General features: G+C 41.6%; 1 protein-coding gene across 3 annotated transcripts; it reads right to left on the bottom strand.

Moving 5' to 3' along the window:
• Positions 1-18,158: 18,158 nt before the first annotated feature.
• On the bottom strand, positions 18,159-71,882 carry atp6v1h (ATPase H+ transporting V1 subunit H). Of its 3 annotated transcripts, none has more exons than XM_072688114.1 (14): positions 71,814-71,882; positions 69,590-69,731; positions 65,130-65,229; positions 63,369-63,458; positions 61,181-61,294; positions 56,208-56,312; positions 46,664-46,717; positions 44,334-44,431; positions 41,372-41,564; positions 33,772-33,950; positions 33,408-33,533; positions 32,324-32,425; positions 27,733-27,846; positions 18,159-18,631 (listed from the first exon to the last, which is right to left on the bottom strand). In XM_072688114.1, exons 2-14 carry the CDS (start codon positions 69,691-69,693, stop codon positions 18,565-18,567), a joined length of 1,446 nt encoding a protein of 481 aa, XP_072544215.1. In that variant the 5' UTR covers positions 69,694-69,731; positions 71,814-71,882; the 3' UTR covers positions 18,159-18,564. The 3 variants fall into 3 exon arrangements, with proteins under 3 accessions (XP_072544215.1, XP_072544216.1, XP_072544217.1); XM_072688115.1 differs by having other exon boundaries at positions 71,810-71,832; XM_072688116.1 differs by lacking the exon at positions 46,664-46,717.
• Between the last annotated feature and the right edge of the window lie 207 nt (positions 71,883-72,089).

Raw genomic sequence — 72,089 nt, 5'->3', positions numbered from 1 at the left:
TCAGAACAGGAGAGATTATGTCATATTTTCATGCGGATTGCAAAAATGCAACACAGGCGAGAGGCGGCATGGCACACAGTTGGGAGGCAGTCAGTCGGGAGATGGGATTAGAAGGTAATAATCTTTTGTGGGGTTTTGTTAGCGTGTTGGCTGGTTTGTGAAACTGCTGAAAACAGATTTTCTTGCCTCACTCGCAGCCGTGCCCATTTTGTGAGATGACGTGAAATGCAAAAACCCAGTGTGACCGTGGCTTTACATAGTGTGACAGTTTCATGGGGAATGGACCAATAGAAATGCTCCAAAATTCCTTTTTTTCCATTAAAAGAAAAGCCTTTTTTGTCTTCTACTGTAAGGTTGTCATTTTGGAGATACAAGGTTTTTTTAACTGAAAATGCTAGAACCGGGAGAAAAGTTAGCTAAAACGGAAAGGTACTTGCCCCCTACTTTTCCCAAAAGATATGAATTCGCTGCATCTGAAGCATCCTCCCTAATCTGGAAGCCATGCGGATCCATAGGCTAGCCAGCTCTGCCAGTGTATTTACTGAGGCCATGAGCTACAACTCCGGCAAAATCAATCAGGGATTTAGCAAACAGGAGGTAGAAGGTTTAAATAAGCATTGTGCCAGAATTGGTAGTTTTTGCTTGTGGGCGCCCCCTACAGGGGGGGGAGTGTAATTCACTGTAGTGAAGACAAATCACGCTTAGCATTTCCTACCTCCTGGCACAAGATCATGAACCGGCATTTGAAGCGAACACAGCATGTGGACTTGCATAGTAGAGTAACAGTACAGGATTTTACACAAATATGACTTGCATGTATGTTGCAGAGCGCAGTGGAGGGCCGAGCCCAGCGTGCTGACGGCACTGTTCTCAACATGATTCTGAAGCTACTAATAGTGCGCCTCCCGTTCATATGACCATATCTGCTGAGAAGGTGTTATCTGTTCATACTGATCCATGTATTAGTATCGGGTCCTATTGGGTTCATTCCGAAAAGGGTCACGGGTGCCTTTATGTGCCCTGATGGCGGCCTTCTTCGAGGACCACATTGCGATGTCTGAATTTTGCCACTGTAGATAAGCTAATTTGCAGAGACTGCAGCGTCGCATAAGCACCCAACCAAGGTTTCTCAACCTATCGGCCTGCACATTATCGAAGTGTGGACTCTGAGGACGACTGGAGGGCTTTGGGCGCCTAATTGGCGCCTAATGTATTCAGCTACTTTAAGGTGGACCTTTTGCTAAAACAGGTATTCAGCTCTGCACACTTCCATAGAAAAGACTGTGAACTGTGACACATGAACCTAATGTGAGATGATGGAGCACAATCCATGGACTGGAGTGGCCTTTGTGACCTAGAACTAATCATTTAACATCAGTACCTTACCTCATTAATGCTCTCGTGGCTGAAATTAAGCCTTTATGTATTAAGAAGAGTGGAGGCTGTTACTGCAGCAAAAGGGGACAAAGTCTATATTAATACCCTTGATTTCACATTTATTTATTATTATTTTGGATAAGCAGGTGTCTACAAACTTCAGGACATATTTAAGCAATAGTGCATCTAAAAAAATTGAGAGAATTGTGAAAAATGTGGAATGACATTTTAAGCCTGTTTTTGTTTGACTTTTGATCCATATGGCTTATAGCCCATGAAAATCAGAAATCCAGCAACTCAGATGTATTGAATATTTCATAAGATCAAACAGAGAAGAATCTGAGAAGAATACAGAAATATCCAACTTCTGACAGGTGTGTTCATTTCTACCCTTTTACTTGGTTGGGTGGTTGGAAGTACTGCATCAATGCAACATGGCATAGAGGCAATCAGCTTGTAAACCTACTGAGCTGGTATTGAAGCCCGAGTAGCTTTGAAGGCCACTGCTTTCAGCTGGTCTGTATTGCTGGGTCGGGTCTTTCTCATCTTCCTCTTGACAATACCCCACAGTACAGATGTCCTTTGAATGCTGCATGCATCATGTTAGGCGTTCCAGCCGCAGGTGTACGGTTGTTGACGTTGCCTGTGTTGTCACAGATCCCTAAATTAAAGTACGCATATGGGCTGTGACACTTGCATAAACACTGAGTGCACTGTTTAACTAACCAGGCTCGGAGGCACTAGGTGCCTCAAATGGGTTGTGATTTGCTGTCTGAGTAGGCGATGACATATAATTAGCGTCATTTTCACGCTCTGCAAATCAGTTGGTGACCCTCTCTTTCCCTGTCAATGGGATGCATTATGAGTCCCTGAAAGAGGCTTCTCAAATCATAATGGAAATGCTTGTGCCCTATTTGTATAGGTGACACTCATCAGGATTGTACAGTTTAGCAATATTTTTGAATCAATGTCTTTTCTAGTGCTGCAAGGGAAGCTTTTGCAGCTGCCTGCCTCTTTAACTGAAGAAAGCAACTCAATCCAGAGCTAGTCACCCTAAGGATTGTATATACATATTTTGTACTCGCCCACTTCTTGGATCTTCCCTTGGTAGGTGATGACTAGCAATCACTTGTGAAAGCAGTCAGTGTATTTTTTCAAGCTGCCGGATATTTGACGGAGAGCGCTAACTGTCTGGTTCTAGTGCTTCAGCTACTTACAGTCGCTCATGCCAGCTAGCATTACATTGAGGAGATGGAACAACGGAGGGCCATCCTCGTCAGAAAGAGCGAGTCCAATTACATGGATTCCAGACATGGAAGAGTGGTATTGCTGGAGATTGAACTCTTACAGTCTTACAGTGATTAAATAATGACATTCTAAGCTTTTAGGTGAAATTACCAAGCTTCATCTACCTCATTGCTTAGCTCGATGATGAGGTTCCAGTGTCCTCTAGTTCCACTGGAGTTGAAATGGGTCTCATTAATGAAACAGAAGCAGAATGAATTTGTGTGTAAATTGTTCATGAAAGTTTTCAAAAAAATGGTGTGGTTTTCAATGGACAAATGGTGTGGTTGCATCAAAAAATATTTGGCATCACTAGAATTTTATGAACCCGCCCTCTGCCCAGACAAAAATTACGTCTCTTATAATAGACAAATAGTCTCAAAAAATAGTCTCTAAATATCTGTAAGTACAGACAAAATAATTAATTAAAAATACACCTGCTCCAGACCACACATAAAGCATGAGTAACTTCAGAAAGGTACTGAAATTGTCATTTGACATGATTCTACTTCAATTCAAATTCATTCAAAAATGAAATAACTTACAGAAACATACATAACATGAATAAAAAATGACATCACCTTGCGTCAGCCCCAAGAGGTGGGTTTGTTGGCCATCTATAGAGTCAAGCATGGTAATCTGCTGCAAAAGTATAACTCTTCCTTTAGGTGGCGTAATACATCTAATGCCTTACTATTTCAAGTTCCCCTAAGTGAGGAACCGGTCTATAGGATAAAAATAAAAGGAGTTGATTTGATTTGGTTTTAAAATGTTGATGTCAGCTCAGAATCTAATCAATAGTGGTTTTCTGTTGCTTGTTTGAAGAGATGTTGAAGGCTTTTGCTGTGATTCCTCAGTCCAAGTGTTCAATATGGTAGTCATTTGTAATTCATGGGCATGGATTATGGGAATGGTATGGTAATAGTAAAGAAATGTGCATGCACGTCCAATTTGCGAACCATTAGTGTTCATTAACATGCACAATACATACACTACTAATAAACCAGGTGTTCACACTGCATATGTAAATCTTGTGGAAGGTTTTGGGGAAGGTACTTTTTTACTCGTAATTTACTAGCAGTGTGTGTTGTTACAAAGGTTTCATGAATGAGGCCCAATGAATTGTTCAGTTTCGGTGACCTGCCATTCACCTGTGATACAAGCAGTCTACCTAAGAACCCCAAGCCAACAAGACCCTTACTGGATGGATATTTTCCTTCGTGCATGCAAAATATTATATAGTAAGAGTAAACTGTATGAAATGTGCCTTAGAACCCCCATTGTCAAAAACAGCACTGACCATGACTTGCCACACAAATGTGTGTGAGTAGTTCAGTACTGTTGGGAAAATATTACCGTATACCGTGGTGTGTTCAACTGTCATGTATCACTCCAAACTGAAAAATGGCCCACACTCCTGAGTGTTTTCAGTTATTACCCCCCCCCCCCCCCCCATACACTTCCACAGTAAAGGAGCCTGAAAATGATGATGAAGTACAGGCGCCTTGGTTTGGTGGCTGCTAAGCCTGATCAAAGTCTTGTAGTGCGTCATGGCAGCACAAAGCAAAAAGATGGAGCTTCCCCAGTAAAGCCATTAGTGCTGATGGTGAAATAATGGAGGACCAATTTATGGACCCGTAGAGAGTTTAGCTGACCCTGTGGCCATTTCCACAGCGAGAAATGGGTGCTAGTCTTAACCTTCTGGAACACGCATTATTCTTTTGCAGAGCCATTATGCAATGTTCCCTAACCTTAAAGGTAGGTTCTGGACATTTAAATGTTGTTTGTGGATCACAGGCGCTGGTAGAAATTTTCATTAACTCGCCTTGTTTATCCTGGCATAACCTGTCACAACATTAAAATGGCAGAATTTCCATAACTCAACTGTTTGTTGTTAGAGCTATGTATATATATATATATATATATATATATATATATATATATATATATATATATATATATATATTAGTTCCATAATCTAGAGATGCCCAGATATAGGAATTGTGGGTCAGTGCCGCTATTCTGCATTCTGTATTTACTGTATTATCTGCTAATGCCAATACGTAAACTTTTATATAATAGGAGTAGCATTATAGAGAAATTGGGGTTATGGATGCAATAAAATGCAGATATTGTAGAGTAGTGATCCAACTTCACCTGAACTGCACTTCAATACAGTGGGGAGAACAAGTATTTGATACACTGCTGATTTTTCAGGTTTTCCCACTTGCAAAGCATGTAGAAGACTGTAATTTTTATCATAGGTACTCTTCAACTGTGAGTGATGGAATCTAAAACAAAAATCCAGAAAAATACATTGTATGATTTTTAAATAATTAATTTCCATTTTATTGTGGGAAATAAGTATTTGATACACCAGAAAAAGAAACGTAATATTTGGTACAGAAACCTTTGTTTGCAATTACAGAGATGAGACGTTTCCTGTAGTTCTTGACAAGGTTTGCACACACTGCAGCAGGGATTTTGGCCCACTCCTCCATACAGATCTCCTCCAGAGCCTTCAGGTTTCGTGGCTGTCGCTGGGCCACACGGACTTTAAGCTCCCTCCAAAGATTTTCTATTGGATTCAGGTCTGGGGACTGGCTAGGCCACTCCAGGACCTTAAGATGTTTCCTACGGAGCCACTCTTTAGTTGCCCTGGCTGTGTGTTTTGGGTCGTTATCATGCTGGAAGACCCAGCCACGACCCATCTTCAGTGCTCTTACTGAGGGAAGGAGGTTGTTGGCCAAAATCTCACGATACATGGCCCCATCCATCCTTCCCACAATACGGTGCAGTCGTCCTGTCCCCTTTGCAGAAAAGCATCCCCAAAGAATGATGTTTCCACCGCCATGCTTCACGGTTGGGATGGTGTTCTTGGGGTTGTACTCATCATTCTTCTTCCTCCAAACATGACGAGTGGAGTTTAAACCAAAAAGTTCTATTTTTGTCTCATCAGACCACATGACCTTCTCCCATTCCTCCTCTGGATCATTCAGATGGTCATTTGCAAACTTCAGACGGGCTTTGAGATGCGTTGGCTTGAGGAAAGGCACCTTGCGTGCACTGCAGGATTTCAATCCTTGACGGCGTAGAGTGTTACTGATTGTTTTCTTTGAGACTGTTGTCCCAGCTCTATTCAGGTCCTGCCGTGTAATTCTGGGCTCATTCCTCACCTTCCTCAAGATCATTGATGCTCCACGAGGTGAGATCTTGCATGGCGCCCCAGACCGAGGGAGATTATCCGTTATTTTGCATTTCTTCCATTTTCTAATAATTGCACCAACAGTTGTTGCCTTCTCACCAAGCTGCTTGCCTATTGTCCTGTAGCCCATCCCAGCCTTGTGCAGGTCTACAATTTTATCCCTGATGTCCTTACAAAGCTCTCTGGTCTTGGGCATTGTGGAGATGCTGGAGTCTGACTGATTGAGTGTGTGGACAGGTGTCTTTTATACAGGTAACGAGTTCAAACAGGTGCAGTTAATACAGGTAATGAGTGGAGAACAGGAGGGCTTCTTAAAGAAGAAGTAACATGTCTGTGAGAGCCAAAATTCTTACTGGTTGATAGATGATCAAATACTTATTTCCCACAATAAAATGGAAATTAATTATTTAAAAATCATACAATGTATTTTTCTGGATTTTTGTTTTAGATTCCATCACTCACAGTTGAAGAGTACCTATGATAAAAATTACAGTCTTCTACATGCTTTGCAAGTGGGAAAACCTGAAAAATCAGCAGTGTATCAAATACTTGTTCTCCCCACTGTAAATATTGGCTAAATATATTGGTCCGATCTGATCACCTGTCTGGTGTTGATTCTATAATTCTGTTTTTTGTGAATTATCTAAAGCTGTAAAAATTAATAAAAGCAACATGACTGCATACCAATCCTACCAATACTCTCAGTAACTACTGTCAATTATTCAGCAACTACTATAAATTAATTACCCACTAATACATTATTCAGTACTTAGAATACATTACTCAGTGACTACTATAAATTATTATTCAGTACATACTACAAATTATTTAGTAACTACTATGGATTATTCAATAACTACTATGCATTACTTAGTAACTACTTAGTAACTACTAGTTACTATAATTTAGTAATTATTAGCAATTATTCAGTACTACAAATTATTTGGTAACTACTATGGATTATTCAGTAACTATGAATTAGTCAATAATTATAAATTACTCAGTAACTATGAATTACTCTAACTACTGAATCATTCGGTACGTACTACACATTGTTCAGTAACTGCTGAATTATTTAGTAACTACCATGAATTACTCAGTAACTACTGTATTACTCAGTAACTATGAATTACTCAGTAACTACTGTATTACTCAGTACATTCTAACAATTATTCGGCAACTACTATAAATTGAGTTGCTACTATACATGATTTACTGCCTACAATACATTATTCATTAACTACCATGAATTATTCAGCACTTACTACAAACATTGTGACTACTATGAATTCATTAGTGCCTACTACAAATTATTTAATAACTTCTATGAATTATTCAGTAACTACTAGCAAATACTTAGTAAGTAATGCATGTACAGTAACGACTTTGGATTATTCAACAGCTACTAGGAATTATTCAATAACTACTAATTATTACTAATTATTCAGTAATTATTGTTATAACACTTATCTACTACAAATTATTTGGTAACTACTATGAATTATTCAGTAAGTACTAAACATTGTTCAGTAACTATTATGAATTATTCAGTAACTACTAGCAATTATTCAGTTCTTCGTGAATATTATGATATTTTTAGGGCTTACTATACATTATTTAGTACCTACTATGAACTATTCAGTAAGTATTACACATTGTTCTATCACTACTATGAATGATTCAATAGCTACTATGAATTATTCAGTACTGGCAGTGTATTCAGTATCTACAGTGAATTATTTAGTACCTACTGTGAAACACATATGTAACCTAAGTTGTTTGAGGGCAAGTATGGACCTACACAATGTGTAGTGTTAATGTAGTGCACAGTGGCCTTAGATGTGGAGCAAACGATTAAATTAAAACTATATATATGCAAAGAATAGATAGGGAAAAGAACAGCAAGGTTTTTATCAGTGGACAAATGGTGTGGTCCCATCAAGGCATAGTTGGCATCACTGGGATTTTACGAAGACGCCCCCCCGACCAGACAAATAATCTCCACCTGTGGGAAGACTTCAGATGTTTATTCATTAAACAGAACTGAGCAGATGACCAGGTCTTCCGGATTTACTCTACATTTCCATGTCTGCAGTCCGTGGCTGAAGGTGCAGAAGGACTTGCTGCTTCGCACAAATGCCACTGATGTTAGTAATCAGGAAGTGAATAGGAACTCCCGTTGTTTGTGAAAGGTTCATTGGTGCCTGAGCGACTCTGTGGCAAGTAAGGCCGGATGGACTCAATCACTCACTGATTGTAACTCGGCGAAGGGGGGAACATGTTGCACTGCAGTGAGGACAGTGCAGTGTCTAGAAGAGTGATTTTTAAAGGTCATTGACATTAAATCTTTTGCCGTGCTTCTGCAGCGAGATAATTGGCTACGCAGACTCTGGACAGCTGTTTGAAGAGTGAAAAAGACCACATGGAATTCTGGAAGATCTGTTTCTATTAGAGCTTATGGTGGCGTGGTCCACAGAGGCTTAGTTATTAGAATATCAGAGCACCCTTGGCAACCTTGAGGTCTATAGGCCTGTTATTATTGAGCTGCTCTCATCTTCTGCATCTCAGTACCATCAATGATATCATCAATTCCATCAGGTATCGATTACACTACTCTCTTGAGAGCGTTCTTGCCCCTTTTTGGCCATTCGTCCACTCACCGGGATTATTTTTTCGGGAGAATTGAGATTTGAGGTGTGGTGGTTTCTGCTGGCTAGTTACAGGCTCCCACTGTCAGCCTGGAGTGTGAGTGTTGGTGCTGCATTCTGCTTGCACACAAAGCACAGAGTGTGTGGAAGAGAGGACTAGATTGGACAGGAATTCTCTCGAGAGGTCTTTAGCTGACTGAATTGTCACAGTCATTATGGCAATGAGACAAAGACAAAGGATTAGAGATCAAACAACACTTCTAATTATTTGTCCAGGGAGCTCATAAATAATCCCTACATGTTAATCAGTCAACAAGTTTACAAGGGAAGGAGAAAACCTGCTTACCTTTCAATGGAAGTCAACAAGTTCAAAAAGGCCAAGGGCCTTATTTCAGCAATGTTTGGGCAAGCCGTCAGGTGTGCACTGCACAGCTCGATTTAGGGCGTGTCAGTGTGTCTTTGCTATCGTAACGACAGGTAAAGTACGCCTTGTGTGGCTTGAAACGCACAAAAGAAAATCATGGGTGTGTTTTGAGCGTAACATGCATTAAACCAATCAGCGTGTCACTCACCATTCCTTTTAAGAGCCAGGTGCGCTTGGGCTTTGGCGGGCTGCTATTTCAGTGCCGCATGGTGCACTGCCTGGGAAGGCTTGCTGAAGCGGTGGAGCGTCTCGCCTCTAGAATAATGTTATTTTATTTGTTTCTGTTTGTTGTTGATGGAAACATTGGCATGTGCTATGGGTTTGTTCACTGTTGCGTGTCCATGTGTGCGTAACAAGCGGGGGTGTACGCACGCTGGGCACTCGCCTGTGTTGACAATTCACTGCCAAGACAGCAAGGAACGTCTGCCTAGGTTGTTTCAGTCAGTGGCGCTCCTCCAGTGTTTTCTGTTGCCAAGAGAGCAGTGCGCCAGAAATGAACCTGAACACCCCTCATTTCGAGACCACCACACCCATCGGCGTAGACATATTCGCAAGCACCGCTGCTATTTAAACCACACACAAAATAGACTGTTGGCGGGGTGTAAGATAGCAATGAGCATCTCAAAGGGCATTGCGCAGGGTGTTAGATGGAGCCCATGTCATTATTGGTCCATTCATCCTGGAATCCCTCACTCCGGGAATCCCTCACTCTCTCTAGCTTGTGTGTTTGTGTGTGTAGGTATGTTTGTGAGCGATTTACCCAAGGATAACCTTAGCCAGTTGGAATAGACTAATAATTCAAAGATACCTCTAAGTTTAGCAAATTCACAGCATCTCAAAAATGATTCAGGGCAATAAATGATACAGGGCAATGAGATACAGGGCTTTAATGCAAGATTTAGTTTCCCTGTTTTTTTGGGCTACTGTAAATAAAATAAAATCACACCCCTGTAGAATTTAAGAAACATTTTTTTTAAAGATTTATAGTTAAAAAATAAAAATGTGAAAGTATTTGGACACCTGCTTATCACAATTGTTTCTACTAGGTTTTGGAGCATTGCTGTGAGAATTTGATTACTTTCAGTGACAAGTGTGTTAGTGCAGCTCACCCCAAAAGAACCCCCGAGAACACAGTTCCACTGCTCCACAGCTCAATGCTGGGGGGCTTCATACCCCTCTAGCCCACCCCTGGCATGAGACAATATTAGCATTATACTATGGTGAATTTTACAGCCATCCCCTTGGCCCGTGCCTGTCAGACGCCACAGTTTTATCAGGGTATAGAAACAGCTTCTGCCGTCTAATTCAATTCACTCCATCAGTCCTGCTGACCTATTAAACAATACATACACACAAACACGGCTCAAATCCGCCATATCTCCATCTTTCTCCCAGGGCCGCAGACAAAGGGCTTCCTTAAAGCGCTGCTCTGCGCGTGTTTGTGTGCGACGACGGCTCACTGTGCCTCGAGCTGCCCTCATTCACTGGTTGTGGAGGGCTGGATGAAACGGAGGCTCTCTCTACGGTGCTGCAGAGCTGCTCTTGTTTTGATGGTAACCATGGGAACAGGCAATCTGGTGACCTGTGTCAACAAGAGCGAAGGGATTCGGTCAATATGGCGAGTCGATAATATTCCGCCCGAGTCGCACAGCCGTGGCTCGAGCTGCCTCTGCATACTATCTACTCGATCAGAGAGCCGCGGGACGGCTGGGGAGAGGACACGGCTTCAGCCAACAGAGGCTTCACACTTTTCCACAGTTTCTTTCCAGGTGGGCTCAAATCGGACCCCATTTTGTCAGAAGAGAGCACACTATTCCCTCTGCAGCTGCACTTACAGCGATGGTTCTTCAGCAGATCACCTGTCCCCAGTTCTCCTCCTTACCTTACCTCAAACGTAGTCGATCAGCCATATCGACATCAGCCATATCGGCCCGTATTTGGGGTCCGAAGTTTGTTCGATTTTGGCACTGGAGCCATCAGGCTACTAAGGGGAGCCTTAGAGGCTGTTTACTCCTGGCATGAACATGGGTTTTTGGTGATCGGGTCACGCTCGGCTTCCACTTTCACACATGAAATACACGCATTGTGATCAGATCTGAATTAAGATCCGATCACTCAAACCACATTCTGTTTTCTGTGTTTTCTGTGATCGGATTCTGGCAGGCAAGCCGCAAAAATATGGAAATATGCCTGTCCAAAACCATTTAAACAAGTAATGTGTGTGTAGGTATGTTTGTGCTTATGCTTATTTACATTTACATTTAAGGCATTTACAGACGCTCTTATCCAGAGCCACTTACAAAAGTGCTTTGCTGTTTACTCAAGAAAAACCTCAGTTAGTTTAAATAGACAAATAATTCAAAGATACCTTTAAGCTTTAGACACTACTAAACACAAGTCAATAAGGAGACCACTCTGCTATTCGCCCAAGTATTCTTGGAAGAGGAGGGTCTTCAGTTTGCGTTTGAAGACAGCGAGCGACTCTGCTGTTCGGACACCCAGGGAAAGCTCGTTCCACCACTTTGGTGCAGGATAGAAAAAAGCCTGGACACTTGTCTTCCGCGGATTTTGAGGGATGGCGGGTCGAGCCGAGCCGTACTTGAAGCTGGAATTGGATTGGATTGGCTTTTGACCATTGCCATCAAGTACGGAGGAGCTGGTCCGTTCTTGGCTTTGTAGGCCAGCGTCCACTGAGGCCTTCACAGATCAGGTGGATTTATACCGAGACTGAATTAAACACAGCTGGGCTCTATAAACATAATCAGTGACTTTTATTTAGGGGTATCAGAGCACTTTTGCACGTCACACTTTTCAGATTAATTTTTTTATTAAAAGTTCAAAAACCATGTAAGTCATTTTTGTTCTTCACAACTATGTGCTACCACGAGGTCAATGTATGAATACTTTTGCAAGCCACTGTACTATCCAGATACAAAGCGCATTTTAATGCCAGGCTTAAAAATACCCCCTGCTGCCCATGACCCCATGGTCATTCCTTGTCAGAACGTCTGTTGTTGTGAATAGTTAAGAGTAGAAGATGATCTGATCTCCAAAAGGGCCTAAAGTTAAAGACGAGACCTTCTTTTCCACATTTTAAGCAAGATTAGTCCATTACAGTGTGGTTTAAAAGGAAAGGAGCGCCTCGAGAGATTGCCTAGTGCTCTGAAAATGAAAATAATTGATGCCTACAAAGTAGGAGGGGGCTGTAAGAAGGTAGCAAAGCATTGTCAGGAGCCATTTCCTCAATCTGTAATGTAATTAAGAACTAGCAGCTAGCAGGAGCAGTGAAGGTGAAGTTGAGCTCTGGAAGTGCTAGAATTCGGGCGGCAGTTTCCGAATGGAACGGGCAGTTGCTGATCTTCAAACGTGTTGAGGTGTCCAGTGATGTTTGAAAAAAATTGCTTTGTGAGACACACTAGATTTCAGCCTCCCAGCGCTGGTAGCATGGTTAGATGGGCATTGGATATAACAAATAGTCAGTTAAGAAATATTCTTAATATTTATGAAATAATACACAATAAGCGAGAACCTGAATTAATCCCACAGATCCATAGAAAAGAGAACAGAAACCACTATTCCCGCCAGGTAGAATAGTCCCATTCTATCAGTCACCCCACGGCTAAATCATCATCAGCCTGTGCCCTTCAGTCATAATTTCCCGATCATTGGGGTTATAAGCAGAGGCCAAAACATTAAGAACAGAGCAGATCAGACTTCCTCTAGTTTCTCTTATTCCGGGCCTCAAACCACACAATGTACCCTATCTTGGGACACTGTGCGAATACCCATGCTATCGCTTGGTTGTAGTTTTCACTTGTGAAATTACTACAGTAACAAGTGAAATACAGTAAAGGCTCTAACGTCAGATATAACTCACGTCGGCCAGCTCTTACTCATACGTATCAATATAATGACGCTGCCTCGTTACGTTACTGGTGTCGTTTTGTAATTATTGTGCTCGTAAGTATTTAGACTCATTAAATTTAACAAAGCTTAGAGCATCTGAAGAGTAGAATTCAGGTGTGCAAACTCCGCGGCATCCAATTTCCAAGTACTGGCTAAAGTGTCTGAATACTTATGTCAATACAATGTTTTAGTTTTTCCTTTTCAATAAATGTGCTTTTTTTTATTCTGTTTGCACTTTGTCATTATGGGGTACTGAGTGGAGATTGATGGGGATGGGGATTTCTTGTTATGTATTTCATGTTATAACTGATATAACTGAAGCAATAGGAGTCTTTGTAAGCCAGCTGCTATTCAGAGTCTTTCATTGAATCCGATTGAGCACAGATTCCTTCACAGCCAAAGCAAAGGCTCAAAAGACAAAAAACGTTCAGTTCACTGCTTAGAAACGACACTTACCACAGCTGATTCACTGATTCACTGATGACTCTACTTCCACCATTTACCTTCTTTTTTTATTTATTTTTTCTTTCTTTCAAATCCATTCACACTTAGGACAGGCTTGGACAATGGCCTTCGACAGCCCACAGCACCACAGACGGTCAAGGTCCAGATCAAAAGAGTTCATGTCCGCCTCTCCATCAGTCAGGGCGAGTAGTGCTAATAGGGTGGAAGGTTATTTCCGGCAGGACACAGAGAGAGAGAGCACACAGAGTACCTGTTAGCCACCAGCACCACTCACGGCTTCAGCTTGTTTTCCATTTCAGCCCCAGTGTCTGTACACAAATTACTGAGGCGCTGCATCTGCCAGCTCTCCGCCCGGCCCGGCCTGTGCTGTGCTCGGTGGAGGACATTTAGAAATCAGCACAGAGAGGATGACAGATGGGAAACAAATGAATCTGTTTTCCTGTGACAATCAACATAGTAAACACAGACGTCAACGTCCGCGCATGAGAATCTGCTACACTGCATGCAGATATGAATGGCTCATTAAAGCCGGAGTTCGGCCAATAAAAATGCAGAAAGACCTGCTTTCCTTTAGTTTTGCACTGAAACCTAATGTAAACATTCCTTACAGTGCACTAAAACATCATATTTCCATCTCTTATCCAGATCAGCTTTCAATTCAATAGTTATTAACTATATGGGCAAAAGTATTGGGACATCTGCTCATTCATTGTTTCTTTTGAAATCAAGAGTATTAAAGAGTTTATCCTGCTTTTGTTGGAGTGTAGCAGATTCTGGAAGACTGTTGAGGACATTAGTGAAGTCAGGATGTTGGATGGATGATCACCACCCCACCTCATCCCCACGACTCCCCAACTCATCCCAAAAGTATTGGATGGAGCACTGATCATCATTCCAGAAAACACAGTTCTTCCACTGCTTCGCAGCTCAGTGCTGGGGGCTTTATACCCCTCTAGCCCACACCTGGCATTAGGCATGGTGCCAGAGAGTCCTATTCTATTGACAGTAATTCTCTACAGGGACTAGACGAGCTGGGTCTGTGTGCATTTGAACATCTTTGTCAGCAATGGCTGCAACATAAAGTAGCTAAGAGAGGGCCGGCTCTGTCCTGGGGTGCTTCTTAGACCCAGTGCAGGTGGTGGGAGACAGGAGGATGACAGCCAAGCTGGCATCCATGCTGGAGAACAGCTCCCACCCCATGTATGAGACTCTGGCAGCACTGGGCAGCTCCTTTAGCGACAGGCTGCTTCACCCCAAGTGTGTGAAGGAGCGGTATCGCAGGTCCTTCCTTCCTGCTGCCGTCAGACTGCACAACCAGCACTGCTCCCAGCGGACCACATACACACACACTTAACTACACACACATGTTCATGTTCAGGGAATACTATGTGCAATACCCAATACTATGTGCAATTTCCAATACCCCCCCCCCCCCCCCCCCATGTGCAATTAAGAGTCTTTTGCTGTAAATAATATTGTTATTGCTCTTTTAATTTTTTATTCTTATTTATATTATGTATATAGTGTAAATTATTTATCCGAATCTTTGTAACTGAGTGTCTTGCTATCCCTTTCTGCTGTTACACTGGGAATTTCCCCACTGCGGGACTAATAAAGGACTATCTTATCTTATCTAAAGGCGTTTATTAGAAGGGGTGTCCACAAACATTTGGACATGTAGTGTACCTTGCCTGAACTATGCTCCATTCCTGTAGTTTATTCCTGTTACTTCCTTCTATGAAATAGTTTCTGTTTTTAAAGGGTTTGTCTGATTCTTTAACACCTCAGGTTGTGATGATGTAAACAACAAGTTTTCAGATGTTAACTGTTGAGCACATACATGTGATTACTTGTTAACTGGCTACATTAGCCTAGTAGCTGTAGTGTAAAACATGCTAAATAACTACATTAGGGTAGTGAATTTATTATTATTATTATTATTATTATTATTATTATTATTATTTCTTTTTTGTCAAGCTGTTGAGGCTAAGTCTGTATTTTATTTTTTGTCACTTTCTTGGGAGCGGTATACAGCACTATTTTGAACTCCCGGTGAGAGCTAGCCTGGCTAAAGCGCAGCCTCCTCACACTGCCCTTCATTTTAACACAGTGTTACAACTACTGGTGGTTGGTGTGGTGCAACAGGCAACACCACTACCTGCCAGTGAGCTACCACACCATGTTTATATGCTAACTGGTGAGCATGTACTAGTGTAGTTACTTATTAACATCATTAGCCTAGTGGGTCTACTGTAAGGCTAAAGACGCTAACTACACACACCACACGCTACATTAAGGTTGTGAATATTTTTGTTTGTCAAAATGTCTGTATTCTGTACTAATGAGCTTGGTGTTTAAAACGGCAAAAAATTATGTTTATGTTTATGTATGTTATGTAAAAAAATGTTTTTCCACTGATAGCATAGCATAACCTAGTCTAGCGTAGCACTGCTAGTACTGTTATTTTAGTATTTTAGTACTGTAACAATTGCAATTGTAATTAATTTTTGTAATTGTTCCCAAGTCTTTCCAGATTCCAGTGTTGTAGTCCTCTCTGTGTCCTCTCTGCGTGGTGTGTGTGTGTGTGTGTGTGTGTGTGTGTGTGTCGTTAGCTAGCTGAAAGGGTTGTAGCTGGTCAGCTCGGCTTAGCTTTTAGCCTAGCGCGGATACCTGATAGCGTGGCCCTGTTCGACTTGACTTTCCTTTCTGCTGTGTGGTTAACTCCACTCTGAGGAGGTCCAGTTTGTTTTTGTGGACGCTGGTCAGCTAAGGATTTAGCCTAGCACAGAGACCAGCTTTCGCTTGGTATCCCCTGCTATTTAGCTCCCCTTTCTGCAAATGCTGCGGTGACGAGGCCTGGTTTGCGTAGCAATCCCGTACTCCCATTGCTAGCAGAGTGTGGGGATGATGTGCTGCTCTCCAGCATCAACATCACCATGTTCTCCTGAAGTGGCCGTGGCGTTTTATCACATGGTTATGCTGGATTTTCTGTTTAATAAAGAGACACTTTTCTATTCTAGGGCTCCTTCAAAACCCATCTGTCTGCTAGTTAACCCTTTAGGCAGATTATGGACAGTATCAGAGATGTGTAGGCGGCCTTTAGGAAAAAAATATCATTGCTAATATCATCACGCCTTTCACAAAAAAAAGCATCAGGTTGTGCCACACTCTCCCCTCCTCCTGGACTACACTCCCTTTTTTAATGTTCTAGCAGGCTGCTATAGCTCTGCTTCCACCGTGAGTCAGCCTTCCAATAAAACGAACCCCAGCAGATCAAGGCAGAGGCAGCACCAACTCGACTGCAGTCATAGCACACGCGTGTAAAGTGCCTCTCAGGTTCAGTGTGTCAGTACATGTCAGCGTGTTCTTCCCTCTCATCGCTGTGTGAGGACAGAGGGCCGACCTAGAACACACACACACACACACGTACCACATCAGCTTCATCAAGTGTGTTCCACGAGCAGCATGCACTCAGTCATCTCTCTCCACGGCATCTGAATTCCCAGAGGTGTGTGGGAAGCCTCATTTTCCTACTTTTTTTTTGTTTTTTCTGGTTTCACATGTGGAATAAAGGTTTTGCGTTTGTAGCCCGAGAGAATGAATCATGCAGCAGTGATAGCGAAGGATTACGATACACAAAAACGAATATTTGAAAGAGTCTGTAGCAGACCCCATCCAATCCATCTATCTGCAGACCCCCTGAGATCAACAGCAAATAACGTCAATTTCACTCTTTCCTCTGCTCATGGCCTGAACACACAAACACTGAGGAAAATGGATAACGGGCTTTTGAGGCATTCTTTCAGTGTGAGAAGCTCAGAGGCTGTTCGGGTTGGAGACGCTCTATTTTATTTGTAATTTTTTATGTCCAGTTAATCAGACGTTCCCTGTAGAGGGGTGTTGATGTGTGTGTTGGCATCGAACTGTCACGTTACAGGCGTTACACCAGTCTTAAGGAAAATACACACTACACGTAGCCTATAGGTATGTGCAAAGATTGATGATGACGATGAACGTGATGTGCAAACAGACTTGGATATTTCTCATTAACACACCAGTGGAACTTCTTGGAAGGCCGGAATTGCATGTGTGGTCGGATACAGAGCAGCCTACTGACCCCAGCTCAGTTTCACGACCTCTTTGTAGCATCAAGATCATTGTAAATAGTGAAGTGTGGGGCCTGTGACTAATTCTAAGGGTCTAAGGGAATTGTTAGCGTAATACCTTAATTGGGCCCAAAATCCCGGACCACGCCCCTGTACGTGATGCTTGCAGAGTCCTATAGCTGACAACACAGGTCTGACCAAGCTGTGCATTGTTCTCTCTACCTGAGCACTAGCTGCTATACTCACTCCTGCACTGTACATGGGACTTTAGCCCGTTTTTAAGCCCGATTTGGTCGTAGCCAACTGCATTTCAAGATCAGCCTGAAATCTTGCTCGATTGGCTGATGTTTGATGAGCAGCGTGCAAGGGCACAGTATGGATGAGCGTGGTGTCATCCCACATGAATAAAACTAAGTTGGGTGAATGACACCCTAAGTCATGGCCACGACTCAATTGTCTCTTCCCCACGACTTGGTTTTATCTATGTGGCATGTCTCCAGCAGGGCTTCATAGAGGAAGCGATGTCTGATTGACTGCCCAAACCAGCTCCAAACGAGCAGGTGGACGACCAGGTGGATTTCTGGTTGGTTTGTGTTGCAGTTTGAGCTGTCTGGGGTTTGCTTGTAGGCTATGTAGACAGAACTTTGTGTGCAGAACTGTGACTGTTTGTGTGTGTAGCATTAGACCCCTAGTCCGTAGTGAAGTGGTGGTGAAGGGCCGTATAGGTGACAACCGAAACAATCTTGTTAAATTAGAGTCTTTATTGGAATGCACACTAATTATTTATTTTGCACATAAGACTTAAATAACACTGAATATCATCCACTTCGGAAACTACTTTTCACTACAACATCATAAAGACACAATTTCACACAAGGAAAGTAGAGCCCCTAGGAGCAGTTGCTGCTGCTGCTGCAACGAAAGAATGTAATTAAGACGCGACAAAAGGTACAGATAGATATCTATGCTGCTGTTTGATCGGGGCTTAGGAGCATCAGGAACCAGCAGCAGTCCAGTTGTGGTGGGAATTACAGACACAAATACAGTAGAACAACTTGGAGCATCAAATAATCTTTTAGTTTCACACACATGTTCATAATGCTGCATTAAATGACATCCACACAACATCCGCGGGCGCAAATGCACTGTTCAACTTCTGGCAGCCACGGCTGGAGTAGACTGTTCCGTGGACTGCAGCTGCTTCCCCAGGTACTCCCTGTAAAACAAGACACATTGCGTTACAATGTTAGGCCTGTTTCCACACTCCCCTGGGGATGAGGGGTGTTGCGATACACCATATTGCATTGATCAAGGCATCAAACAATACATGCAACAGACAGATGGATATAAGGCACCAAAAACTATTTGTGTATTAAGAGCGGCTCCTTGTAGGGAATGCTTAGGCTGTTCAACACGAGAGTGAGAGTATGGGAGCACTAGACAGCCCCAATTCTGTCCTATATCTTGAAAAAACATGATCCAATCAGACTCAGACTGGCACAGCGGTCTAATGCACTGCCACTACGATCTGGAGGTCGTTAGACTGAATCCTGATCTATGATGTTTTGCCATCGGCAGCCGAAGTCCGAGAGAGCACAATTGGGACTCTCTCTTAGAGTGAGTAGATGGCGCTCTATGCCCTTATCATATATGTCTCTTCAGCGATGTTGGCCGGCAAAGGTGTCCGTTAGCTGGTGTGGTGGAGCTAGGGGTATGGTGGATGCTTGAATAGGGGTTGAATAGGTGGGTTGGTACCAAATTGTTAGCTCAATGACTAGTGTGATACCTCCTACAGTGGCGTAAAATTTCAGTGCGGGAGCGGGGGCTGATTACAAGTTGGGAAGATGATGCGCCGTTACATGAATGTCTTACAAGCTTCAAATGCCTTTCATTTAGGTAGAAGTACACGTTTATGTATTATACAGTAACACAAAGAGGCTAGTAGGCTTTCATGGCTACAGTGGTGAATCCACTCATCGGTTAGCACATCACCCTTCTCTGTATACTTCCTGTGAAAACTGCGTTCACCTGACCTGAGTGGTAGAAAAAGCAAAACCGCAGATGTTGCAAAGAGGTTTGGTTTCACTTGAGCACATGGCAGCTAAACGAACTTCACGCACAACCTTTCCACGTGTCAAAGCATTTGACTGGCTGATGCACTCCTCCGACAGTCACGAACATTGTTATAGCGCCGCTTGCAGTACTGGAGGACTCGCCTCGCTAGCTTGTAAGCTCGCAGAGGTGGCCTCGACTTCACGCAAAGCTCCGCTGACGGTCAGTCCCAATACACCAGAAGGCTGATTTACAGCATCCTTTCAAAAGACCACTCTGCTTTTCTTACAGAGAGTTTTCTTACGTACCTGCACAGCAACTATACACCACACAATAGTTCTATATAGAACCATGATAACGTAAAGAACCTTTTGAGTGCGTGGAAGGACTTTGTGAGAGAAGCCTTTTAAAAACATTTATGGGAAAAAAAAAAAAAAAGCTTCCTTTATATGCAAGGCTAACTCTCCTATGCAAATGCCTTATTGTGAGAGGCTGCAAATGGACTGTATTCGCCGTCTTTCTTGCCCAGACCTCGACAAATGCTTTGTTAGCGTCTTGTTGTTTTCGGAGGAATCCTAGAAGAACAGTTTATCAAATTATTCAATTTCAGCGGTACACACACCTGCCTCTGTTAAGTATTGTTTTTCATCTAAAACCACATTAAACTAACACGTTCCCCATGCTCTGCACTGTAAATCAATTTGGATGCACAGACCCATTAAAACAATACAACGCAGGAGGAAAATGAGTAATTTTGTCCGTTTTATCAGTTAATGGAATAAATTAACAAAATGATTAACTCAATTAGTTAATGGGACAAATGAGTTAAATTGTAGAAGCGCACAGTTTCCAATTTACTATATATATATATATATATATATATTTTTTTTTTTTTTTTTTTTTTTTCCCAGTTTGTTTTTAGTCTAGGTACCTAATTTCACTTTCAACAGCTGCTGAGGAGAAATGGGTAATGGCACGCTGTCACACATCCATAACAAGAGAGAAGGAGAGAAAGCAAGCATGTGAGAAAGAAAGAGAGCTCAGGCAGCTTCAGATTGTGTGGAAGTGCTATAACTAATTCTGCAGTAATAGACTTGTGTCAAGCCCACTGATGGAACACGCGGCATTCAGAGGAGACAATCTGCGCTCTATATATATATATATATATATATATATATATATATATATATATATATATATATATATATATATATTACACACACACACACACACACACACACACACACCTCAACAGCTGCTGCACCAACCATCTGTTGAAGCCTGGAATCCATAGCAACAATTATGACACCGCAATCCATCGATGGCCAAAGGCTAATTGAAGACACTGATTTTTATTAAATAAAAAATCTGCACATTTGACACTCTCTCCATCATGCAGCGCACTCATCTGTCAGAAGCTCTGGAAACAATGTAGGCAAGGCTTGTAGGCGTTCTGATTTAAATAAAGGCCCATACATACAGACCTTTTAAACACCTCAGTGCCTTCCAGCTAATCAAACATTCAAATCACCTCAATTTGAAGATGGTGAGGCTCTCTTAATATCCCTCCATTTGTTCATTTGCATCACTGTTTGCCTTAAAAGCACTCTCAAATGTTGAGTGGCCAAACGTTCTAATCCTGGCCACCGAATCAAGTCTCCTGATGATCAAAGATCATACCGGTAATAAGTCCCCCGGCAGCTGATTATGCTCGTTCGCTCGCTTCCACAGGATTGGGCTCAGAATTGTCTTTTCTATAACGACGAGGCTCGTAATAGCCAGACATGCCTTCCATGCTAATTTGGTTTAAAGGTGCCCTAGAATGGAAAACTAGAAATCCCCAGACTACCGTTTCCCCCTGGAGGACTCCTCAACAGCTTTCACACTTGGTCAAATATCCTGAACTCTCTGAAGCTTAAGTGTGAAAAAAGATATTGTAACACCTCTAAAGTTCATTCTTGGATGGTGAGCAGCAGAACAACTTCCAAGTAATCCCAAACCAATTCAATGATGCGGAGGTCTGGAGCCTCGGGTGATCGGTCCATTGTTCAGGGAACAGCAGCAGCTATAAACAGGTTCATTAGTTATTTTCTCAGTTAGAGCTTCCCAATCAGGCCCACACCTCTTTCGAACCCCTGCTGTCTTCTCCTCTCAGAGAAAAAGGAGGAAGCTTTTTTTTTTCGTCATCATCTATCAGAGCTTGCAAGGTTGTTAGGGGTGTCATAGACTTCCTTTTATATAAGAGGGATATCGTAACCAATCTCAGGAATATCTCCTAGGGGCAGTGGTGGCTCAGCGGTTAGAGCTCTGGGCTACTGGCTCGGCAAGCTGCCACTGTTGAGCCCTTGAGCAAGGCCCTTCACCCTCTCTCCTCCCCAGGTGCTGAAGTTGGCTGCCCACCGCTCTGTGTGTGTTTTCTGCCAGTACTACAACCGGGATGGAGAATTAGCCATTGGTGTCATCATAGTCAATAATAAAGTATGCTACAATACTGAAAACTCAACAAAGCTGGACAATATAGAAATACCAGCTTTGCAGTTGCAGTTTCACTCGAGTTGTTTTTAGAGTAGTGTTTACACACAGTAACTCTTTCACTATGCAGTCATGTTATGATCTCATGCTTTATATAGTGTTTGTACAGCTGTTTTACTGCATTATTGCTCTGAGCACTGGCTCTCCTTCCTCTGAGCAATTTTGGTTAGTACTGACCACTGCGTACAAGGAAAAACCCCACAAGAACTGCCTGATGCTTTGGAGATGCTCCAAAAGCACGGTCGTCCAGCTATCACATTCAGGCCCTTGTCAAAGTCGCTTATTAAATCCTTATGCTTGCTCACGTTTTTAACTGCTTTTAACATAATCAGTTTATTCCATTGCGACAATTGACTGTTCATCTGCTGCCCAATATGTATATCCCACCACTTGACAGGTGCTGTTTAACAAGATAATCAAACGATATTTACTTCACCGGTCAGTGGTTAATATAATCATATAATATCACATAATATTCCTCAAAAAGTCCTGGGTCAAAAAGGAAGCACCAAGATTTTAAAGTTCTGCACCTCAGGAACCTCTGTTGCTGTACTGCAGGAGCATGCAGCGAATTCCACAACAATTATCACAACATCTTAGTCTGGGAGTTACACAGATTATTTAGTGGAGCAGAACTCAAATCTTCTTCCATTATCTCTACAGGCATCTTCTCTAATGTGGCCTTAATTACACATAAAAATGTAAGACAGACTTAACCTCTTGGTCTTTTAAAGCCAGGACCTGTTCAATGACCGTGCTATCCACCTTTAACTGCTAAATAGTTCCATCCTTCCACTTCACACCTCGATTTAAGAGCTATTGAAAAACTAGACAGTGAACGTTGAAATATCTTCAGCTAATTGTCAAAACTCTTCAGGAATCTTCAGGACGTTTTCTACTGCTTTATATTACCAACCACTGAAAACTGGACACCGTAACAATGAGCTCATGCACTTCAAAGATAAACCGACAACTCTGCATCATGGTTTGAAGGCTCCATGGGCTGGCTGCTGGAGAAACTTGCAGTTTAGAGATCTGTGGCTAGGTGGACTGTTGGGCTGGCCAATTAAGTGTCTACATAGTGGCTAGGATGATTGGCCAATGGAGTGTTTTCACTGTGGCTAGGTGGACTGTTGGGTTGGTTAATGGAGTGTCTACACAGTCGCTAGGTGGATTGTTGGGCTGGTTAATTGATTGTCTTCATTGTGGCTAGGTGGACTGGCCAATGGAGTGTCTACATAGCAGCTAGGTGGACTGCTGTGCTGGCTAATGGAGTGTCTACACAGTGGCTAGGTGGACTGTTGGGCTGGTTAATGAAGTGTCTACATAATGGCTAGGTGGACTGTTGGGCTGGCCAATGGAGTGTCCACATAGTGGCTAGGTGGACTGTTGGGCTGGCCAATGGAGTGTCTACACAGCGGCTAGGTGGACTGTTGGGTTGGTTAATGAAGTGTCTACATAATGGCTAGGTGGACTGTTGGGCTGGCCAATGGAGTGTCTACATAGTGGCTAGGTGGACTGTTGGGCTGGCCAATAGAGTGTCTACACATTGGCTAGGTGGACTGCTGTGCTGGCTAATGGAGTGTCTACACAGCGGCTAGGTGGACTGTTGGGTTGGTTAATGAAGTGTCTACATAGTGGCTAGGTGGACTGTTGGGCTGGCCAATGGAGTGTCCACATAGTGGCTCAGAGGCTGCTGAGTAACTTTGCATTTTAGGCTCACTCCGGCCTGGCTTGTGTTTTTTTGGTGCTACTTGGGTTTGCAATTTGTTATCATTAATAATAAGAATAATAACAAGAAGACTATTTAGCTGCTGTAAGATAACTATACGCTTGCAACAACATCCAGTACAAATGCTGTCAATTTCAAGCATGTGTACCAAACGTCTTGTTCTACAACCACTTGATGAATTTGAAAAACAGCATTCACACCCTTTTCAGAGCAAAGCCCCCACAAGCCTCGTCCCCACCGACCTTAGCTCAACCTGCTATCAGTCATCAGATAGACAACAGGCTATAAATAGCAACTTACCCTGCCGTTTAATTAGCTTTGCAATTTAGTGGCGATTTTATGTGTGTGGCAGGTAAACCCAAAGCTCCTGCTTTACTCAGAATAGAGAGAGCTGCTAATTTTATTGTGAGGAATAAAATGCACATGTAATTTGTTTTCTGGACACGTAACTGTACACAAAAAGCCTGGCTGGATTCAACAGTGCTTTGCGAAAGCAGAACTGATGATGAAGGATGAAATCAGGGAAAAACTAAAGGAACAACTTTGGTAACTGGGGTTTTTAAATGAAAGTCTCATGCTAGACGTGACTTGATGCACGTCTAGCGAATTTCTTGGATACAAGCGTAAATTGAGCATGTCCACATGAGCATGTCCTTGTTGAGATGGTGGTACAATGTAAACAGATGAAACACTGCATAATCTAATGTTTCCAATTTGCTCGTTTTCTGTATACTGGGACTCTCGCTGAGAAGCACTTCAACTCAGACGTCTAGCTCGTCCAACAAGACTACTGGAAGCTCTTGAGTAAAAGCTGATACTTGGGAATTATAAAGTTAAAAGTACTTATGAAGCGCAATTATGACAATTAAGGCATGATATTTCACAACTCAAGATCCAACTCCGATTACAACAGCCCCCCGCCAACTCGTCAAAAAGGAAAAGCAATAACAGCTCCACTGGTAAATTGAAAGATGCGCAAATTAACTCATGCAAAAACTAATTTGGAGGCAGCAACCGTCTGTGGCAAACTAGTGGATGCCATCTATTTTTAAGCATTTGCTAAAACACCAGTGAACTTATCTTAGCAACTGAAGCAAAGCTACTGAACAAGCGACTCCTTTTAGACCCTCCATAAACACCTGCAAACTGCTACAGCAGTTTATTTCAGCATGTTGTTTTGTGTGCAAAGATCAACTTCGTCAAAAATGACTAATTTCTCATTTTCCATTTTACCAGCTGCAGGGATGTCACAACTGACGTGGATGAGTATTTGGTGTTGCATTTGGTTGGTGTGTTCCAGGGAAAAAAAATCAAAAAAGAAAAAAAAATCAAAAGACTGTAGAGTGAGGGAGGTTATTTACGTAATGAGCAGTAATTACAGCCATCCACAGAGAGCCAAGACCAGCTAGTCAAACTAACAGTGGGGTTTCAGTCTACGAGCTCAGCATAAGTGCACATTTCTGAGATCATCTCCTACTGTGTGCATGTTCTGCACTGCTTCTGTATTCTGAGGATGATATGTAATGTCATTCAGATGTTTCACAAGTCTTCTAGATCATCTTCTATAGTTCCATGAAAAAGTGCTCATCCTCCATCCACATTTCTTGCATATTTTTCACATTGCATCTTATAATAATCTAGTATATACAGTATATGACTACAGTATTGGGACATATACTTATTCAAGGGTATTAAAAAAAAAAGTTTATCCTGCTTTTGTTGGGGTAACAGTCTCTACTTTATACTAGATTTCGGAGCACTGCTGTGGGGATTTGATGGCATTCAGCGACAACAGCGTTAGTAAGGTCAGAATGTTGGATGATCACCACCCCAACTCATCCCAAAAGTATTGGCTGAGGCAGCAAGCATCATTCCAGAGAACACAGCTCCACAGCTCAATGCTGGGGGGCTTTTTACCCATCTAGCCCACACTTAGCATTCCAGCAGGTAGCGGTAGGTTCATGTTTATCTGCTCCAGAGTGTCCTATTCTACTGGCTGTACTTCTCTACAGGGACTAGACAAGCTGTGTGCGTGCATCTGCACATCCATGTCAGCAATGGGTGCAACTTAAAGTAGCTAAATGCATTTATTAGAAGGGGTGTCCACAAACATTTGGACATACAGCGAATCAAGTTTGCAGTCCTCAGGTTTGAAAAAGTGTTAAAATTATGCTTGATTTTGAACCAGCCTTGATCCATCTGAATTTGACTTTGGGGGTTCAAATCCTGGCAGCACAAAGGCTGTGTGAGGCACATCATGCCACAGAGATTCCTGAAGGCCTTTATAAAATAAAATAATAATAAAAAATAAAATAAAACAATAAATAAATAAAAAAGGAAAAGGTTGTGGTGTTCAGTCTGTAAAAGCTCTAGCATGCCACTGAACTACAATTCAAATTTGCAACAGCAGTCTTCCCAGGAGTGGACATCCTTCCAAAATCTCTCCAAGACCAGCAAGAATGTAAATGCCCATCCCATGTTCACCAAAAAAAAACACCTAGACGATCCTTCTTAGTTCTGTAGTAATGTTATGGACAGATTTGGATTAGACAGCAGACAGAAGAATCTGAAGTGGAGCTTTCTGTCTGACATGGGCTCGGTTACGTCTGTCAGAAACCCATATACCAGCTGTGAAGCATGGTGGTGGCAGTGTGATAGCTTGAGGATGTTTTGCTGCATGAGAACATGGAAACCTAGCAAGGAGGAGTGGGCCAAAATCTCTCCACAGGGTTGTGAGGCACCAGAATTACCAACTACCAACTACAGAAAGTGTCTGGTTGCAGTTATTGCTTCTAAGTTGCTATTTTAAGGAAACTTGTTTAAGGCACTTGTTCTAAACAGGGAATTGGGTGTCAAACATATTTTCTTAATAAATACATGAAACTTCTATTGCACTGTTGTGTTTTTAGTAGCGATGTCCTAAGCCTAAGATCTAGTGGTTCGGGATCGGGGCAACCGAAACCCAAATCACAGCACATTCACAGACTATAAACCAGCTATTTCACACCAGTAGTCGGCAAACAACAACAGATATCGGTCCAGAGTGTGCACCAAAAAAAACACCTAGACGATCCTTCTTAGTTCTGTAGTAATGTTATGGACAGATTTGGATTAGACAGCGGACAGAAGAATCTGAAGTGGAGCTTTCTGTCTGACATGGGCTTTCTGTCTGCCCTGTGGGGCAGTGGTGGCTCAGCGGTTAGAGCGCCGGGCTATTGATAACAGGGTTGTGGGTTTGCTTCCCGGGCTTGGCAAGCTGCCACTGTTGGGCCCTTGAGCAAGGCCCTTTACCCTCTCTGTTCCCCGGGCGCTGGAGTTGGCTGCCCACCGCTCTGGGTGTGTGTGTGTACTCACTGCCCCTAGTGATGGGTTAAATGCGACACATTTCGCTGTACAGTGTACAGTACCTTTTTTACCTTTTACAGTTGTTTTTAGAAAAGTCTCAACTAATCGAAATCAATCAGTCCAGAATGTCTCATTATAAAAACTGCTACTAAAATAAAGGGATTTTACTGAACATATTAATCAGCAGATCATCTTTTCTAGACTGTATTACTGTATTATTTACACAAACACAAAGATCAGATGAGAATCGGCTGATACTTAGCATTAAGAGACTCTGATTCAATCGGGGGGCAAAAAATAACTGCGGCGGGACATCCCTAGTTTTTATCTTTTGGGTTAAGATGTAATGTTATTCAGTCTTTGAAACTTCTCTGGGCATCTAGACTTTTCCCTTACTGAGGACATATGCTTCGATTTCTGTTCTCAAAGCACAGAATGGTGTCATTTAAGGTAACGATCAGCCCCGCTGTTTACTGCGGTTCTACCAGTTGTAGTAATAGTATTTCTCGCCGTGGAAAAAACTAACAGATCTACCAGCTTTCTCCCATCCTAAGAGATTTCCTACCGGTCAGTGGAACTAATCTGACTGGGACAAAGTTTCAGTACAGTCTTCTCCTGGGGAGAGCGACAGAGAGCAAGAAAAACGAGAGACCTACCAGTTATGCACCATCAGCTTCTGCACTGCCAGCAGCGCATTGTAGCGCACCAGTTGGTCCTCATGATGCATGTGGTTCATCACCAGCTGCTTTCCACCCAGCTGTTCAATCACTCTGAGAGAGAGAGAGAGAGAGAGAGAGAGAGAAATAATGCAATTAAAATATATGACGCAGAAAGAAAGGAGGAAAATTACATAAATGAGGGGTGAAGAACATGGTCAAAAAAGATGAGAAAGAGCAAGTTGGAGACGAGAGATAAGAAAGGGGGTGGGGGGAGACGATGGAGTAGAAGGTAAAAAAGGGACAGGGATAAGGAGGAGGGAGCGAGATGACCGAGTGCTTTTGCCTCTGAGGCTTTGAACGGTGCTCTGACAGTAACGGAGGGCAACAGCTGCGCTCTCTGGCAAAGCTAATCAATAAAATGAAGAAGGCTTTCCACTCATGCTAAGTTCATGCTGCAGAGAAGACGGCTCCCAGTGGGATCTGCGAACGCTAGTGGCCACCCGTCAGGCACACTAGACGTTTTCATCTTCTCAATTAGGACCAGTGTTCATCTACTTCAAAGCCTCAGAGCCAGCACATTCAGGTTCCAGAAGAGTTCTACGTGGGTCTAGTTGTCTCTGCTATATAAATGATCTTCCTGTTTTTTTGTTCTTCTCAAGGGTGTTTTTACATTACCAAAACCCATCAAATGAAACAAGCCCTGCCCTGTCTGTTTAAAGAGTGGAGCAGAGACGCACTGCACTAAAGATTACACTGCGCCTCATTTGCTAACTGTTGCCAAAGAACACCTGCACTGGTCAGTGATCCCATCTGACAGCACTCAAACAGTGCACATATGGTGCAGCAAGAGGAACGCTACGCAGCCTACTGACCGCGTCAGACAACACGGACAACCAGAACAGTGAACTTCCAGAAGCAAACACTTAAGTGGTTCCCACTTCCAGGCAGTTGCTGAGCTGTTGCAGCATGGTTGCTATGGTCTTCCAGGTGGTTTCTATATGGTTGCTGTGTTGGTGCTAGGTGGCTGTTGTGGCATCACATGGACCGTCACAATAACACCCTGAGGCGTGTGAGATGCATGTTTTTTGGCACCTTAAACTGTGTGTGATGCCTGGAGTATCACGTCTACACGATAGATGGTGCTGCTGCTCACAGACTCAATCAAAACATGCAAGGAAACACAATGGGCGATAACGGGGACAGCAACAACTATTGAGGTTAATAAGTCAATATCGTAATTATCGTGACAGGCCTTGAATCACATGGTTGCTATGGTATCCCAGGAGGTTGATATGGTGTTGCTATGGTATCACACATTGTTGCTATGGTGTTGCTAGGTGGTTGCTATGGCATCCCAGGTTCTTGATATGGTGTTGCTAAATGCTTGCTAGGTGGTTGGTATGGTGTTGCTGTGGGATCACACATGGTTGCTGTAGTGTTGCTAGGTGGTCGCTATGGTGTTGGTCAGTGCTTGCTAGATTGTTGCTGCAGTATCACACATGGTTGCTATAGTGTTGCTAGGTGGTGTTGCTTGGTGCTTGCTAGGTGGCTGTTGCGGTATCACACATGGTTGCTATAGTGTTGCTAGGTAGTCACTATGGTGTTTCTGGAAGGTTGCTATGGTATCCCCAGTGGATATGACAGAGTTGCTGTGTGCTTGCTAGGTGGTTGCTATGGTTTTGATAAGTGGTTGTTATAGTAGCTCAGGTTGTGGTTATGGTATCTCATGTGGTTGCTATGATTTTGCTTCCTAGTAGCTAGGGTGTTGCTAGGCAGCTGCTATGATGAGCTAGGTGGTTGCTATGGTGTGCCAGGTGCTTGCTGCGGTACCTCATATGGTTGGCTGGGTGTTACTAGTGCATTTGGATCATCAAGACATTAGAAAACTACACAACCGTCCGCATTTCATTCATTCCTATGGGAGAAATTTAGACAACAATACGCAGCCATTATGACCGTGTTTACTGGTTGACTGAACCCGAAGCTCCTAAAATACTGCCTAAATGAAGCTACTGATATGAAGCACCCAAGCTGGTGGGTAGGTTCAAGATGCTCTGGTGGGCACGCACAGCATTCAAATGCTGTGCATGGAAGCCATGAGCGACTGGCTTACGCAGCTCATAAAACAAATAAAGACAAATCAGCCGATTTATTTGCGCAATAGCAGCGAATAACGTCCAATTATGATCCTGGCTGATTCCGACTGTCCGCCAGCTGAAACAGTATCCAGCTGTATTTCATTTGTTTATGCTTTCAGTTCCAACAGTGGCAAAAATTAAGAGACATGAGTGTATAGACTGGGGGGCACCAGACTATCTGCACTAGACATAATCAAATCGGAGCAATTCTCCTTGGACGGCTCCTCATCTCCAGCAGTGGAGATCTGCACAAGCTAAATTGTTCTGGAGTGCTCCAATTATAGGGTTAGTACCAGAGGTGATTCACACCAATGAGCCCCTATGGAGACCGTTTGGCTCCCCGCGAGGCTGTGGGCGTTCTAAAGAGCACGGCGAGAGCAAGCACTCTGGGTGGTCACCCGCAGCGAAACGGAGAGGCACAGGATTAATGTCAGGAGAGTCTCTACCAAGTCTGGAGGACTGGAGGGGCAAGAGATTACTGTGTTTTCAGACAATTTAACTCAAGAGCAGCGTGTCAGGGTTTTGAGTAGGAGTAGGGAAAGGAAAAGAAAAAGCATAAGGTGATACACTCTTCTTAAAAGTGTCTTAAATTCATACGCTGCCCATGTCAGGCAAACCATCTTTAAAAAAATAAAATAATAATAATAATAAAAAAATAATAAAATTAAACCAATTTACATAGGTCATCCAGGACCAGCATGAAAGCGCCGCCACTGGGCTTGTCTCTTTAAAGACAGTGTGTGTGTATAAATGTCAGGGGCAGTGGAATAGAACCTGGAAAGAATTTATAAAAAAAATAATATTAATAATACAAAAAAAAAGCTCTGCTTTCACAACACTGACCAACTGAATTCTTCATTAAAGGTGACCTAGAACAGGAAACTGTTCAGCATGTGGAAGTTATAAATCATGAAGCGTAAACACTGCTGTCTCTTCACTGAAAAGTTAAGTATATCCAAAACAGAGCTGGAAAATAGCAAACCTCCAAAACTCCAAACCCTCAAAACTGTTCAGCAACAGTCCTGACTTGTTATTCTGACACCCCAAGATTTACATACACTTACCCACTAGCCAGAGCCCTAATCGAAGCTGGCAATGCTGTGAAACCCAACAGTGACAGGAGAATATGATGATGTTGATACTGGAGAGCAGCACATCATCTCCAGTCTCTGCAAGTTATGGAAATATGGGTTGCTACGCAAACCAGGTCTCACGACTGCAGCTCTTCTTGTGTCCGCAGAATGGAAACTCAGTAAACACCAGGGGGGCAAAGTAAACACCAGGGGGCCGAACAGGAATCTGCACTAGGCTAAAAGCTAACTCACGCCAACTTGATTTTACCATCTCCTCTCTCAATCGCCTACACCCTCAAAAACAAACTCAAAAACGTACATCAGAAGGGAGTGGGGGCGAGGCTAAAAGCTAACTCTCTTCAGCCTGCTAACAGCACATCACACTGAAAAGACAAGAGGACAGCAACACCATCAGACTTGGCAATCATTACAAAAAGTAATTACAGTGTTTTTTTTGTTTTTGTCACAATGCTGAAGGCTATGGTATGTGGCTCATGTGAGCCGCTGCAGTGCCATGAAGCAAGTTAGTCATTTTTTCCCCTCTGTAAAAGGAAAATCAACAGGTTTCATTCTGAGGCAAAAATAACAGGGTTGTAAAACAGCATCTGAACTTTTTTCACCCCCACTAGTTACACTTACTATTTATACATCACACAACAACTTAAACCACTCGATAAATGCATTCTCTGGCACCAATTTTTCCAGTGTCCGCAAAACAAATATCTGAAAACCGAACACCGGGACGGATCTTTATTCTTTTAGGTGACAGCACTCTGGTGTTAAGCAGACAAAAGGAATGGACTGGCACATCTGAAAACGTTGCGTCATTCAAGTAAACAGACAGCATAAATCTGTAGTTTCCACTTTGGGCAAGTGGCGAAAGCTACCCCCTTCATTTGTGAACTAAACCAGCTACATGGTTCAACACCAGATACCAACTGGGACTAGTTAGTCTAGGCAGCCTATTTAGGTAGAAGGCTGTGGCAGAGCACTGGCCTTGCTATTTCTGTCTTCTTAGTCACATCCATAACAATGCATGCTTGGCAACGTGCGGTCATTAAAGCGCTCAGGTTTCAGCGTTACAGTCCTGTTAAGGCATAATAGCAGGATTTTATTGATGCTGTCCTTCTAGTGAAAAAAATCACAATGAACACTCCATGAGTATTTGAATACTGGCACCTTGAACGGTAAACCAGCCCTAATGGCGAGGTTATATGCCATACTGTCCAGCCCTCCTCCATTCTGAACAGAAGCCCCATCTATCACGCAGGGCAGGTGCAGTGTCTCAGAGATGGAAAAATGAGCAGGAGAAAGCAAGTTAGAAGAGATTTATAGGGGCAAAGCTGAGGTGCAGCAGGGGGAGATGAACAGGCTTACCTTTTGCCACGAGGGTAATGTCTCACATACTCTCCCACATCATGAGCCGCCACAGCAATAACCTGAGGATCATCGGACACCTCCAGCAGCCTGGTCAGGATCCTGTCGCACAAATACAAACATCTCTGAGAGCAAGAACAAACAAAGGCCACTGGGGCAATCTTTGAGGTGCAAGACAGTGTTCTTTTTTTTTTTACAGTGTCGCGGCTTAAGAATACGTAGCCTGTACCAAGCGAAATACTGAAAATACGGAAAATACAGAGAGACACGTTAGCATGGCGGAAGGATAAAATGCTAACGGAACTGGCGAAAGGGAATTGCTGTGCTTTAAAATTACCCTTGATCAAAGAACAAGAGCAATTGAGAACAAGAGTGTGCAATTTCAGATGGTTCACAGGACACCTACTTCAGCTGCTGCTGCTTGCATTCGAGCGGAACTCACTAACAATAGGGTTAGGATGAAACGGGGCTGCAATCACGAGGAAGACCGGAAATTATAACATTTGAGCAAAAAAAACATATAAAAGGCTAAAAAGCATGGAGTGAGAGAGAGCATGTAACATCCATTCAGGGTTTAGACATTTAGAAAATGAACTACGCCAACCGGGGAGATGAAAGGCTGGCAGGAATAATATATATATATATATATAAAAATAAAATAGCGAAATGAGATGAGCAGATTAAGACTTACTCATAACAGAATGTTAAAAGGGCTACAAGGAGCCCAGAAACTAGCATAACCCTCAAGAAAATCCCCCCAGAATATTCCTAACTGGCACTTGTCCTCATAACGATCTGAAAATCCATCAGCCTACAACAACGGTTCCTCAGCACAGCAATTTTTATCCATTACAACATTACATACTTAACGTCCTCTCACTTTCATTCTGAAAGCCCCGCGTCAATAAAACCACTCAATCCTCTTGAATCCACACACACATATCATTACATCAATCCCCGCATCAGATGTACTTGTAGCACTCATGCGCAAACTCATTAACACCAGCAATATTAATGTCAATGGATGTTAATTGTCAACAGAACGATGTCAATAACCAAAGAACTCGTTAGCTCTGCCACTCACTTTAGCAGCTCGTAGTTTTTCTCGTTCAGACGGACGGCGTTCTCCCTCCAGAACTTCTCCGATTTGTGCACGGGACTCCACTCGAGCCGGCCAGACTTCAGCTCCGAGCTGTACTCATCAAAAGAGCTGGGCAATGGAGGAGAGATCAAAGAGAAGCATGAACCGTAGAAAATGGAGGCGAGCAGCAAGCTGGCTCTTTTCGTGCACTCTGAGGCGAAAATTTCACACACACAATTATCGGTCCTTCTGACGCGGATTGTGGGATATTAATATGCAAAATGGACTTCAATGGACGTCAACCGCACAAATTAAAATGTATAATGTGTGCATCTGAAATGTCTACATGTTTGGAAAGGAATGGCACCTGAGGTCTTGGACACTTTCTCCCAGTCTCTCCAGGAGGAATTTGATGTCGTCGGTGATGTCTTCATCATCGTACTTCTGCTGGTCCAGATTCTCCAGCTGTTTCAGGACTTTGCACTGAATCATGGCCAAAGCGTACTCCTGGCGGGTCTCCCTCTCCGCAGACTTCTCCAACAAGTTCTGGACACCACAATTTAGGAGGGGGGGGGGTGTTAATGTCAGGAAGAGTGCTCAAGAAAAGACTGTGAATGAAAAACATTGTTTCTGGGAACATATCAGGGCAAAAAGAGCAGTGACAAAAAAAGAAAAAACAACAACAAATGAATCACTACCCAGGAGGGAAAAACAGCCAGAAAAAACAGCCCTCTTTTATTATTTAAAAAAGAAAAAAAGAAAGCCAGAAGCTATTTGAACTCTCACATCTAAAAAAAGACAGCAGACAGGCTCTTCTGATAGACACCTGAGAAACCATGGAGACCACTTCTACACATAATTCACCTAAAGCAAGTGTTTCCATGGCATTCAGTTACAGCCGCTACCAAAAGCATTGGAACGCCAAAGCCAATTCTTTTGTTTCTACAGACAATCCAGGCAGCCTTACTACCTACCATTTTTGGCATTTATTATTATTATTATTATTATTTTGTTGAAATGTTCCCCTTTTTCTACCAATTTTATACTGCCAGTTAATCCACCCACTTAATCCGGTAAGGATCCGATACATGCAAAGCCAGCCACTGCCTCTTTTCGAGCTGGGTAACTGACGCGTTGCCTGTGATGGGGAGAAAGCAACATCTACCCACCTGGATGTGCTCTCTGGGCATGTCTTGGGATTCTAACTCTAACTTGCTTCTAACGCTGAGCCACTCTTAGCCCCAGAACATGGCACCTTTAGTTCGAACCCACCCATTTGTTAGTAAAAAAAAAAGCAACAACATGAAGACCAAGAAAATGGCTAAATTAGACAGAATGAGTGAAGAAAAGGGAACGAATGAACCCACAAGTTTGCATCGACACTACTAATCCTACGACGCCAGCTTCATCTCAATTACTGTTTTCCTCTGTAAACCTGGGTTCTGGCAGATGTGATTATATTCATCAGGTTCTCCATCAGACTGTATATTGAACGCAATTATGCTCAAATGGACAATGAGAGGCCGTGGACTTGCCGGCTAGCTCTGTGAAATGCAGCAAGGCAATTATTAGGCAGCTCGTGGGACTGCTCTGGGGCAGCCGCTGATTTGTGGTGTTATTATACAATAAAGCTTCTGACATAAATGAGCAATTAAGATAGTGTTATTGAAAGCTGCGCCGCTCTTTGTGAAGTCAGGATGTGTTGCTGATACGTGTGTGAAGGGCAGCAGGGACTTTCGAGTGCAGAGGGAGAAAAGGGGGACGGGGGAGCTTAAAGGAAGAATTCATATCAGCTGATAGAGCGGAAGCTGTCCCTTTGAATTAGGATAGCTATTTATTTTCAGGAGTGCGGCGCTGTACTTTGTTGGCATATTAATCTGCCACGCAGAGGTCCAGCTAAAATGCAATGCTAAAATGAGAACTACAGTAAGGTGGAATGACTGGTCTCAATCTCTAATTGACAGGTCTCTAATAAGCTGCACACTGTAGCAGAAAAGGACCTCAGCAAGGGGCGAGGAGAGTTTTGATAATACTAGCATAGATTAAGCTGATTTACAAGCATATGATAAAGCCATTAAAGAAGTCATTAATAGATTGAGCCATAAAGTAGATGATTTTATCAGTAGAGATGGTCTGAAGCAGTAGAATTGCATTATCAAGATTAAGAGGTCTATCCACCTTTGGGACGGGGTTTGTGTTCGTTCCATCATCCAACAACTGCCCCTGACGGAACACCAAGGTTCACAACATCTAGTGTAAAGCCTTCCCAGACTAGCAGAGGCGGTTACTGAAGCAAGAGTAGGAAAACTGCTCTTTTAATACTTTTCAGCAGAAATGTTGGTTGATCTACTGTAATTACTCATCATTATGCACCAACACATTTGAATATCATCATGAATATTTTTCTTTTATCTCTTAAAACTAAACAGGTTTCTATTTTACTAATAACTGATATATGTGAATGCCCCCTCTTCTGAATGGCTGCTCTGTATTTTACCTGATTTAAAAGGCAGTCGGAGCTAAAACGTGCAGAACAAACTCAAGGCATTCAGAGAAGTACAGCACATTTTGCCCTGGCAAACAACCTTGAAGAGTTTATACACAGAGCCTCCATAACATTAAAAACCACTGACAGCCGAACCGAACTACATTGATCGTTTTGGCACCTGTCAAGGGGTGGGATATATTAGGCAGCAAGCGCCGCCTAACAGTCAGTTCTTGAAGGTGATGTGTTGAAAGCAGAAAAAAAAATGGACAAGCTTAAGAATCTGAGCGATTTTGACAAGAACCAAATTGTGACTGCTAGACGACTGGGTTCGAACATCTCTAAAACATCAGGCAGGTTTTGTGGGGTGTTCCCGGTATGCAGTGGTAAGTAACTACCAAAGGTGGTCCAATAAAGCACAACAAAGGTCATGGGTGCCCAGGACTCGATGAAGTAATCCAAGGACGCTCACCTAACAGCTTAAAGGATCTGCTGCTAACGACTTGGTACCAGATACCACAGGACCCCTTCAGAAATCTACACAACATTAGGCAGGTCGTTTTAACGTTACGGCCGATCACATACGTCATTAAGTGAAATGCAGCAGCAGTTACGGGGATCCATAAACACTAAATGTCTTCCACCAGCTTTCTCCAGTCAATAGGTTTCCTCCTGAACATGACACGAAACAGCAGAGGCATGTATTAACAAACGTAATGACACTCATTATAGGATCACAGGAAGGTGCCCTGGCATCCTTCTCTAAAGAAAAATCTTTTTTTTTAATCATATAAAACAGAACCACAGGAATTGCCTACAAATAAGTGCTCAAATGTACCATTTTGTACCATTCTAATAGTTATATTTTATTTTCAGCATTGCATAATATTCTGCCCTAAATCTTTTTATTTTTGATAAGATATTTTTTTGCTGCTGCACAAGTGGCTTGATTTAATTAGATCTCCCAAAAGAATTCTCAGCTAACTATGAAAGCTATTTCCACTGGTACACAAATAGTCATGATCATTTTGAGCATGAATCATTATCTCCACTTTTTTAATAATCATCTTTCTGGCTGGATATGATGGCTAATTTAATTTAACTCCAGGCTCGAGGTGGGAACAGAGCTTGCAGATCAAACTGCCACCTTTTTAATTCTTAAATCAAAAACAGCTATTGGCCAAATGCTGGAATTGGTTTTCCAATACAGAAAGACTATGTCTACACTTTATTTATTCATTTATAAGTGCTTATACATAAACACAACTCTTACACTCCTTTTAATGAGGGAGTTCAGCAACTTTTTGGATGCACAGCCATAGAAAAGCGCAGCTAATACAACTGGACACTCGAGTAGTCACCATGCCCAGTGCCATCTGGTAGATAGAGGGTACAAAGCCCCACAGCACTGGACTAAGGAGAAGTGGAACTGATTTCTCTAGAGTTTCTGAAGCTCCAGCCAATATCTAATTTAATAACTAATCATCCATTTATCAGTACTGTACCTGACTAATGCTCTCATGGCTCACAGCAGTGTTCTACAATCTAGGGTAAGGCCTTGGCAGAAGAGTAGAGGCCAGAGGAGCATGAGAGTTTAGCTTAGTTGTTAATTATATGGTAGATCGGAAGCTACAGGGTAAGACTAATGCTCACACGTGTCACAAAGCTGAATCTGGATCAGGGACATCTCATTTATTATGACAATTCTGCAGAGGAGAATGAGAATGAGAATGAGAATTTGTCAAAACGTACATCACTTTCTAGCCCTGGTGAACAAAGACACAGTTTAGACATTTCATATGATTGGAAATGAATGGTACACATATTATAAAACCCAGTTCTACCTGGTAAATCGACCAATGAGGATTTTGGATTTCAAGGACACTGTCTCTTTAAGCCTTTAGTAAGAAAAACAACAAAAGTATAATGTGTTAAAATAACTTTTAAAACTTGTTTATTTAAAAGTACTGCCAGCACCAGCAGTGTTTGGATCACGAGCACTGTGCCCTTATGCTCTTTTTTTCCCCTGTGGAAATCTTGTTTTCTTGCATAACGTTTTGATTTTGAAATGAAGAGCACATTATTCAACACCACTTTAAAAACAAAAGTCAGTTTACTGAATGCACACAGGCTTATGCTAATGGCCATAGTCATTTGCATGCATTTTATTCATATCAGAGTTACTATGAATGTTCTGACTGTTCTGTACTCATATTCTGGGGAAACATGGACAGGACCAATGACCATAGGAAACATGAACGCCGTGTTCCCATTCTCTTCCATTCTATAGAAATAAAGCCAGGGTCACCTTCTCATTTGGTAGACCCACCCCTTCTCCCATACTAAGCATGTCTCAGACCGCCTTCATTGAGCTTACAAAACAGAAGCAAGGTGGATTATTCCCTAGATACTCCATTTAATCAGCTACCCCCCCCCTCCCTTACGATATAGCAGAGTAACATTTTAAGAACTGATTTCAGGGGGAAACTAAAGAAATAGGCCAATATTAGCAGAGGTGAAACTAACCGTTGGAGTTTGGAGACATTGGAGATGGAAAGACAGTTTAGAGGAGGAAAATGAGATGGAAAATGGGCTGCTTGGTCATTGAAACATATGGGCGGAGTCACACATCATACTGCAACCAGCATGTCCATGTTTTCTACGGTCACTGGATAGTACTGAAAATTCTGAGTACATAAAACTGAGGCAGACAAAAATATAATTTTGGCACAAGGTACAAAATAAAAGCCCTGTAATTATGAGCAAGGACAAAGAGAGAATCTCTGAGTATGAGGAGTTAATAAGATCTGCAACAGGTGAAATGAATGAAATGCAGCACTCCAATTCAATACAGCCAGAGACACGGACAACACATTCATTACAAAACACTCATGTCCACAACAGTGGCCAGCTTTCAGGGCTAAATTAAACACTAAGTGTGGGGTGGGGGGTGTCGGGCGAGACGAAGTTGGAATGAATCACAGAGTGACAATAACAAGTATTTTTGATCCTCTACATGTAATGTGTTTCAGGTTAGATGCACCTCACCCTAGATGGAGCTTGATAATGGGAAAATAAATGCCTTGGGAGTAAAATCAGATTACCAGCAAGCCTACATGGTAATGCAGTGACAAACATGTATAATAGAGGGTGCACAGAGTACAAGAGTGCGCCTCGGGTCTGTCACTGCCATTAATACAGAAAAGCCGTCAGCAGAACGGGAGGAAATGATTCATAAGAGCACTATTAGTATTGTGCGCCATAAACAATAAGGTTATAATGGAGCGTTCGGTAATTTCATAATGAAGGCTCTGGGCATTTTAACCAAATGCCTGAATGATGTAAGGCGTGGTAATGGTATCCCTCCTCTCAGATGAAAGTGCGACAAAGGGGAGTCTGCAGAAAATAACTCAAGAGCTCACGAAATGAAGCATTAATGTGTGGAACTTTTAAGACCACATAAACCACAGCTTCTGGTACTGCCAATTAACCCACCCGTTCGTAGCTCCCCCCAGCATCAGCAACGCTCCCGACAATAGGAGGGCACAGGTCTCATCCGATACTTGCAAATCAGCTACCGCCTCTTTTCGAACTGCCGCCAAAGGCCAAAGCCGATCCCCAAATCTGCCACACCTGTGCCGGCCCACATTGAGTGATGAGGGGAGAGAGTGTCCCATCGAAGAGAGCAAAGCCAATTGTGCTCCTTCAGGCTCTGGATACTGATGGCAAAGCCAGACAATGCTCGGGATTCGAACTTGCAACCCCTGGGCCACAGCTCCAAAATTTTCTGATACACACTGAACACTATATAGTTCTCAATCTTGGTCATAGAGCATCACCGTAAGGACTGTACTATATACTGTAGGTCATTCCTGCTCCAACACATCCACTTCACCTCAGCAAGGGCTTGTCAATTACTTCATTTCTTGTGTTGGATGTGCTGTGACCTGTTTAAACCTGTAGGATGACTAAACAGAAAGGTGTAGCAGTCATAGCTAGTGTTGACTGAGTAAGCTGATAGCAGTCCTGAAGATAAAATAAATGTAGAGTAGGGCTAAGTGAAAAGAAAAACATTAAAAGATGAAATGGATCACACTATGACATTGTGGTAAGCACAGGCTGCCTCATTATTTATTTATTTAATGAATGAATAGTTGGTCATTGTGTAATTAAAGGGAACCCTAACTAACCTCTCCTTTAAGTAAACTTACAAACAATGCACACAATTCCAAAAGCCCCATTTATTCATTTATTATTGTGTAAATAAGTGTATTTAATGTTAATAGCTACTCACACAGACCTACTCATTCAAGCTACTTTCTAATCAGCAAATCATGTGGCAGCTCCTTCATACAGGTTTAAGTTTTCCGTTCTCCTCAAGCAAGCCCTGTATTCTTTAAGCTTCTGACCTACCTTCAGATTCCTGTCCGATTTACCATGATTGTAGAGAGACTGAAAGCAACAGACCCTAGATCAGCTTACATATTCTCAAAAGCTTGAAAATTAGCAAAGAAAATGTGAAAATGAGCCCAGCTCCCTGCTGCTCAAATAATAAACACTATTACTGTCTACAGGTACCTTCCCGCCAATCTGATTACATCACTCCAGAGCTGTACATATACAATGTAATTTGACCTGTTTTTTTTTTATCACCACAGCCCTTAAGGACTAATACACTGTGGATGATCCTTGAGGAACTTTTTTGAGCAGGAACCTATACTGAGGTGCTTTAAGGAAACTTCAAGAAAAGGTTATTAGAGGACCCCATTCTTAAGGATGAAAGCCCTTGCAAAGAGCCCATGTTCATTTCAGTGAAATAAATTCAAGACGTTCCTCATAGTTGGATCCAAATACAGTAGCCTAAAGATCCTCTAGGAACCGCAATTTAAGCAGGTTCTTTGAGGAACCACAATTCATACTGAGGAATCCCAAAAGTTCTCACAGTCATCTTTGAGAGCATCAAGGAACATTTTTTTAGGTTCTAGGAGGTGCCCCTTGGTTCCTGCAGTGACCTAGTTGTTTGGATAGCACTACCTCCACCATGCTTAACTGATGAAGTGGTAGGTTTTGGTTAATGTGTGGTTCCTCCCCTTCTTTATTCTGGTACGAGTTGAAGGTTTACATCTTGTGGTAAGTCCTGTCCATTTACTCTGGTAAAGTCTTCTCTTGACTGTTGACTTTGACACCGATACTGCAATACAAAACCTAATTCATAGCAATGTATGAAGTGGTTTACATGCTTTTTGGCCAGTCAGAGTTTATTGGCTCATATGACTTTGCCTGCAACCTTAAATTATTTATTAGGTAAGAAATTTAACAGCTGTGAAGGGTGGCAGTCTCAACTGTCCAACTGATGTCAAAACTTTTCAATTTTCATTAAACTTCATCACTTCATCAGCACATGCCAGACAACCACTCCACTAATGCCTAAATGAGCTTAAGAGACCCTGTCAGAATATAGTTTAACAATACATCATCTTACCCTGAAAGCAGCGAGGATGATGCGGGTGACCTTCTCTTTGACAGACTCCTGGAGGATGTCGGAGAGGGCGGGCACTACGTTGTAGCGTCGCAGCTGTTCACAGAGCTGAGGGCTGAAGGCCAGAAGCCAAACGCAGAAGATCATCTGGTACTGCAGCTGGAAGCCACACTTGTTACTCAGCACGGCCGTGATGCTGGAGAAAACACAGCGCAAAAACACTGAGGACTGACAATCTTCACCTGCAAGTCCACCTGCAGTCCTCGGCAAGGTTGCATCGTGTAATTGAGGGTTTCGGCCCTTTTTTTGTCAAGTGTTCTGAGGCTGCCTATGATACACGGTAGGTAATCACAGATGTTGTTGAAGTAGAATTCACACAGGAAGAATTGTGGGCAGCTGTCAAGCTACTAGGCAGGTGGTGCTCATTTACAGAGGACAGAGCAGAAACCTACTACACAGAAAATGGTCAGCGAACGTGCAGTATACATTTCATCTGGTTTTACAGAAGAAAAAAGGGCAAGTCTGACTTTTCTGCTTCTTGCCAACTAGAAAATACATCTACATAGGCTAAATGATTTTCAAAAGTATGGGTTCATTTGCAGTCCATAAATATTTGGAGGTCGACGAAGTTGCCTACCGCAGCATGTTGAAATTAAAATGAAATAATGAAATAATGAAATAATGAGCTCAAAGTGCAGAAAGTCACCTTTTGTACTCGAAGCCATTACATCCTCATCAGGTTAATGATGTAGAAATGACATCCATTATTATACATAGCCAGGCTCCATTCTTTGGAAAATGCTCAAAAGTACTTGGACAAACGAACAATCATGAATTAAAAAATAATTTCTAATACTTGGTGGCATCTCGTTTGCAGTCAATGCCTGTCTCTTTTTTTTAAACTGGTGGTTTATGGAATATATATTTAGTTCATGCTTGTACCTGGGGTGGTTAACCTTCAGTTTTGCCTCAACTAAGTCAAACTCATGCTCGACTGGATGAAGGTCAGGTGATTAATCTAAGCACTGGAAAACATTCCATGTCATTCCACTGCCTCTTAAAACTGTTGGGTTACTTTTGCAATACGTCACCGTCCATCTGTACTATTAAGAGCAGCCCAATATCTTCTGAAGTATTAAGTAAATACAAGGGAACCCGGTCTACTGGTTGTCATGACATAACACTACCTCCACCATGCTTAACAGATGAGGTGGTAGGTTTTAGATAATGAGTGATTCCTTGCTCTCTCCATGCTCCTCTCTTTCCATCTTTCTGGTACAATGTGATCGGTCCATAAGACCGAAGTTACAGTACATACTTTTATTACTTCTATTCGGCGGTTCCAGCAGGAACCTCAGTAAACTTCAATCTGTTCAAAATGTTGCAGCCAAGTTCCTTACTGAACTAGAAAATTTGACCATATGAGTCTGCGTTGGCTTTCAGTTATTCTATTGGCTCTACATGGTCTCACTCTTGAGTGCCTGTGAGATTTCCTTTCCTATTATAAACGGTCATGATTACTTAGATCACAGAGTGCTGGCTTCTTTCTAGTTTGCAGGATACAAAAAGCTTCAGCAGGTAGAAGAGCCTTTTCTTATAAAGCCCCCCCCCCCCCCCCAACTCTGAGAGAAGTTCCAGATCATTTGTTCAGCACTCAGACATAGTCTCAATCTTCAAGTCTAGGCTGAAAACTCATTTGTTTAGTTTCGCTTTTGGTAATTAAGGTTTTCCTTTAGATCAAGGTTGCAGATGCAGGGGTTCATGGACTCTGGAACATTGTGGTAAACTGAGATGCTGGTGCTGTCGTCCCGCCGCTTGCAAGCAATCACTCAGGTTTGTGGTCGGTGGAGTTAATTCTCTTTGGAGTTAATCTCTTTAGCTTCGCAGAGTTAATGGCTATCCACTTGTCTGGCCTGACAGACGTTAGACTGACCACTGGGCTACCCTGCTACCCCAATCACAGCAACTACATTGAAGTTCAAATGGGCTACTTGCTATTATTATTATTATTATTAATTATTATTATTACCACCATTAACCATCATTACTTTCATCATTCTTACCACCTATACTATGTTTATATTAGTCACATTATATCATAATTATACCAGCACACCTTAGCAGATAAACAGTCTTATGTGGCGCCACAGTGACATATCAATAATTCCAAAGTAGTTTTGATCAGATCAGATTAAGATTTGTTCTTGTCCTATTACTAATTCATTCATACATTGTATTTTGTTTAACTGGTCTGTATATTTTAAGTTTTCTGTGGATAAACTGTGGATTTTGTCTTTTTTTTTTATTGTTGACCTTGACACAGATACAGCTGCCTCCTAGAGGATGTTCAAGGGATGGTCTACTGCGGAGTAGTGGTTCCTTCACCTGATTCAGATGTAGTTGCCCTAAAATGAAACTGAAAGCACTTTGAGTTCACATTCATAAATGACCTTGTCAACGTCCAAATACTGACGGTTGAAACCTAAACCATTTAGGTTTACCTTTAAACCATTTAAGAACACTGGCCTTTTATGATGAAAGGACCAACAGTGCTAAATAATTCTATTGAATCATTTCTAAGACAACACAGTGGTAGAAAACAGTAACACCTATATGGTCTTATTTATAATATTTCAGGGAATGCAGAATTATTTCCATATGTGTTGCTAAAAGGTATAAATAAAGAGAGAGTATTTGAAATACACTTGAAATCACAATAATAACACACTTACTTCATGGTGGATGGCGCTGCCTGATGTACTTAAGAGCACACTAAGGATTTTTGACTAAGGTTGTTGGGTTTTTTTTTGTTTGTTTTTTTATTATAATAGAAGAATTGAAGGCATCATTAGCTACGTGCTTACCATCTAATTGTTACAGTGCTGTGCAAGAAACAAGAACCGGGCAAAAACAAGGATGAAAAAATAAAAAGAAAAATTTACAAACATTTGAAGTTGAGTCTTACCAGTTCACGCCATCAGCCTCAACCCAGGCAAACCTGTACTCGTTCACCCTCAGCATCAGCTGCAGGCAACCAGCCACACACTGAACATACTGGGAGCTCTGTGTGAGGGAAAAACACACACACACACACACACACACACACACACACACACACAAATTTGCATGCACACATAGAGAGACAGAACAAGACAACACAGTCAGAGTGTGAATGACAAGCACCATTCGAAGAAGCAAGGCATAGGGTGCATGGGACAAGCCCACCCTGAGTAGGGCTCACCAAAAAAAAAAAAAAAATGCAATGAAACAAGGCAGCCGAAATAACATCTTAAAAATAAACTCAGTCCTTTTGCATTCCCTATTCTGCACGTGCAACAACTTTGGACTTTGTGAAATATCTGTAGGAACATGCGGCTTCAGAGAGACAGTAGTAGAGAGATAGTGCCACAATGCAGAAGAGGAGACAAGGCGGTGCTACCTGCAATGTGAACAGAGAAGTTAGCAGTAGGGCTGCAACTGACGACTACTTTAGTAAGTGATTAATCGATCGACTATACAGTCATAGGTTCTCAAAACAATAGTTGTTTCCATCCCTAATCTAACCCCTTCAGACGTTCATAATTGGCTGAATGGGGTGTTATAAATGTGGGTTAGAGTTAAAAAACCTAAAGACAGGTAGCAATCGAAGAGGGGAGGTTAGAGACCACAATTCTAGACTACCCATAGTTTCATAGTGTTTTAAACTGCACTAACTCACACAAATAGTGAGGTGTTCATAGAAAAGTCAGAAAAGCAAATGAAACCTTGAGGAAGAATTTCTGCAGACTCTGGAGTGGTGGCTCACTGTTCTACTGTGCAGTGACTCCTGTGCAAATATGACCTTCATTGAAGAGTCATCCTTTTTGCATCCTCACCACAAAAGTTGTTTTTAAAGGAAAATGTATTTTCCTTTATTTGCCTATTTTGCATCCTGTTTGCATATTTATACGACCTGCTACTATCCAACTCCATCTTCGTTTTTAGGGCAAGCCTCAAATTTGAAGATCTCGGTAATGTAGCTTTGACTGGTAGGAACTCAATTCAGAGATCAGCTATGAAACTGTCACTGGTAATATCAGATAGAAAGCCATACTGACTGGTCATATCCTTAATGTTAACTGATTTACACTGAATTTACTCTCTTATCTAGAATTACAGTTTTACTAGCAAAAGCTTTAAAAAGAGGTTTTTAGTAGAGATCATAATTCCAGATATCTACAGTGTAATTTTGACTAGTAACAAGTCCGGATATTTCTAATGTAGTCTTGACTAGTTGTAACGTGCAGTTTTGGATCTCTAAAATATCAATTAGATCTGTACCATCTGGGTTTTGACTAGTAATAATAATAATATTTTTGATCTAAAACTAGAGTTTTAGAGTTTTAAAACTAGAAACCCATTTCAATGATTTTACATTCATGAGCTTTAGGCCTAATTGGCCTTCTAATAATGATTGTCTTGACATTTATTATTTTAATGATGTTTCTATTGCATGTTGTGCGTGATGTCTGTCTGTGTGTGTAATTATGTAGTGTGTGGACAAAAAGACAAGTCATGTAGCAAAAGCCCAGCTTAGAAAATCCACACTATCGATTTTGTTGACTAATTGTTGCAGCCCTAGTTAGCAGTGTGAGAGAAGAGAGAAAATATTCCATTAATTACTGAGAGAAAGAGAGAGAGAGAGGGAGAGCTAATGTTGCAGACCAGCATGAAGGTAATGCGCGTAAAAGCAGAGGGCTCAAGAATAAAGAGAGAGATCATGAAGAACAGCAAAGTAGTAAGCGGAGGCTTCTTGAATGCTGAGAGGAAACTGAATTTAAAGTGTGCGCCTGATAGCATCATCCCAGCAGATTCCACACGACATGATAAAAAAAAAAAAAAGGGGGGGGGGGGGGGGGGTGTTAGAACAAATACTTATAGTCTATGAATGCTAGATGCTGATAAGCAAAACCAGCGGAAGATAGTGACCATGAACACAATCTTCCCTTGTTCCTTTAACCTACAGAGACACTGCATCTATTTCAGGAAGAAATAAAGAATTCATTGAACTGGAAGGAAAGGGAAAAATCTCCTGCATAAAACACACTGCTTGGGTTCAGATGGGCACAGACCAGAGAGATAGAGTAGCTGCGGAGCAGAGCTGTAGCAGTTATAAAAGGGGGGGGGGGAGAAAGAGTACAGGTGAATGAGAGAGATATGCAGCAGAGGTCAGTTAATGCCGCACTGGACAGGAGGTGCCCTTCTGAAAGCTGACCAAAGGCCCGGGTGCACAGCTCTCTGTGAGAGCATACTCACTTCATTGGGAGAGATGGTTCCTGTTCCTGTCTCTGCACCTGTACCATGTAGTTTCTAACAAAAAGATAAACAAAGAAAAAGAAAAGAGCACGTCCTGAAACTTGCTGATTTACTGGCCTACTGTGGCTAATCAGTAGAAGGGCGAGTTATGCAGTACATTTCCAGGGTTTAAGGAAAAAGGCAACTAAATAAACAAACAATGAAACAAACAAACAAATCAACTCCACTGAAATAAAACAGGGACCATATTGGGGGGAAAAAAGGGGCTTTGAATCAATGGCCTGGGTTTCATGGCCTAACCGCGCTGTTTCTCATGATGCATCATAGTTAGCATGTTGTATTGCGTGCCAATATCAAAAGCTTAGAATCAATATTAGTAATCATAATAATATTCTAAAGATGTTATAAACAATATATTTTAAGCAGTTTGTGGACAATATAAAAGAGGCTGTGTGCTGTGCATTATTCGATCCGCAGTGATGCCACAGCCATCCGCCAGGCAAATCAGCTAGCTTAACTATTCACGTTATACAAGTTTGCATTTGGTAAATTTTCTGTTGTTGCCACAAACCTTGAAGATTTGAATAAAGCACTCCAAACATCCTATGCATTTTACTCAACAACAATCATTAACACACAATACATTACAAAGAGATTTGTACTCAGTATGTCTATTTAAAAAAAAAAAAAAAAAAGGAAAGATTTGATTCACTGAATGCGGACGTGGATGATTCTGAATTGATTCACAAATGTCAACTGATAACATTAGTGTTCAGTGAAGTGTCACTGAGTTACTGAAGAAAAAAGAGGAAGGACAGCTGTAACGTGATGTGTGCACCTCACATGTTATAGAGGGTAACTACCGTACTATCATTTTCTGTAGCTGGTGTGGAGGAGCTGTTGTCAAGGAGCTGGAGACCCGGCACTTTTACCAGAGAGTGCCGGCAATGTCACATCAGCAGCAGTTCGGAAAGAGCCGGTGGGTGGCTTTGCATGTATCAGAGGAGAAGTGTTTAAGTCCTTACCCTCCTTATATAAAAAAATGCTCCTTATGAATATAAGGAAAATTTGATTCACTGAATGAATCTCAATGCGGATGTAATGATTCTGAATCAAGCATAACATGATAACATTGGTGCTGCATTTCAGCACTGTAGAGCTCCGCCTTTGCCATTCTTTTAACACTAAACTGAACACTAGACAGTCTACGGCGTAAACCCTCAGCACGAAAAGCTCGCAAATGGAAACACTTTGACTCTGGTTGGCAGCAACTACAACCAGGTGTTATCTTTGCTGCCAGCTTTAACAGCACCCACAACAACCCAAATCTGAAAGGGCAAAGCGAATTACAAGCTCTACCGCAACTTTTTATTGGCAAAGATCTGCGTCCGTATTGAGCAGTCGAGAATCAGGGCTTTCACGCTATGATGTGTCCCACCTCTAAGATATTTTACCGACACACTGATCCCAACACTCCACAACGAGACCAAAACCAAAGTCATGGAATCACTGAAGAAAAGAGGAAGGATAGCTGTAATATGTGAGTGGGCAACTACTACCATACTATCATTTTATGTAGCTGGTATGGAGGAGCTTTATGTCTTTACCCTCCTAGTGTTGAGAGCATTGCTAGTGCTAGAGGGAGCCAAGAAGGGGTGGGTAAATTGGCAAATAAAATAAAATAAAACATTCAAAAATGAAATCTATTTGTTTTGGACCATAGAAACTAAGCAAATGAACACACACACACACACACACACACACACCTGTCTAAAACCAATGAAACGTGCAGTGGAACAAGTGTGGAATAATTACTATGGATTGAAACACATAATATTAGCCTTGTCATTCATAGCAATCAACCACTTTAACTTAAAAGGTCCTAAAGTAACAAGAACAAATCAAAATAATGTAGGTTTATAGTGTGATAATATTTTGATGTTGATAGTTTTATATTCTTATTAACTGCTATGGTGCTTTTAAGCCACCACCATCTGCTACCAAAGCACTTCCAATATTACTGCACATTAGAAGCAGCAGATGTTCTACCGCTTTCCTCATCCACACTCAGACTTGCACTATTTATAAAAATAATGAACGTAAATCTGCAGCAAAACATCGGAGAGGTTCCAGTTTCTATTCACTTTGGCATCAGAACAAGGACAAACACAATGCTGTTCTTCAAGGTAGGAACGAAGGGAAGGACTGGGAGCGTCAAGTACACCTTCTGTATTTACAGCTGTACGTAGAATGAAGGTCTGTTCATTCTAGGGCTCCACAACACAGACAAAAAAAATGTGCTCATAGAATTGGTGGATATTGGGATGTGGATATGAGAGGTGATACCCTGTGATTAAATGACAGATGAAACAACATCATTTTTGCTAAAAACACACAAAAACCTGACAGCTAACATCAGAACTGCAGGCCCAATTTTAAAAGCACTGTAAGACAGTCAACATTCCCAACAAAGACAATTAGCTGTAAAGTGCTGTGAAGACGTGTTGGCCCCGGTCTGATTTTCAGCACATTTTGCATGTTCTGTTTGGTCTGAACCAAAATAGTAGGTATAAAAAAAAGGTGCGTCAACCATGGTCCAAACCAAGGGACAAAAAATTTGGTTAGACCAAAAGAGGTGATCTCGGTCTAGATCAACTGAACCACGGTCCAGGTTGTTTACAGTGTGAAAATACCTTTTTGATTGCAATTCTGGACCAATTACAGGAAGTCGAGGCAGGCTATTGTGACTTATTAAATAATAAAAGAAGAAAAAGGACTGCTGTTCTGCCAGAATCTGACTAAACCTGTATGTACTATGACTGAAGGTTAACCCTTAATTACAAGCGAAGATATTAATATATTTATATATAATAATATTTATATTATATAGGGGGAAATACACCCCTATCACTCCTCTGCTGCACTCTCTTCACTGGCTTCCTGTAACTGCTGCCCAGATCAGATTCAAAACCCTGACCCTGGCCCACAAAGCCAAGAACGGACCAGGCCCTCCGTACTTGATGGCAATGGTCAAAAGCCGATCCGCACCAAGAGCCCTTAGAGCTTCAAGTTTGGCTCAGCTCGACCAGTCATCCTTTAAGATCCATGAAAGACAAGCATCCAGACTTTTTTCTGTCCTGACACCAAAGTGACGGAACGAACTTCCCCTGGATGTCCGAATGGCAGAGTCGCTTGCCGTCTTCCAATGCCGACTGAGGACCCACAAGTGCAGTGTATGTCGAGTATTGTGATCTCCATACGGACTTTTGTGTTTAGTAGTATATAGGCTTAGTAGTATCTTTTGGATCCTAGCCTCTACAAACTAGCTAAGGAATATTTATATATAGAGTAAACAGTGAATCACTTTGGAAGTCGCTCTGGATAAGAACCAAATTGGGAGAAAAAGGAGAAAAATTGTTGGGATAGTGTTTGAACAGCAGTTTATAAAATCTCCCACTGTCAGGTGCATTCTTGTCTGGGCGTTTTGCTCCCTCAGGGTTCCTTTTATGCATTACTGATTTAATTTCATGTTCAAAATGTGCACAAATTCAGCAATTCGGACGGAGTGAACATTTTCACAGCACACACTTTTTCACTTGGTCTATATGTAATCAAATCAGCCAATACATGTTTAGTGTCTCACTTCTAAGCTAGAGCTTTGAGGCTAACATAGCTAACTAGGTGCGTAACTGTACTTTACATGTGTGTATTTGTCAGGAAATGGAAAAATGGCATGAACACCATGGCATGAACACTACGGTTCGGTGTCATATGCAGTCTTATGAAAAAATACACACCAGCCTATATGCAAAGACTGAGGAATGTAATGCAGAACCAACGTTCACAAGCATGAGTTCCACCAGGAAAACCTTAAGCTGTAAGCAGTCATGTTGAGCTTAGCTCAAGCTGATTGGCGCCTGATTACGGCGGGTGCAAACGACACGCATGGCTCGAGTCTCAGTGCAGCCAATCAGAGAGCAGCGGGTGTGTCTAGCAGTTCTCTCCAACATGGAGTATAGGCTAGTTTTCCCTGTTTCTGAACACAATAAGCTGTACAACACCAGCCTGGAAACCTATCATGACCCATCAAGAACAGATTTAGCATGAAAAGCAGGTGTTGGCCCAAGCTGGCTTTCCAGGTTTGTAGTTACCAGCTTTTAAACTAGCTAAAAAAACAGAGCCTTGGAAATAAACCTGCCAGCTAATGTGCAGTCTCTAACTAGCCAGTACACATATAGCCAACACATGCTAGAAGTCAATAGTCATACAAATCTTTCATAAATCTTTTTATTCCCCAGTGTCACAGTGTGTCAGAAATCCCATGCACAACTCTGCTCAACCTCAATGAGCCCCTATATACTGTTTGAAAGAGTGTATGGGGATGTATTTACACTATTGTCTTCAGATAGCTACTCATTATTAGATGACCATCATTCACTGATAATTTTCTCTTTTTTTTTTAAATGTTTTTTTGTCCGGTTCTGTGCTTTGTTTAGGTTTTTTTTTTCATTTGGTCAGTCTGTTTCCCCATTCAGGCTCACGTAAACAAAAAAAGCGTTCCATCCACACCAGGGGTCTGTTTGGAAAGATTGCAAGGAGAAACCCCTCACTGACAGTAATCATCTGGAGTTTGCTGAACAGCAGGACTTTGATTTGGACAGGTGCTGTGGCTGAGATGAGGCTGATGCTGCACTCTTCCAGTGTGATGCATTTTGACATGGATGATATTTAGGGACTAAGACACCGGTGGTGGGGTACAGACCAATTGTATAGCTTAAAATATTGGAACATGTACTAAAACGCATTAAAAATAAAAAAGAAATAATCTATAGGAAACAAAACCAGCAAACACGAACACAAACACTAGCTAATGGCTTAAAAAAAATGGGTATGAACCTTTAAGTATACATTGATCAGCCATAACATTAGCACCACCACTTGTAGCACTTGCAGCACTTGTCAAAGTGGCTCAAATTCTTATGCTTGCCCCCTTTTCCTGCTCTTAACACACATCACCTTCAAGAACTGACTGTTCACTTACTGCTTAATATATCCTACCTTTTCACAGATGCCACTGCAGATGAAGGAGTAAGGAGGGCAACTGTTCTGGTGGCTTTTCCACATGGAAATCAGCTAAACTTCATTTCTTAAGAATTAGGGCCACACAACTGTTCAGTGGGTTAATGAGGTAGGGATCCACTGACTGGTTCCATATTTGCACCTTCTTCGTGCCACAATTTTAGCATTTCTATAAATGCACTGATCATTAGTGTGGCGACAAGTAAACTTTAGTGGAGTCTCATATGGTTTGCTTCCAACATCACTAACGTAGCATTAGCACAGCGGCTACGGGCCTTTGTCCAACATTGCTTCCATGGTGTTAGCACGGCCCACCTACGGCCTCGTGCAACAATGCTACTGAGGTGTTGGCACGACCCAGCTCGCTTAGAGGTCACTAGTATTACCTTCGCGAGACAAACACTTCAAATCTAACAGCCGGACTATGTTTATGATTTTATTTTGACTGTAAATCTTTACAGTCTTTAATGCCATGACTATAGCCATCCATTAGAACAGCCCTACCTGCATGCCGAAGTCGTCACACATCACCTTAGTTTCACACAGACATGTTTAAGTGGATTCTAACATTATCTGGCAGACTACATCTATATAATGGCCTCATTGCGACTGTGATTTATGCATGTAGATTACACAATGCTAACAGATGAATTATGGCTTTAGTAAGCAAGCTAGCAACATTAGCAAATGTAGCTCAAGAGAATTATCACAAGACGACGTGCACTTCCTGTCTTGATTTAGCAAGCAAGCAAATGGAACAAGAAACTGCAACTAATCTAACAGGTCTGTAACCAGTAACACTGCAGTCGAAAAGATTTGCTGCAGCCAATGTTTTGAAGGTTTTGTTGTTGGTGGGTTTTTTTTTAAACTCCACCTGGTGCTAATGTTATGGCTGGCATAAAAAAAAGTTCTATATAGACAAATCAACAAAGTTCCTATCCATACACCTAAAACAGCAATTCTTCTACACAGAACCATTTGGATGTTTAAATGGTTCTTTACCTGGTTAAAATGTTCTTCTGATTGGAGGAAAACCTTTAGCAGATAACAAAAAAAACAAACAAACACAAAACACAATATAGAACCCGAGTGTCCATCCCATTTTAGCCATGTTAGGCAGGAAATGATCCTTACACTCGTAAGGATCAGTACTGATCTCTTTACCCAAACAACTAATCCCCTCAGGAAACAATACAGCCTGTAAAGTGACAAGGCACTACAAAGGCCAATTTCCTAATTATCCAACAAAAAACAGTATGACATTCACATTTTGCAATGGCTACACGTTCAGAGAAGCCCATGTTTTGTGTAACATGAGTGTGGGAAAGTGGCAGAAAGTTTACACACACATATATATAAAAGTTTTTGACAAACAGCAAAGTAATCAGCTAAACTACTGCAGCATGAAGCCACAATTTACTTCCATAAAAGCTACATGAGTGCTTGGTTTGATCAAATTTCATCAAAAAGTGTGAAGTGACAGTTTTTCTCTGGTGGTCACTGCTATTATACAGTGTGTAATTGGGGAGAATACTGATGGGCTGTTAACAGAACAGTTACCAACTGACCAACTACAACTAATGTGGAAGAAAAACACCACAAACTTGTTCTGATCTAAGGCCCCGTCCTCACATGTCCAGATATTTCTTTAAAAACTGAGGTTTTGTCCGCGTTTTGGGCTCCTGTCTACATGAAAACACAGTTTTTGGTCACTGAAAATTGCATGTTTCTGGCTGAAACTCTACATAGTGAGCTACACAAGTCACAAAACTACAACATTCACTTGTAGACAGCAATAGATTTCAGGTGTTCACATATGAATAAACATACATACTGTTCTATTACAAATATATAAAGCTCTATTTAGATTCAGAATCCATCATTTCAGGACTTGCATACTACACTAGAAGGCAGTGTGTAATTTAGGATCAGCCTTCATTGTGGCATTTTGAGGTCTCTCTTCATGAGTTACTGCAGCCCTATACATGGCTATCATGCTCACGCAAGCGTTTTTGTCTCAGTGTGGACTGAAATATAAAAAAGAAAAAAAGGAGATCTACTTTCTTCAAGTTCCAACCAAAATCTGCCAGAGCTGCTCTACCTAATTAGCCCAGAGATGTGTCAGAAACTGTGCCCTGTTCACTAAGTAGGGCACTACATTGGGGGTTCGCCATTTTGTAGGGGTATCTAAAAACAGAGGATTTTCTGAATTCTCAGTGCACTGGAACAATTCTACAATGCACTGTAAAAAACAACAACAAGTGTACAGACAACGTACCCCGGCAGACATGGAGTACTCAAAATTCACTGAGTTGTTTGGTTCACACGCAGCTTCTCTGACGAAGGCTAGTGTTAAGATTGTTTACAGCAGTGAGCTTACACAAATGACTAGGTGTCCGAAATCGTTGACTACCCTGTGGAATTCTGTTCCCTATACACTGTGTGCAGAATTATTAGGCAAATGAGTATTTATCACGTCATCCTTTTTATACATGTTGTCCTACTCCAAGCTCTATAGGCTTGAAAGCCAACTACCAATCAAGTAAATCAGGTGACGTGCATCTCTGTAATGAGAAGGGGTGTGGTCTAATGACATCAACACCCTATATAAGGTGTGCTTAATTATTAGGCAACTTCCTTTCCTTTGGTAAAATGTGTCAGAAGAGAGATTTGACGGACTCTGAAAAGTCAAAAATTGTGAGATTCCTTGCAGAGGGATGCAGCAGTCTTGAAATTGCTAAACTGTTGAAGCGTGATCACCAAACAATCAAGCGTTTCATGGCAAATAGCCAACAGGGTCGCAAGAAACGTGTTGAAAAAAAAGGCGCAAAAATAACTGCCCATGAATTGAGGAAAATCAAGCGTGAAGCTGCCAAGATGCCATTTGCCACCAGTTTTGCCATATTTCTGCAACGTTACTGGAGTATCAAAAAGCACAAGGTGTGTGATACTCAGGGACATGGCCAAGGTAAGGAAGGCTGAAAAACGACCACCTTTGAACAAGAAACATAAGATAAAATGTCAAGACTGGGCCAAGAAATATCTTAAGACTGAAGGTTTTATGGACTGATGAAATGCGAGTGACTCTTGATGGGCCAGATGGATGGGCCAGAGGCTGGATCAGTAAAGGGCAGAGAGCTCCACTCCGACTCAGACGCCAGCAAGGTGGAGGTGGGGTACTGGTATGGGCTGCTATCATCAAAGATGAACTTGTGGGACCTTTTCGGGTTGAGGATGGAGTGAAGCTCAACTCCCAGACCTACTGCCAGTTTCTGGAAGACACCTTCTTCAAGCAGTGGTACAGAAAGAAGTCGGTATCGTTCAAGAAAACCATGATTTTCATGCAGGACAATGCTCCATCACATGCATCCAAATACTCCACAGCATGGCTGGCCAGTAAGGGTCTAAAAGAAGAAAAAATGATGACATGGCCCCCTTGTTCACCTGACCTGAACCCCATAGAGAACCTGTGGTCCCTCATAAAATGTGAGATCTACATGGAGGGAAAACAGTACACCTCTCTGAACAGTGTCTGGGAGGCTGTGGTGTCTGCTGCACGCAATGTTGATCGTAAACAGATCAAGCAACTGACAGATTCTATGGATGGAAGGCTTTTGAGTGTCATCGTAAAGAAAGGTGGCTATATTGGTCACTGATTTGTTTTTGGTTTTGTTTTTGAATGTCAGAAATGTTAATTTCTAAATTTTGTGGTGTTATATTGGTTTACCTGGTGAAAATAAACAAGTGAGATGGGTATATATTTGTTTTTTATTAAGTTGCCTAATAATTCTGCACAGTAATAGTTACCTGCACAAACAGATATCCTCCTAAGATAGCCAAAGCTAAAAAATAAAAAAAAACACTCCAACATCCAAAAACATTAAGCTTTGATATTTATGAGTCTTTTGGGGTTGATTGAGAACATAGTTGTTGTTCAATAATAAAAAGAATCCTCTCAAAAACAACTTGCCTAATAATTCTGCACACACTGTAACTCTGCTCTGTGTAGTAATCTACGTTTTCAAATATAGGGGGCAGTGAACAGGACACAGTTTCTAAAAAAGGATCTGGATTGACCGAAACAAATGTCTTACTGTTAAGCAGCTTGGGAAAAAAAAAAAAAAAAAGTAGACCACCAGGTGCAGGTGTGGTGATTTTTTTTTTTTTTTAATAATTAAAACTAAAGCTGTTGTTTCAACAGTTCATCGTCCAAGTTGTGCTCAGGTAAGTTCTGAAAGCTTCACATTTCAGATATAAACTCTAATGAAATATCAAGAATTTATTTTAGCTCATGTATACCACTGTATGCAGTTAATGGGAAAATTAGCAACAACCCAAGACTGCAAAGAGCAACTGATTTCAGCTACAAGTCCATACATAAACATGTCCGCCCTGCCACAAATGCATTATTTGACAATTTGATTTGTGCATATTACAGTGTAAAGTAGAGGCATTAATGTTGTACCTGAGAGCTCAGCTGAGTCTTGATCCAGTTAAAGTAGTAGTTTAGATCACTTCCCTCCATCAGGTCTCGCCCCCAGGCAGCCAGTTTGGCAATGATCCTCGCAGCCTGAGGCCAACAGAAAAAAAAATTGAATATGTAATATCCTAAACAGACGAGAGCATACAGTACATGGTCAAAAGTACACTGCCTGTAATTCGTGGATTGAGCCATTTCAGCAACAATGCATAGATAAACATTGGCAGTACAATGAGTTGCACTGCCCAATTTAGTGACTTTTTATGCAGCTAGGATGTAGGATGCTACAATTTCTTTCTTACAAAGCAGTTTGGTCAACTGTAAGTAGCGTTGACCCTTTAACAGGCAACGTAACCGCACGGTAGACCTATTTTTGTGATCCGATTGCTGTAACTTGGTTTAACCTTATTTCCCTTAGTAAATAAAATCTATAATGTTAATTATATTCATTGGGTGTTGTAAAAGGGTATCAATACTTAAACTAAACAAAAAAAATGAGGAGTTCTGCCATGACACAGGTCTTTAAGCTACACAGAAAGGTCATGTTCTAGATCCCTTAAAATCCTAGTTTTGCTGAATGGCAGAAATGTGCCACAATGCATCTCTGCATTAGCCTAAAACACGTATGTGACTGCTCAGTTGAGTTGCCCATTTAGGGTACACAGAATTGGACTTCTGATCCTGTGCAGTGTTAATGCGGAGCTTCACGTCCGAACAGATGGATCACCAATCTCCTTGCTAGCCTGAAGGGTACCTTTATATCGGCAGATCTTTAAAGCCATTTACGCTTTACTTAAGAAGATATGAGCTAGTGGTACTCATTATTTCTGCCATAGCCATTTTAGCTTAGATTGAAAAACACTGAATAGCTATAGATACAGCTGTCTAGAAAGGTGTTATAAGGCTGTAATTGAAGGAATGGACATACTTGTCCATGTTCTGTTTAGCACATGCCTAGAATTAGCCTAATTGGGCAAGTCAAGTGGTTGGTTGGACTTGCATATCCAGTTTCTAATTGGGACATCTGTGGAGGGGAGGGAGGGAGAGAATTGGGGGGGGGGATAAAGTAGCTAAATGAGAATCTAGGAACAATTTAACCGATAAACAGTGTGAATGTTAAAGGGTTAATAGTGATGTGAAAATGCCTACGAGCAGTTGCACAGCTGTGACATGGTAGGCCACATAACATTATAGAATGGGACCACCAAGTGTTGAAGGGTCTTTTTATTTTTCATGGTTTGCTAAAGTTTTGCAGGGCCAAAACTTTTGCCCAAAAGCTCATCCAGTACATATGGCTAATAGAGCTGTGTCCACAAACGGCTGGGTTGTTTCTAGCTTGAAAAATGTGTCCTGTAGAGAATTTTTGAATAAAAGTTTATGGACCCATTTTAATGCATTTCTAGGGAAGAGATTTGGCCATGATGATTTTTTGTTTTCAGACACTTCCTGTCTGAAAACTGTAACACCTATCCAAACGTTGTATCTAAGCCCACGCATCACCAATATGACGTGCGACTTAAAGTTGGCACAGAGCCAATATCACGAAAATGGCTAAAAACAAGGAATAAAGAAGAATAAACCTTAAGAACAATAGTGTAATTACCCACTGTGGCCACTAGAGTGATTAAAGACCTGTTGATCTAAGCAATCATCTTTAATGTTTATAACATGATAATAATAATAATAATAATAATATACTTGTGTGTCATAACAATAATATTTATTTAATGTAAACTTAAGTAGAACATATGTACATTTTAAATATTGGTTATATTCCATATTGGAAATATGAAAAGTTCTGGGAATAAGGGTGGGGGCAAAGGAGTTTACATGTCGTGTAAGATACCTGTACTTAAACCTGTACCTGTAATTTAATACAATAATAAAAACAATGTGAACGAGGAACGGATAACCCTCAGTAGCATGAATACACGTTCATTACTTACATTTATTTAGTCATTTAGTCATGTACATAGTCCAGAGCTATTCATTTCATCTAATGTTTACATCTGCAGTGGATCATTCCCTTGTGGATAGTCCGCAGTGGATGTATTCTTTGAGCCACCTCATGCCTCATGGTATGCGGCCCACTGAGGCCTCTGGCATTCAGAATCCAGGACCCGTGAGGACACCCGATTCAACTCATCTGCTGACTGCCAGGTTTAACGGTCAGGAACACCAAAACTATGATCAAATACCTGTTTGAAATATTGGTCAAATCTAAATCAAACCAATTTTTAAAGCAATTATCTAACATAAATCTGATTTTAATATTATTATTTTTTCATTCTTTCAGTTTTAATGCTCAGCAGGAACCTAATATTATATACATACGTACACAACAGTTTAGCCCATTTGACCACTGGGACTGGCAACTCAAGCTTGTGCCAAAGAGCTGGGGGAAAGGGATTAACTACGGCTACTAATGCACAAGAAAGTGAGTCCTCAATGCTTCTACAGAGATCACTTCGGTCTCTTGTGACGTAGCAGTTGGCGTTAAGAGAGACGTGACCGTTTGTTTGCAGTTCTTTTCAGCATTTCATCAGATCGAATGACACTGCAAATTTCAGTGCTACTGAACGGACCATTCCAATGACTAATTAACGGCCTCATCCTGTTAGCATTTGCAGCATCACCGGGCATGTGGAACAGCAGTGAGGGAATTCAGCTTTCCACTAATGTCCCCACTCTGACATTTACACAGCGGGGAGAAATGTAGCCCCTTTCATTAAGAGCAGAGGTGAGGACGGCTGAAGGGATCAACACCATCCTTTTTCAGGTCTCGCGGCACAGCAGCCCCCTGCCACTGCCGTCTGCCCAGAGGCTAATTAAGCCGTGACGAACACCTCTGCTGCAGGCCACGTCAAGCGGGTGCCCTTGAATGTGGAGGATTCAGAGAAATCATTAAGCTTTTAATTGACTGTTTAGAGAGACGCCTGTGATGAATTATTGATGCAGTGAGCTGTAATTAGTGGACTCTAATCAGAGGCTTAAGGGTAACGCCAATAAGTAATAGGCAAATGAACAGCAAAATAATTAAAACGGCCACTCCAACCGTTCCCGCTTCTAGTTAAGAGCGGTCCTCCTGTGAATGAAGACCCAGGTGTATTTTCTCAATGTGCAACTACAAGTCCTTACTAGCAACACCTTCAGGCCTTTGTGTCCTTGTATGGTTCAGTAGAATAAACAGATGTTTACACAGAACAAATAAAAATAGGAGAAAAACATAATGAGGTATGACTGGGATGGTCATACAGGATCACGAATCAGCTGTAGGGTCGACTCAGTCGGTCAGTCAGCACCTCTGAAGTGAATGGAGTGGGTGTTTTTTTTTTTTTGTTTTTTTTAATAGGAAAAAGACATGCGTTAATGGTAATGCAGACTGGTTTAGGGCCTTTCCCTCAAACCAGCGTGCTTCAGTGTATGGCTACAACTATTAGCTGCTAAAGTCAAATAGACGTCAATGCCATCAAGTGCCTTGTTTATTGTTCATGGAGCACTATAAATGTGTAACGTTTAATGTGTAATGTAAAGTGATACATGCGATTGCCACTGTAACACTCCACGAAATGTTAGCACTGATATGGCCTCTACGTTTATTTTTGTACCACAGAGGAGACCACCCACAGACAGAACTCATCTGTTCATGATTGTATTTATTATTGTTTATTTAGTTATTTATTTAGTACAAATCATCCAGATGCTTTTCTGTTTTTGAGTCTTATTATTGAGGCCTGTCCACAGACAACTCTTTGGTGGATCTAATCTACTCATCAGAGGCTTTTACACAATCTTAGCAACAAACAAGTCTATGCTTCTATGAAAGCAGTTTAAGAAAACAACAACAACAACAAGAACAACAACAACAACAACAATAATAATAATAATAATAATAATAATAATAATAAGATGCAGTGTGAAATGGTCATCAAAGCCAAAAGTGGGCCTAGACTCTAACGCTAAGCTCATAATACATCATTTCAGCCTTGTTTTTTCACTAGCTGACAGTTTGCAGAGATGGTAGATAAAGCCCCAGATCAGAAGCAAACTGGCATTTACTTGACGCTGGACCCCTGTTTGTGAACTGTTTAAGGCTAAATATTTGGACCTGCTGGGTAGTCCAAATACAGCAGCGTGAAGACACGTTGGAGGTTCCTCCTGGTGAAAGAGCTTGTAATTTATGAGCCTCTGTAGCTGATCAGTCATGTAATAAGCTAATCACAACAACAACAAAAAAAAAGACCAAATATGACTTTAAAAGCCATGTAATGTGTACATGGCATCTGCTGTGTGTTTGAATTGTTTTCCTTATGTTGGACCGGAACTGCTTAAAACTTATGCCAAGATAAAGAGGAAGAAAGTATTAAGCTAATTAGTGAATTTGATTTTACAGCTTCTGGCCTGAAGTGACAAAAGGTATGTGTTTCTCCTGACTGTGATCTGATTTACTCTTGACCTTTAGAGCAAAATCGATAACGTCACTGAGGGTGTTTTTTTCTTTTATCTCAGGAACACTGCACAAGTTACACTTCTCACTGTGAAACGGTAAGAAGCGGACTGATGCGACCTTTTGAGAACTTACCTCCTTAGATGCTCGTCGGTTCTTGAAAGCAGCTCATTACATACTTCTTAATTATGCCCTTTCTTTTTTTAGCAGCCTAATCAGCTTCATGCTTATTTTCTAGTTTCACAGCTAGAACATCAAGTATTATTAGTCTTGTTAACCTCCCACAAAGTACAAGATGTGTCAATTATCACTGTAAACCCTTCAGATGGCAGCAAAATCTATTTTACTGAGCTGAGCACAATATCCAACGCCTGTTCGTCCAGCAACAGCACAGGAGCAGCTCCGTTTTTCAGTGGAGATCTTGACCAAGAAAATTCCAAGCTAATGATACATTTACTGTTAAATCAATTTCAGTGCGCAATTACAGCAGGCAGCTGTCTTGGACACTCACCATGTGAACGGTAAAGAGGTCCTGGCGGTTCAGCATGGGAAGAAAATAGGACCAGGCAGTATTCTTGGTCTTCTTGGCGTAATCAAAGAAAATGTTGACCCTCTGATGGTTTTCCTGCAGCATCAGAAACACAAAGGTTAGTTCCTTAGGTTTAGGCTTAACACTAATCTAATCTTTAATGCTTGCATCTAAATAATCAATTCTGATACATCACACTCCATTAAACCAACAAATAGCTATCCATCAAGCCATTCAATGCATTATGAGGGAGAAAATAGCTATGCTTGCATGCAAATGTCATGTCCTGCAGTTTATGAAAGGCTCTAAACTATGTACTGCAAATGACCGATTTTAGAGCTGCTTGACTAAAAAGCAACCAAACCCACAGTTAACATATATTCAAAGAGCCGGGAAATGTCAGAGGAAAAACATGCTACTTCCACGGTTTTGCTAGCAACAGATACCGCAAATGTCAAGACCCCAAAAGACAAGTCGAGGACTTTCTAAATAGTAATGGCTTTGCATTTGAATCTAAAGTGACTTCAGCTGTGCATTTAAGAGAAGAACGACATTACTGCATTCACTCAAGGCTTATTGAGTTGTAGTGGGAATCAATTCAGGGCCCCCCAAACCCAGCTGAGCAAGATTAAGGGAAGCACTATAGTAAATCAGGGTGTCAGAACAACACAGAGGATAAACACTGAGACTTTGTCCAGAACGAGTTTGATTCAAGCCTGTCTGCACACTTTAACTGATGCCTGAGAAGGAGACATCATTCATCAAAGTCAGCTTTACAGAACCCAATTTCTGCCACCTGCAGTTTGTCAAAGTCCAAATAGTTGTATAACTCACTAGTGCTTAACTTTTGAAGTCTGAAGAAAAAAAAAAATGGTCGATACAAAGCCACAGCTGCACTTTCAACGGTGAGGGGAACACACATTTAGTGTAGTTTTAAAGTCTGCACTACATACAACTGTGCACAAAAAGTTTGTTTTATCTCCACAGAAAGGTCCTGCAAAATGGAACACTCTGAGCAGCTGCACAAGCCTAAGGTCGACATGCCCAACGTCAAGGGTTGGCTACAGAGGAATTAGCCCCACCGGCACTGACTGTGGAGAGCAATGGAGCTCTCTCCAATAACTTGGAACGAGTTGGAGTGAGCCATAACTAATCATAATCAACTTCAGATCCTGATCTCACTAATGCTCCTCTCACACAATGCAAACAAATCCGCACTAGCTATTTAGTTCTAACATCTAATGAGTTGCAGTTGGTAAAAAAAAAAAAAAGATATTGATAATGTGTTAATGGCAATACCAATGTCAGTGCCTTTATTTCAACCCCTGTGGCTTATAGCAGAATTGTGTGCGAGACATACTGGAGGTGGGAATACTGTCAAAACGCAGCAGAAGACATTTTGGAACAGGCATGCCTGTTGATGACAGATTGGCTGACAAATGACAAAATTCCAATGCCTAAATGTCAAGGTCAATATTGTCCAAAGTGTATGGCATTTTGACACACTGTGGCCTTGCCTGGCCTTTACTGAATTTTGAGACCCAAATCTACTCCGCACTGATTGCCTTGATTTCAGAAGAAATATTGTAGAAGTCAGTGTCCAAACACCTTTACAATAAAGAGTAACAGAACGCTCCAAGCTTTGACAGTCCTTTGCTGTCAGATAAAATTGTAACTTTACAAAAAGAAACAAACTCAACTTCCACAAGGTGGTTGGTGTGGCACAATGGATAACACCAGAACCTGCCATTTAGCTACCGCACCATGTGGGAAACTGGGGTTTGATTCCTGGTCTGGGTGATCATGCAGCACTACACCAATAAGAGTTCTTGGGCAAGAAACACTACGCTGGCCCACCTTTCTAATAGGAAATAGGTAGGTTAATGAAATAGGTAAATGGAGATACAAGGTTCCAATAGCAATGAGGGAGGGAATGTATGTATAAATGTCGTAGGTGGGTAGGTCGGTAGGTACATTAAATAGATACATGATCAGACAGAGACATAGACAGACAGATGTACAGACAGACAGACAGACAGATACACACATACAATAGACACACAGATAATAGACGGATTGACAGACAGAGAATCATGAACCTATTAAACTAGAATCATATTTAAGCAATAGTGTGTGTATGTGTGTGAGAGAGAGAGAGTTTGCACTATACCTGCAGAGTGTCATCAATCAGGGTCAAGATGTATTGAACTGTCTGCTCCTTTGAAATATGGGCCATGAGGTTGAGGAAGGTCTTTGCACACTGCAAACAAACATTGATACAAAATTAACACAGTCTAATCTATTTAATTTCAAAATAGAAATGACTTCTACGGCCATACACTGTCATCAAAAAATAATTACACCTTCATATGATCCATACATATTCATTCACAAACTCCATCCAGTGAGGAGTAAGAGTATATTTAGAGAGAAAAAAAAAAACAAAAAACAAACAAACAAAAAAAAAACACAAAGATTCACGATTCATTGTTTTTTTTGACTAATTCAAAGGCAATCTGCCATTTAAGAGCAAACTAAATAGATATTACAGGAAATGTATAATGTATTTCTAAAAATATATTTCTCAAGCAATAACAGTCAATTACTTCATTAGTCAATTACTTCAGTAATGTTTACTACATCAAAGCTCATTTCAATGGGACTAGTCTAAACAGTTCAACCTACCTGGACACAGGCTATACTTAGAATATAAATAAGGTATGTGTGTATGCATGTGTGTGTGTGTGCTGAATAAATCTAAAGGTTGACTAATGAGCTCCTGTAGGTCAAACTGTCTGAACTGTCAGTGCCAGATCCCATCAGCCTAAATACTCTTCTAATGCTCATGTACTACCATTCTACCATTTAGTGCAGTAGTGTGTGGTTTGGGACACAGCCTGAACTCAATTCACTGATCTGCAGAATTTGTTGTCTCGCTCCCACCCGCACTAAACTAGTTAATCGCCCACTCCACAGCACTGAAAATTAGTCCTACGCTGCAAGATATTGTGGTGGGGCCTAGTGTACTCCCACAGGAGGGCAGACCTTCATTTTAAGCTGAAACAGAGCGAACTAAGGGAGAGTGTAGCAAAAATAAATAAATAAATACATAAATAAATAAAGGCTAATGTGCTGGTTAGCTACGCAGCGGACTTCACTACTGTTTATGTGAATTAGCACTATGAATCTTAGCTCACTTTATAGGCAGGGTTGGTGTTTTAGAAAGGCTGAGAAAATTAAAGTAGTGCCAAAATAAATGGCTGTTGCTGAGAGTGGAATAAGTTTAAACTACAATTTCTGCACTTATTATGACCGCACAGCTTGATTTAGGACGTGTCAGTGTGTCTTTGCTGTCGTAACGATGGGAAAAGTACGCCGTTTGTGCCTCGAAACGCTCAAAAGACAAGTACTATAGTCTATTAATTAACCATGGGTCTGTTTTGGGAGTAACGTGCAATAAACAAATCGGCGCATCACTCGCCATTCTCTGCAAGAGCCAGGTGAGATCTGACTTTGGTGGATTCCCATTTCAATAGCGCAAAGCAGGGGTGTACTCGCGCAGCAACCAACGTCTGGCTGTTGACGTCTGTCTAGGTTGTTTTCAGTCAGTGTCGCTCCTGTGTTTCCATTGCCAAGAAACGTACCTGAACACACCTCATTTCGAGACCATCACGCCCATCAACGTTGCTATTTAAACCACGCACGGAGAAGGCATGAAAATAGACTGTTGGCGGGGTGTAAGATAGCAATGAGCATCGCGACTCGCCTTGCACAAGGTGCAAGATAGGTCCCAATATTATTTTTTTTACCATTAGAATTGATGTAGTTGCATCAGGAAGAATCCTAAAAGAATTCTAATCAATGGCAAAAAGAAAGTGCACTAGCATTAATGGTTCAAACACAGCAGCAAACAACCAGTCATAAAATGTACCTGATGTCCTTCATTGGTCAGGATTGCCTGCTTCTCCTCAGAGTGGGCTACCTCAAACTTCTTAATGAATTCACAGTCTTCTCCAGTGATCATCTGACCCCTGAATAAAAGAAGAAAAAGAAAGCCCTCCTGAGTTAGCTCAATTGCTAAAGGGCTTTACAAGCAAGCGAATCAATCACTGAAGTGGAGGGTGGGCGTGCAAGGTCATTTTCTTTGATTACATCTGAAGGCAGTTGATGCATTATCACATACAATATAGCTCACGGGAACCTAATTAGAGAAAGAAATCCTGCTGGTTTAGTGAAAACAATACATGCTCTCGGCAGGCTACCGGGAAAGCTACGTTAAGATGAAGCAGCACTCCAGTAGTCTGGGCATCTATTGGCTTGGACTGTAAGCCAACAATCAGGTTACAATAACAGTGAGGTGTTAAAATGCATTAGAGCCTGGTAGGTTGCCTGAACATACGGCATATCCCAAAGTTACGTAACAAGAGCCAAGCTTGGTAATCTGATCACTATAATTGTTAAAAAATAAAAATGACAGAGAAGGCATTTAACTTTTTCAGACCAAACACTTGACAGTCTTAAAAAAAGGGTTTCTAAATGGTTCTTGGTTAGGAGAGGGAAAGAAAAAAAAAAGAAAACTCTGGGACAGGACTTTACTTTATGCCCAGATTTATTCTTCTTTAACAGATAAAGTTTCTATAGTGCGTACAGAAAGTATTCACCCCCTTGGATATTTTCCTATTTTATTGCTTGTTTAGAAATTAAATCATGGTAATCATAATTAAGCTTTTATAAAATAAATAAATAATATGATTTTTATGGTAGCTGGAATATCAAAATCTAGAAAATGAAATAATATTTAAATATAAAATAATCTGCATTTAATTGAGGGAACTAAGTATTTGATTCCCTAAAAACCATGACTAAATGTTGGCTCCCACAGACCACTGACACTCCCTAATCTCAGTGAAGTCGTTACCTGCATGAGAGACACCTGTCCCAAATTGTCACCTGTGTAAAAGGCCACCTGCCAAGAGACTCAGTAAAACTCCAACATCTCCACCATGGGCAAGACTAAAGAGCTATCTAAAGATTTCAGGGACAGAATTGTTGAGCTACACAAGGCTGGAATGGGCTACAAAGCCATAAGTAAGAAGCTGGATGAGAAGGTGACTGTTGGTGCAATTATTCGGAAGTGGAAGAAGTACAACATTACTGTCAGTCGACCTAGGCCTGGAGCTCTATGCAAGATATCACCTCGTGGAGTCTCACTGATCATGAGAAAGGTTAAAAATTAGCCAAGAACTACACGGGAGGAGCTGGTTAATGATCTCAAGGCAGTTGGGACCACAGTCTCCAAAAAAAACATTGGTAATACACTGAGACATAATGGTCTAAAATCCTGCAGTGCACACAAGGTTCCTCTGCTCAAGAAGGATCATGTCCAGGCCCGCCTCAAGTTCACAGATGAACATATTAATGACTCTGAGAGAGACTGGGAGAAGGTGCTGTGGTCAGATGAGACCAAATTAAGCTCTTTGGCCTCAACTTAACTCGACGTGTTTGGAGGAAGAAAAATACAGAATATGACCCCAAGAACACCATCCCCACCGTCAAGCATGGTGGTGGAAGTATTATGTTTTGGGGGGGTTTTCTTTTCCCCTTGCCTATGCCAGGGCACTGAAAATGGGTCGTGGATGGGTCTTCCAGCACGACAACGACCCAAACCATACAGCCAAGGAAACAAAGGAGTGGTCCTTAAGAAGCATATTAAGGTCATGGAATAACCTAGCCAGTCTCCTGACCTCAATCCTGAAGCTTCGCGTTTCCAAATGCACGCCTAAAAACCTTAAGGATTTGGAGATGATCTGCAGAGAGGAGTGGGCCAAAATTACTCCTGAAGTGTGTGCAAACCTTATAAAAAACTACAAGAAACATCTGACTGCTGTGCTTGCCAACAAGGGTTTTGCCACCAAGTATTAAATGATGTTTTACTAGGGAATCAAATACTTATTTCCTTCAATGAAATTCAAGTTAATTTTTATTTCTCATTTCATGAAATTCTCAGTTTTTCTTTTGATATTCTATGTGTCACTGTTAAAATAAAGCTGGCATAAAATTTAGACGTTTCATTAATTTTTTTGTATTAAAACTTTTAAAGTCAGTGGGGGGGTCAAATACTTATAAATCAGTATTCCTGAAGACCAAATGACTCTCTGTGCAACTCCAAGAAAATGTTATTAAAGACTATATATCAGAGACGGATGCAAAAAAAAAAAAAAGAAAAAAAAAAAGGATATGGTCTAAAACCATAATAACGAGAATGGAAGGGATATGGCACATGTGTAAATCTGCCTAGAGCTGCAGTCCTCACAAACTGGGTGACCATGCAAGGAGGCGGCTAGTGAAGGAGGCCACCAAGGTATATTGATCCTTCCACTTATAAAAAGCAATAAAATGGTAAAACATCAGGGGGTGAATACTTTTTATAGGCACTGTATACCTATTACAGAGTAATGTTATAACTGAACACCCAAGCCAAGAACCCTTTCGGATCTTTTATTTTGAAGACAGTGAGATATTTGGTGTCATAGGGTTAAAGATTAAATATTAATGAACTTCAGCGTTAGGCAAGTGTTATAAACCCAGTAAATACTTTCCTTCAAATCCATATTCCAATTAAGAACAATTTAGCAAACAATACTGTTTGAGTGTGGGTCTGATAGATCATAGTACCAACATCCCTTAAAAACAAATACTGAAATGAAAGGGTAGCTTAAAAATTTCAAACACACCGTTCACTCAAGCCCATACAGTCCATTTATTGGCACATAAATATTTTGTCTCGTTATTGTTGCGTCAAAATTGACAACGAACAGACACTCCAGAATAACTTGAAATAAAATCACATTGACATTGAATTACATTGACTTTTTTATTGAAGTGAAATCTACTGTAAAGTGGCCATTTTGGACATACGTGATTTTGTTGTAGAAGCAATATGAAATAGCCCTTTTTAAAATCATTGTTACTCTGAAAGTTTGTAGTCGCCTGCTCCTCCAGAGTAGCCTTTGAAATCAAGGGTAATATAGGGAGCTTGCTTTCCCTTTTGCTGTACTCTCCTTCCACCACATTTTGGAACATTGTTATGAGGATTAGATGGCATTCGGCCATGAGGGCACTAGAGAGGCCAGGTACTGACAAAATGGATGATTAGTTATAGATCAAAAACGCCACTGAAACATATCCCAAAGCTAATGCTGGAGCTCCAGAACTTAGTCTGTCCACTGCTCCACAGCCCAGTGCTGGGAACATGGAGGCTTGTCCATACACAGACATGTGTCCTGATATATTGAAAAGGCTTTTCTCTATGCCGATTAAACAGGCTGTGCCAGCACAACTAAATGCCTGTGCACTGTAAAGTAGCTGATCTCAACTTACCCATTAAAAGGAGTGTCTTCAGCGTGTATAGTGCATTTCCACATATTCAGCTACCAACAGTTTAGCTCTGCCTTTTCATACTGTAGTACAGAGCTTTTTGAATGGGGCACAATACAGGACAGCCAATCAGAATAGAGTTCATTCCTCTTATTTACGTCTTAAAGGCACAGGAACATAAACAGTCTGTTCAATTTTAAGCACCTCAATATACCACCACACAACTATTGTACACAACCACTAAAGCAGCATTTTATCAAATACTTATCTGTCTCCTGCGAGAATTAATAGCTACGTCCCTTGAGTCCTGAAACCTCCCATACATCCCATAATATGCTCATCACTAGTAATTTAGCTCATAAATATCAGCAAGAAGAAGCTGAGAAGCAAGAAGAACCCAAGAAAGTGTCAGAAAGACACTTCAGAATCAGTCTGATTCTCACAAAGCGTCACTGTGTTACAGTGCCGCCACTGTTTAAGTTGGTATTGCAACTTGCAGGGGTGAAGAGAGGTTGGTAAATGGTTGTGTAAAAAAATGATTATGATTATGATGATTTTTGGAATATAAAGCACAAACATTAAGAGTAGACTTCAATAAATAAAAATATATAAAATGCAACAAAAATGTATGATGTGCCTTTAAAATAATTTCTTTAATTACAAACAATGTAATATTATTATTTTTATTAATCTGAATGAAACAGTTCCGCTTCTAAAAGATGCACATGCATACACATACAAGTAAACGAAGAATCACAAGATTCTGACGCAAGAAAGGATTTTTAAGCTAGACAGACAGGAACGGTTCAGTTCCTCTTTTGAGTGAAATCATCGAGAAATATAAGGAAACTGAACACGGAAAAAAGGAGCAGGGTGAGACAGACACAAATAGTTTAGAAAGACCTTTAGGCAACTCAACCAAGGCTGGTCAGGAGAAGACTCACAGAGAATAACCACTCAAATAACAGAGTAACTGAATGAACTGTATTTAGTTGATCTCTATTTAATACTCACTGCAGGTAGGACTGCCAGTTGACCTTGTTGGCACGGACCTCAGCAGCCTTAGCTGCGATGATATTGGTCGGGACGGCTGCGTCCACTGCTCCTCGGATGTCCATTTTCCAGTAGGAGTTGTCTAATATTCAACTCAAGAAATCTACATTGAGAAAAAACACAGGATTAGAGGTCACATAACTCATGTAGAGACACTTTAGTCTTCAAGGGGGGGGGGGGGGGCTTCAAGGGGTTCTTTGAGGCCATCGAGGAACCTTTTAAAGGTCCCAAGCATCTTCTCACTCACACATATGTAATATGTGTTATTATGATTCTTTATGGAAACAAAATTGGTTCTTCTTTCTTGGGGGGGGGACCCACTGTAGCTGCACATTTGAAAGCAAGCAAACCTGGATAAACCAGTCTGATAAATGAGCCCGAAAACAGTGGAAACACACACTAAGACCATTCACTCGACTTAAAAATAAAGGTTTCAGATATGAGGTTTTATCCCCTAAATAGGTGTTCTTCGAGCCTCACAGGATGGGGCAGTGGTGGCTCAGTGGTTAGAGCGCCGGGATATCGATAACAGAGTTGTGGGTTCAATTCCCAGGCTCATTTCATTCCCGGTTTGTCCGCTTCCCTAATAAACGCAGCCGTGCTACAGAATGTTTGGCCACTCAGTTCAACTGAAGGGGGCGTCTTCCAGCGGGAAAGCGACGTCAATGCACACCCTCTATATTTCTTCACCTGTAAAAGTTATTCACAGCAATCACATGTAAAAACTGTAAAACACCTAATCATAACATCCTTTTTTATTATTATTATTATTATTATTATTATTATTAAACCCATTTATCTAGTGCCCCCTTCACCAGGTTCCCATAAGAACCACCTTCTTGAGCTTCTTTTATTATTGAACCTATACTGGATTTCCTCGTTCATCCATATGCTGGAAGCAACGGCTAATTTCACTCCCACGTTAAATACTCAGTAATAAGCTCAGCTACTTCAAGGTGCACCATTGGCTGATACGGGTGTCCAATCGATAACAGGGTTGTGGGTTCGATTCCTGGGCTTGGCAAGCTGCCACTGTTGGGCCCTTGAGCAAGGCCCCACCGCTTGCCCACCGCTCTGTGTGTGTGTACTCACTGCCCCTAGCTCACTTGTGTGTGTGTGTGTGTGTGTGTGTGTGTGTTCACTACCACAGATGGGTTAAATGCGGAGGACCCATTTCGCTGTACAGTGTACACTGTACAGTGACAAATACGTGCTCCTTTACCTTTTTACCTTTTACCAACTACACCTACAGCTTGTATAATGGGACACAGCACCAGTTCACCATGACAAAGATCAGCAAGGGGGATATAAACACCCCCAGTAGTGGAACGGCGTTCCCGGTGCTACAACATCCAGTGTAAAGCCATCTATAAGAGGAGATGCAGTCAGAGGCAGCAAATGAGGCAAAGACTCTCTATTACTGGCCTTGATTTTGGAAGAACCTGAGTCTACACTCTCTGGTGTAGCTGAAAGAGCCCAAACCTGGTCATGAACTGTATGTGCAGACGTTTAATAAGCAATAAGAACATATGGAAATATTGAGGGAGGACTCCTGACCTAAGGCTGTCTACTACACAACGTTAAGGCAGCTAGCAATCAAACAACCTGACAAGCGTCACATCCACTAAATCATAACGATCATCTCCACTGTTATTAAAAGTCCACTACCACCACCACCACCACCATCCTCCTCCTCCTCCTCCTCCTCCTCCTCCTCAGCTGACCAGCCTCTGTTTTCACGGCTAGCTTGTTTGCTAAGCAGAAACACAGCACCGTGCTATAGCTAGCTAGCAAGCAAGCAGTCCCCTGACCTGACAGTCCCAGAACCGTTAGCTAAGTAAAGCCACCTCCCTCAGGGTCCTGCAGGGTCCTGACTATCTGTTGTCCCACACTGTTCAGTAAAGACGCCGCTGAGGCTGTAGGACCGGTCTCAGAGGAGAAGGTCTGGGGCTAAAGGCCTCTTCGTGTCAATGTCAGTAAACTGTTAGCTAGCAGCGCAGTCCGCCTCCCTTCACTCCCTCACTGCTCAGACAGACACGACCGCGCTCCGCTCCGCTCACACAGGTAAACCCCGACACCAGGCAGGCTTAACGCTCAGCAGTGTGAAGTAAATCTGGACACGCGGTAAAGTTTTAATGATGAATAAATTCAGTGTTTAGAGTCTGGAGCGCTTCTCCTCACCTACCTGCCGCCTCAGCTGCAGCGTCACGAGGCAACGACACGTCACGAGACCCGGGTCACATGACACCTTCACATGTCAGGACAGGCAAAATAAATGCAGGGAAGCAGAGATTCACTTATTATTATTATTATTATTATTATTATTATTATTATTATTATTATTATTATTATTAATGTTTTCGATAATAAATAAATAAATAAATAAATAAATAAAACAAGTAGACTAATTAGAATAATAAGAACAATAATATCCTCTTGTGGGTACATTTTAGAAACTATT

The sequence above is a fragment of the Salminus brasiliensis genome, chromosome 9 (genome assembly GCF_030463535.1).
Source record: "Salminus brasiliensis chromosome 9, fSalBra1.hap2, whole genome shotgun sequence".
NCBI lineage: Eukaryota > Metazoa > Chordata > Actinopteri > Characiformes > Bryconidae > Salminus > Salminus brasiliensis.
This window is presented reverse-complemented; position numbering and strand designations above follow the sequence as displayed.

Coding starts and splice junctions, on each gene's coding strand:
- atp6v1h (XM_072688114.1), bottom strand. CDS start 69,693: ATGGACATCCGAGGAGCAGTGGACGCAGCCGTCCCGACCAATATCATC. Junction 33,951..41,371: donor TCATCCTCGCTGCTTTCAGG/GTAAGATGATGT, acceptor TGTGGTGTCCAG/AACTTGTTGGAGAAGTCTGC. Junction 33,534..33,771: donor GAAAGTGTCCAAGACCTCAG/GTGCCATTCCTT, acceptor TCCATTGCCCAG/CTCTTTTGATGAGTACAGCT.